The 60,648-nt window shown below is 38.0% G+C and overlaps 1 protein-coding gene and 1 pseudogene across 4 annotated transcripts; one reads left to right on the top strand and one right to left on the bottom strand.

Moving 5' to 3' along the window:
• Positions 1-93: 93 nt before the first annotated feature.
• On the bottom strand, positions 94-14,650 carry LOC126786203 (uncharacterized). Of its 4 annotated transcripts, XM_050511959.1 has the most exons (25): positions 14,239-14,647; positions 13,272-13,442; positions 12,359-12,433; positions 9,984-10,062; positions 9,514-9,578; positions 9,307-9,396; positions 9,052-9,141; positions 8,815-8,901; positions 8,620-8,703; positions 7,802-7,921; positions 7,532-7,560; positions 7,317-7,449; positions 6,588-7,151; positions 5,619-6,139; positions 5,458-5,521; positions 5,249-5,354; positions 4,847-5,019; positions 3,400-3,525; positions 2,703-2,773; positions 2,269-2,331; positions 1,719-1,791; positions 983-1,102; positions 803-880; positions 590-640; positions 94-498 (listed from the first exon to the last, which is right to left on the bottom strand). In XM_050511959.1, the coding sequence occupies exons 1-25, from the start codon at positions 14,473-14,475 to the stop codon at positions 397-399; spliced, it is 3,372 nt and encodes a 1,123-aa protein (XP_050367916.1). In that variant the 5' UTR covers positions 14,476-14,647; the 3' UTR covers positions 94-396. The 4 variants fall into 4 exon arrangements, 3 of the variants coding, with proteins under 3 accessions (XP_050367916.1, XP_050367917.1, XP_050367918.1); XM_050511960.1 differs by lacking the exon at positions 14,239-14,647 and having other exon boundaries at positions 13,205-13,332; XM_050511961.1 differs by lacking the exon at positions 14,239-14,647 and having other exon boundaries at positions 9,514-9,573; positions 13,205-13,332.
• Positions 14,651-26,620: 11,970 nt separating this feature from the next.
• On the top strand, positions 26,621-45,300 carry LOC126787305 (uncharacterized; annotated as a pseudogene).
• Positions 45,301-60,648: the final 15,348 nt, after the last annotated feature.

Here is a 60,648-nt window from a genome sequence, read left to right as displayed (position 1 = left end):
TCAGCAACGCAACTTGCAGGTGGGCAATTTGAGGAATCGAGTATTGGATGGAACCAAGGTGAACTGCGAGAACTAAATTTTAGGCTTCATTGGAAAGGCAACTTCATTGGAAATGAATAATGATAAACTTTTTGATATATCATCAGATGGAATAAGATAGTTTCTAGCATCTTTGCTAGCCTTATATGATCCAAACTTACATCGAGTTTTCCTACCAGAAATGAACATATATGACAAACTTAGGGATGACAAGAAATACAACCTGGATCAATTTTACAGCACAGTACAGAAATCAAAACAGGAACAGATATACATTTCATATAAAAAAATCAAAAGTGGAGCAACATGTGAGGTTTTATATGATTGAAGCCTACCCGAGTTGTTCATATTACATGTTCATTCAATCTTTTCTAGTACTTCCAACCTGGTTTTTCTCTTCCACCCTTTCATAGAGGCAACAAGATTGATCAACCCAACAATTTGATATTTTGTGTACTCCTGCATGGGAAAGTGTACATTGCATATTTAGTAATAAAGTAACTAGTGTCAAAGCTTGCTACAAGATGTCTGTAGCAATCAAAATTCTTACAGGGTGTGCTCGTGCCCAGTGCACATATTCAGTTTCAGGAAGATAGTATGCCTGATCAAGAGGAGAAGATAACAGTTAGTTTGTATTATATTGGAGTTCAAGATTTTTCTTCTCATGTATTTGAAACAATCAGATTCATTTTCTGTTACAAGACAGCAAATTTCCTACTGTGACCTATTAGCCTTGTTACTACACGATATATTTGAGCTTTACCTTAATGAAGCCCTCAACTATTTGCAACTGAGGCTTAACATTTATGGAGACAAAATGTTGTAGCCCATTGATCAAAACCTGAAACGAACACATGAGTCTCATGTTACACTAATTTGCAAATAGAGGTCTCTACTGAAGGAAAATTGAATTGTAATAGTCTTGTAAAATGTTAAAAGGAACCTGGAGATCCAATGACATGAGAGCCCGCCCTTCATCACTACACCTCTTGACACGCGATAGACCGTCTACAAGAGTATTGGCAACAATTTCCAGTCCATATTCTAAGAGGAGATCTTGGACCTAAAGTACAGAAATTATGATTGAGATAGTCCATAACATTTAACACACCTACATTACATTTCATTATTAAAGCCTCAACTGAAGCTAGTGATCGCATGAGATACAAGACATTAAATTTAGCAGCCGCCTCATGTCATAAACAAAAACCATCATACAGAACGCAAGACTCGCAATGTGAAACCAAACAACTAGTTCACCTGTCTACTTTCTGGGGAAAATGAAACTCTTGAAGGAGAAACAGAATAACAAAATCATAATTTACACTTCTACTTCTGGCAGCACAACGGTTATCGCAGCATAACAGAATGACTACAGAAATGAGTTCCACACTTCACACTTCTTACAGAACACCGGTATCCTATTTCCGCATCCCCCCCCCCCCCCCCCCCCCCCACAAATAAACTGCAGTTATCAAAGTAGAACCATCCATAAGACTCATCTTGACCACCAAAAACCCCATTTCCTCAACCCTCCCAACAAGACCATTTCCACCCTCCTTTCCACAACCATATAATACATTATAGACTGCATACATGACGGCTGATAAAAGTAGGCCAAGGAACAATTATAGCAAGAAGTGGCTGTGATAGTGCTTGGGATTTAACAGATTAATTACCTCCTTGCGGATTCCCCCATGAGCAAGCCTTGTTTTGTAGTGCTTAAATTCTCCCAATAACAAATCAACGTACCTAATTAAACAACAACTCATGTCAGAAGATTTGAAACCCGCCATATATACATGAGAATAAACATAGAGGGCATAGATAAGGCATAGCAGCAGAGTCTACCATACTTTTAAAATTTTGCACACGAAGAAGGACAAGGCATATATGCAAGGACCAATAAATAATGTAATCAACAGAAAACTATTCAGCAAGACAAATTACGCTTGGGGAAAAATTTTAAGGGACTTGGGTTATCTGTGGCAGCAGCCCTTCAGAAACATACAAGCTGATCCAGAAGAGTTGCATGCATAATTATTGCTTGTGCTCAATCAAATACTTACATCACACTGCTATTTCCAAACACACAATCTTAGTTTAAGATATAAATAAATCATCACTGATGCTCCCCTAAGAATGAAAATGATGCATAAATGAAAATTTCCAAGGCTACAAAAAAGAAAAGGGACGAGTTCACATAAATAAAGAATTTGAAGAACTTACCCGTTATGTTCAAGTCCAAGTTCTTTCACTTCCCATTTCGCATTGGCAATCCGATCAGCATACCTGTAAAGAGTGTTGGCACATAAGATTTGGTAAAAAATGACATAGACTATTCCACAAGATGTAAAACCAGATAAGTCTCATTTGCACACATTTAGGTTGGATTAAATATATAAGTTAGCCACATAATGTAATTTTACGCAAAAATATTTTGATCTGCTAACTGAACTTTTCTGCCCCGAAGTAGTTACAATTCAGTGACATACTCATATAGCTGAGGATATTTATAGACTACAGAGGAAAACAAGAAATTTATAAAACGAGAATATATTTCCAGTTATTTCCAAGAACTTCATTAAACGAGAATATATTTCCAGAAAGGATTGTCTATTGGTACAGACAACCCAACCCAGCAATGGATTCTCTGGTCTTACCCGTTAATATGGAGGAGCAGTCTTGCAGTTGTCCTATGAATATGCTCTATAAGATCTGGTACAGAATCCACCTAGACAAAAAGAAACATATTATATGCATCTGCATTACGGGAGTTTCTTTTAAGAATCTTTATATTTAATGGATTGTCAAACACTTCAGTCCTGTATAAGGAAACATGCATGGCTCAAACAGACGATCTGGTACAGAAAGTTCAGAAAGAAGAACAAAACAAAATATAAAAGAAAAAGAATGAGACAGAAGCAATATAGAAAGGGTATAAGAGTACAACATCACACTTTACGTCTCGTACCATAGAAAATTTCAATGTTTCAATCAGACGGTTCCACAGCATCGAACTGAACCACCATTCTTCCATAAAATTTATCCTATTTTAGGCGCTTCAAGTGTCCATATCATTACAACTGAAGATGAGTGCAATATGCTTCTGTGTGTGTGTATTTGGTCTTTTACATGGGTAAGTATCTATGAAGCATCACTTTTTTAATCATAAAACAGTTTTCATCAAAGATACTGAGTTATCAGATTCGGTATTTGATGTGCGTACTCAATTACATGACAAAAGTGTTCCTAGTCAGATCATTATTGAACCAACACCATATCATATCATCTCTATGCAATTACCTAGCCACTAACTGATTACAAGGAACTCCTACCGACAATAACAAATGAACCTACCAAATTCACATAGAAATCTTCCACTACAGCAGCATTTTTTTGAAAAAGCATTCTCTGGAGATGAGCCTTGGATCTATGCAAAATTCGAGCAACAAGCAAGAGAGTATCAGCAGCTGCACATCTTTCCTGCAACATAAAAACTGCTTAGCTTAAGGCAGACTTAGATTGAATATAGCAGTCCGAACTACAGACTTACAAAATTCAGAAAAAGGAAAATTTTGTTCTTTTCAAATAAGCAAAAATATAATATCCAATCCAAAGTGCACCTGATTTTCTTTCATTAAACTTAAAGTAGAGAAGGAATGAAAACGGAAGAAATAAAAGAAGCAGAGTCTGACTGTTTACCATACAGTAGTTCCAACGACCATGGTAAAGTAGCAATATGTGTTCTAGAAAAAGTGGAACAGATAATTTTTCTGAATTTATATACTATGCCCCAAATGCAGACAGGCAACTGTGATGAACAGCCCAATTCATGTTCTGTAGACCATGTCAAATTGGCAAACAAATTTTTAACAACAGCAAGGCTTTCTTTTGAGAGAGAGGGAGAGAGGAATTCTAAAATTTTATGTTTTATTAACAACGACAGGTCGACAGAAACAGAATTAATGAACAAGTCCTATTCTAAAGAACAAGAGAAAAGAAAGCTCTTCTAGGCACAGATAAGATGACCCTGAAGAAACGTGCAGCTTTGCAATCTAATAAGAATAAATATATAAAATCAGGGCGACCCAAATGAAGCTTAGGGTGGACTCAAGTCCACCCAGATTGTTGGGCAAAGAAAAAAAAACTACTACTAGTTGTAGTATAGTTTTTGCTATGCCTGCTTTTTTCCTTATCTGAGGACTTAGTTTAAGTGGTTTCTTATTTCACTAGTACCCACCCTACCCGTGTTAATTCCTATCAACCCTTTTTGGCTTCATTTTCTTGTTATATATGTGGGTTTTAAAATTTCTCCTAAAGTATACTACTCAATTTGGAAAATTTGCCTCCCTTGTGTTTAATTTTCAATCTATTTCGTCTTTAAGGCTGCCAATCTTAGGCTACCTTTATATTTGGTATAATATCAATTTAGATTTACATATGTTTTCTTAACTTTCGTTCTAGTAATTATTCAAATAGTAGTTTTTAATGAGTTCTAGTGTTTTACATCACAATAAATTGCATAAGTATTTTACGAGCTCTTTTTTTTTTGCATTATATCTTCTTATCATTCCAGTCGATATGAAAGAAAAAAATCGCAAGTCCACCCCCGTGAGTAATCCTAGGTCCGCCACTGAATAAAACAATAGTGACATGCAGCTGCAAGTATCTAATCTTAGGGATCATAACGAACAAAAAAGAGAGAGGCAGAGAGCACATGAATCCAAAGAAATGGATTTACTGATTAAAAGTTGTTTCCTACAACTGAAGACGACTGAAGGGATCTTCAGGAATAGATGAATACCTTGAGACCAAAAGATGTTCCAGGTGTGCCACCAAAATTTGTACTGGTAGGGCTCATATGTGTAATATCTGCATGTGTAAATGGTGAATTGAAAGCAATGGGGGAAGATGATGAGGGCTGCATCCACTGGTCACAATTTTGTTGTATTCTGGATAATGCTGTCTTCAGGCGATCTGTGAAAAATAGTATCATAATAATTTTAAGTGAGTTGGAGTTTCTGGAAATAGCTGACATCTAATGATTGAGTAGAAGAAATGCAATTAAATTTTGAAATCGAAAATACCAACAAAGAAATGACTAAGCAAACGGAAAACATTTGAATAAAGAACACATTTGTTGTCTGATATCAAATAAAAAGAATTTAAAAAAAACATAATAAGTAGAAAATGGGGAACTACTTACAATTTATTGGGGGGTCCAATGACCCTTTCCCTCCAGAGTTGCCGTTTTGCTGAGCAAATGTTTCAAAGGAAAAATGAAAGAATACCTCGAACAACTGGCATATCCCCTGCAAAAATAAACTGGATCAGGAAGAATAGATTCATCATAGGCTTTTCTAGACTTATACGTATAACACATTAGAGTAAAGGTAGATACATGGTAAAAGTTACCTTGAAGAACTCCACATTAACTATGTCTAATTTCTGCATTAGCCTGGCATATTTATCCATTGACCTGATGTGGAAAAGAGTTGTATATATTTTTATCTTAGCACTATCAAGAATATAATGTCTGTGAAAAAGGCTGCCATGGTAAATAAATAGCATTTCACCTTAGAAGGCAAATAGATGATCCCGTCTGGGCTATTAGCTCTCCAGCACTCCACGGTGAAGATCGGTTTCTCGGGTGTTTGGGTTTTGAAATTCGACTAGGGAGTTGACTATCCTCATCAATAAAGTCCGCAAGGAGGTCCTCATTTTCATCTTCCGAAACAGAATTAGCACCATTTGAATGATTTGCATCACTCCTCCGTGGAGATATCTTGTCACTTTCACTCAAATTTCCATCAAATTCACCAGAAGCGGAACCATTCCCTCTCAGACCTTCTTTGGAAGAGTGTGGAAGTTTTAACGCAAAAGGGTTTCCATTTTTGAGCCAAACAGAAAAGCCACTCTTCTTGACACCAATATCAACCAATCTTGCAGGCTTATCTGAAAGTACGGTGGATTTATTATTGTCAGAGGGAACAATTAAAGGTGCTCCATCACCAACAAGCCCAGGAAAGGTGATATCTTGTACTGTATCAGATGGCATGACTAACCAAAGTTCTTTTTCCAAGACCATTTTGAGTGCCTGCAATAAATACAAACAGTAATCATATAATTTTGCTTATTAGTTTAAAGTATATGTTTGAGTTTTGTATGACAATATATCAACATACATACGTGCCAAGTAAAGTGGGAAACTGCTCATAAAAAGTCTCAAAGAGATTGAAGCAGGGTAGGCATCTACAACTACTGTATGCCGGCTCAAAAATACTATAAGCTAAGTTATATGCTGATTCTTAACTCAACTTTGATGCCATAAGGTGCCACTGTACTGTAACATACCAACCAAACAAGTATTTGGAAGACAAGACAAGATTTACTTGACCATTGAGCATCCATTCTAGCAGTAACTAGATGGAACATACATCTTCTCAACAGTCAGATGGCATAACAATTTAGAAGACAAAACATGACAACCCATTTCCCTAGAGTAGCAATAAAACATTAAAAATGTGAAGTGTGAGCAATCTTACATGGATATTCTGCCGATGAAAAGCTAAAAAGTAACTTTCACAGACTGCCTTCAACTTCTGCCTAAACTCAACTGCTTCAATTCCGCAAAATGCTTCCCCAGCCAAGATGAAGATGCTCAGATCTTCATAATTTTTCAAGAATTGGTGAATGCTGGCAGAAGATACAGAAGCAGAAGAAAGCAAGACTGATACACGAGTAGTTGTGAGATGCCACAGATTTTTGCGTCCTCTTTGTAGGGTTTGTGAAACAAATGCAGTGGCATCTTTCCGTAGTTGATACCAAGGAGATCCACTTGTTGATGCTGCACTGCCATCCATCCTACCCTCATCTACTAAATCATGAGATGTTGTACAAACAGATGTCTTGTTTCCTGCAGGCTCAGTGAAAGAGCTGGTATGAGATTCATCTATAGTAGATGAACTTGCCATTTCATCTAAACATTCCGAAGGAGAGCCATTAACTTTTGCGGAAGAGAAAGATGTTGAATCGTTCTGGACCCCTCCTGGAATTTGAGATATGTCACTTTCCTTTAGATCAATATTTGAAATTCTTTCATCCAAATCCTACAAGAAGACACAACAGTTGTCGCGGTTCATATATGACCAGAGTACATTAGTAATGACAAATGTTATATACAGTAATAATGAAAGCATGATATTACATAAATAACAGTTTAATGAGTTCATATATGACAAGAGTACAGCGCAAAGGCGTGAATCAAAGTTTACCTTATCATCCAGCTGAAAGGCCATGATTTCATGATAAGAGCACATCAATTTGAATAGAATAGCCAGTGTATTTAACAAACACTGCCTAAATTTAGGCTCAGGTATCTGAAGGCATATATCACTGTAGGTAAGTCTGTAATCAAATTAGAATGCATTAGCAAGCATACAGGTAGAGCTGTTATAAATATAAGCACAAGTAGATATAGAAAGTATACCGACTATTTTGCATTTGTACATCCTGATCCTGCAGAGATGAAACAGTCATTAAGTAAAAAAAAAGGTTTTTATTAAACAGAAACAGAACTTCTGATAACAAAAATAGATCTCTCTTTAAGCCGAAGAAGCACTGTAAGCTAACGGCACAGCTAAACTAATACTACTCCTGAAAAGTTATAAGAAATTAAAGGAGAAACTTCTCAAATATTTTGAACAAAAAAAAAATTGCAATGTCAACAAGACACAGTTGCACTGCTAAATCACAATACCTCTAGCACAATGGTCTTCAATATAGAATGGGTTTCTGAGAGAACTTCCTGCATAAAGAAACTTTGTATCTTCTCAGCAAGACCAGAGATGTCCCCAATTAGAGCGTAAGCATCAACCACCTATTGGTCATATAGAAATCTCACTAAGTCAACATATCATCCGGATCCAAGAAGAATGATTCTTCCACAAACAGTTAGTTTTATTCTTTCTTGTTTTCAGATGGAAGCAATATAGTGACCACACTCACCACAGCATAGCAAGGTCTTAGTACAACAATCATAAAGCACCTAGACTGGCTTAGGGTTTTCACCCAACAAAGTTTGTTAAATACCATAAAAATTTCCAAACTTCCAATTTGTCAGGAGGCCAAAATATACATTTACCAAACTCACTGATTGTAAGGAGGTGTAAGCGAACAGCATATGCTCCATTTTGCTTGACATGAAATTAACCCTTACAATGAAATCCATCCCCCCTCCCCCCTCTCAAATCGCAGCTCAGATGGTGAACAAAGCAAATTTAAGCTAACATATGAAAGACAAGATCACTGGCACAGAATGGCACATATAACACCAGTAAAATAAAATTGAACCATATGAATGATTGACTAATTCCCTCCTCTATGACAATAATATCAGTATATATTACTGATATCCGTACGACAATATGAATAATTAAGGTATTGAATGCAAATTTGGGTTGATTATATGTTTCATAATATGCGTAATTGTGTATAATGTCAACCAACATTAAATCTTAAAATTCATGCATCATTTGTAAGAGCCAATGATTTGACTCTTAGAGAAAAACCACTAACAGTTATATAGTCCTCCTCTTTAAATTTCTGGCACACTGCTAGCAACAATGAATCCAGCTTCTGAAGAGTTTGTCCCAGCCAAACCTGCACTTCCACAATGAAAGATGAAATTCAAAGGGCAATAAAGCTTGTGAGTTTGCCACAAATCCCAAGAGTTTGCTGCAGATGTTCTATCAATAGTAGTTTAATACTTGCCTCAACTCCGCGGCTCATCTCTTGTACTGCAGATAGTTCTGAAAAACAATCTAATAGCTGCAGATACTCAGACAGTACTTGAAAGGCCTGTAAATATGATCAGAGTCTAAGAAATTACTTTAGGAAGTTGCATAACTAAGAAAATTATAGTGGTAGACGCTTAAATGTGAAAACAAGGCGGAGAGTTCTGGCTCATAACGCATTAGAAACTGACGCCAGAACAATATATACACCCACCCTACAGTAGTTTCCTTCTTCAACAAGAGACTCAAGTTCAGATTGCATTTCTAATGCATGACGAAGCTCAGTCAAAACAGGAATCATGTCCTGCATTAAGTTAAAATGTAACATTAAACTCATATCAGCAAGATTATGCCTATGGCTCGCTACCTATTTATTAGACCAAAGTGACTGCAAAATTGTGTGAAAATAAGTCTTATCACAGAAAGCTACATAAAAGGATTATGAATTTATGATTGAGTAAGGGAATACCAGAAGAGCCTGTTTTTTCTTGGAATTGGAATTTACTATCAGATCTCTAGAAACCTCATTTCTCGACAACGTAAGATGTCGTCTTCCATTCTGCACATACGAATTTGGACTATTAGAGCCAGATAAAGCATGTAATTCTTACTCCTTGAAAGATATTCAAAGATCAGATTCAGTACAGGCCAGATAATACATCCTCCAACTGCTTACCATGCAAATGACATTCGCAACTTTCAAGTCTTTCTCCAATTCTCTGACCAAATGCATCCCCTTCACTGGCCAAAAGTATCAAGATCTTATTCAAAATTGTATCTGTAACTAAAAGTTCGGCAATGAACTATTGAAGAGGCCACCCTTCTTCTGTCCAAGAGTACTGAACACACAATATCTCGTGCAGGATCTTGGACAGAACTGTTGTGACATTTCAATTAGAAGCACATCACTTATTAATGTTATGATACATCAATCGAATGTATAATTGTTTATATACAAGAAGATACGTTTTGCTAAGCAGTGGTAAGGAGTTCAAAACAAATTTAAGTCGACTAAATTGGTAGAAATGATACAAATTTACATTATTTACATTAGTATGATGTCCGGAATATCACATGGGATGGTACTTCCTTCAATGTACTTCAAGACCATTACAGTACATATCAGAAGATACTATTGACACTTACCCATTACTTCATGATGTTCCATAACATTTCGGGATAATTGTTCTGATACTCTGTCCAGTTGTGTTAATTTAAGAGCTGCCTGAAAAAAAAATTAGATCAAGGGTTGAGAGAAAGAGAAAGAGAGAACCACATAACAAGAAAATACAGATCATCAGGACAATCAAGAGCCGCGTTTAAATCTTAAATACAATAAAATTGTTTAATGAGTCAACTTAATCATGTAACAAGTATTTACACATAATCAATAATTTAAGGAGAGAACAACTATTAAGAAATAATATAATTTTTGCAGCCAATATATTTTTGTAGACAAGGAACTACGATTACTTTAGTCTTCCAGCTTCGCTCTTTCTTACACCACCACAGCAAATATAACACCCTCTTCATTGTGAATCTTTGCGGAAAAAAATCCCAGCTCACAGGAAAAATTTTATAGCTAAACTTTCTATTATTCTGTAACATAGAATTTGTGAAATTTCTAGGATGAGACTGGCTCGATTATTGGTTGCTGACCCAAAAGCCTTTCAAATATTTTATTCTTCCAATGACTACTACAACTTCCTTCACAAGCCTGCATACCCAGCCATCTTCATGGACCCCATAATTGCTTCTGATTGCAGCAATTCACTAAAGGTTCTCTATTAAATGGGAATTTCTAAGGCCATTCCGGAATAAAAGAACAACCTTCTTCTCCCTAATTTTCCCGCAGAACTAGATGATACTTCTTGCCCTCTCCAACTCCCTCTCAATTAAAAATCTTATCGAAATCTAACCTTTCAGCCAATGGAATTCAAAATAATAGGGATGACTACCAAGACCTGCTTGAGTTCTACTCCAAAACCCATGTCTGCTGCCAAATTCCCCTTCTTTACCGCTGCTCATTGATCCTCAGCCCTGACAGCAACAAAAGTTCACTATAGTTAAGTGAGCTGAGTTCTGACATAGACCGCCCTTCACTGAAAATACTGCCAACACCAAATAGCAGAGTAATTTTAACCTCCTCTTTCCAACAGACAAATCTTTGATCCATCCAGATCATGTTTCCCTCCATCACATGCTTCCTGAATAGACATTAATTATAACACCTGCCTTAGGACCCTAGTAGCACCAAACTCCCCTCTAGGTCTTCCAGCTATATTTATATAGAATTCTTGCCAAATATCATTCCAACTCTGTCTACCCTTAAGCACCCTAATCACAATAAATAGTATATCTAACCCATCTAAGAGCCACCAAGCCATGCAGCAGAAACTGATACAAACTAGTCACCGATTGAATGGCCCATAATACCTCCCTTTCCTGCCCTCCTTCAGTAGTAGAGAAAAGTTGAAAAGTAAAGTCACCCTTGCGATAAGCCTAGGGGTATAAATTTGGACCTACCAAAATAACAAGAGTAAGTTTGAAATATTGCTCATGAAAGTCAATCCGGGACATGGTTCACCAGAGAAGACCTGATGCTTGTCTTTCCTCATTATCTGTGTGAAAAAGGGGTCTTTAGGGGGTCTAAACCTAATTGTGAGTCCATGTTCCCTATCTGTGTATAACATACAACTCTTTAGGGAGAGGAAAACACACTGGAGCTATCATTCCAATGGAAAGATATAAAAGGGTCAAGGGGGAAGAACTGGAGCTTTTTTTGGAAAGGGTTCGACTTTGGGATCTTTATGGGAATTCCTCTTAATACAGAATTAGTTTATTTGATGCTGTCCTTTACCAATTCTAATGCCTTTTTCCTTTGTCTCTTCTAAATACTATATTGCAGTTTGATACTGTCTTTAAGACGACAAGAACCTAGTAACTTCAATAGGAATCTTGTACTCTGTTCTATCTTTAACAAGTGTTTCTTTTCAACGATTCAAAAAATAATAATAATAAGAGAGAGAGAGAGAGAGAGAGAGAGAGCTGAAGTTATACACTTGAGAATAAAAAAGAAGAAACTGAAGGAACTCATGACCGCAGATAAGCCCCTATAAATTAACTACAGTTGCTCCATAAGCCTACACCTTCAATAAATAGCATTAAGAAAATGCTTACAAATCACCAAAGAATTACTTTGATGGTGGCTGGTAACCTAGCAACCCTGATAGACCAAAGTCATCTCCCAGATTACTAGCATTGCATGTATACAATGTGGACATACACCAAAATGATTGAATCAAAAGATTCAAGGTAAATTTGAACATTCTCAAAAAGCCGCTAAACAAGACTTGGATAAACTACATGACCTTATACTAACAATACATCATGTTTGGCAAGGAAAGGTATCAAACAAATTTAATTTCCAGGAGAATGATCGTTTAAAGATGAAAAGAATAGCATGCTAGCGTATCTAAGAAAGAAATATATAACTAGAGAAACACAAAGATTAAATGTACCTGTCTCTCAAAATAAGCCAGCTCACTTTCTTCAGAAGGAATATGCTCCAAAATATGTCTAACTGGATCAAAATCCTGTGTACGGGGTAGATACCAGTCTTAGACAAATATTTCAGAATTTTGGTCAACATAATTTACTATGTTAACACTGCATACATAAAGCATAATAGTACGCTTAATTCTTTTTTTCATAGATAAAAATTACCCATATAACAAATAACAATCCCAGAGATAAGCATGAAGTCCCTAAAGATGCATCCTTCATGTGTAGCGTGAGAGATTTCTAAGGTGTGTTGAAAGGAGAATTTTTCATTTTTTTTATCCATGGATCAGAATGATGATACCGTAAGAAAATAAAAGGCCAAAGGGTGAAACAAAAGGAGAGGCAGAATAGTCATACAATTAATGTCTTTACCCTAAATTTTCAATGTACAGATTAGGAAAATTACAAGCCTAAAAATCTAAATTCTACTTGTGGAGAGTGCATTTGTAACTCTCTTTTTTCGAAAGTACATATGTAACTAATTAGAAGTGAACTATTTAATCAATAAGGTACACAAATTAAAGTTGCCAAAGCATAGACGTGATCTGCACCCTCTTGTCATCAACTGCCAAATATGAAAACATTGGTTGCTAGTTCACACCTAACAATATTAAAATTTCATAGGCAGCTTCATCATTTTATTTTATGGGGCCATGATTTAAAACAGCTTAGTGGGCTAATACAAAATTGATTATTGTCTTTTAATACACAAGAACTAAATGTCAATAACACAAATTCAACACCCCCACGTTTAAGGAACTAATGCCACTAAACCAATGGACTTAAAAAATGCCTAAAGTAACCTGCAATTAAAGGACCGTACAAGTCCCAAGCAGTCCCACATTGAAACCATAGTGATATAAGTAGCACCTCTTCATAGAATTCGTCCTCTATCTCCTCCACTTCTTCACCATGTTGTTGGCTGCTATCATAAATTGAACTCAATTCTTCAGAGCTTGACGAGAGACCATATCTTTGATGTGGAGGCAGTCCCGCAATTGCACGGGCAACAACTGCAGCAGCTGCAGCTCGCGCTGGAACCTGATCAAGCAGACAACCCCAACACATGAATCAACACCATATCTATTTTGCTCTCAACACATACAATAAATGATATGCCAGACCCAAGCGGCAGGATACATACAGCAATTAAAGGCATACATATGTCTCAAGAAGCTAGAAATGTACACTAAGAACCGTGCTTTTTTTCCAACAATAAGATTAATATAAATAGCAGAATAAGAAGCATTGGTCTTTCAAGCTTACTTACCTAACTAGAACTACAGCTTGTTTAACACGAAACTAAACATTTACAGAATTCAGGCACTTAAATATTATCTGTAGAAAGCAAGCCTCATTAAGCTAAAAAAACTTTTCACATAACTTCAACTAAATATTATCTGTAGATAATCAAAGTAACACAAAAAACTTTGATTTCGAGCACTAAATAGCCTGCATAACTACCAAAACCTCAGGCCAAATGAAGCACCTGACCCAAGCAGCGGGATACATACAGAAATCCACAACATATGTCTCAACCAGCATGAAATTTACACTAACAACAGCCCTATGCCCCTATCAATTCATTTCTCAACAATATGATCACTATAAAGGGCGGAATTACAAGCATTGGCCTTCCATGCTTACTTAGAACTACAGCTTGATTAACACGAAACCGAAACTAACCATTTCAACAGAACCTCATCAACCTAAACAATAGCTTCAACTAAATTTCACCTCCAAACAATCAAACTAGCCGAAAATCGACACGAAAAAAAACACCGAAATCAAGCACTAAAGAACCTTCATTACAAGCAAAACCTGAGGCCGAACTCACCTCGGGGCGATCAGAAGCGGGAGGAAGAAGACCAAGTGATCTAGCAGACCTAACGGAGCTAAGAATCTTCTCGCCGACCTTGGAGAAATCCATTCCACTTCCTCCTTGGAACAACAGAACCGGCGCCAGAAACAAAACGCTCGCCGGAGGAGACTGAAAGCCGTCGCCGCTCAAATCGCCGTTAAACAGAAACGGATTGCCCAAATTACTGCCGAAGGGTGACAGATTCGGCTGCATTTCAATCCGAACCTCCCATGCCGCGAAAGAGGAAGTTAGGGTTGAGTCTTGTGGATCTGAATGTTGAGTGCTCTCTGCGGCTTTTTGGTTTCCGGATCGGAGGAAGGACAGAGCGACTCTCTGCGAGACTTGGGAATGTGGAATGTGTTTCTAGTTAAAATCTGGTTTTTTGCGAAAGAAAGACTGCAGAGTCGTATTTACCTTTTATTTTGGCTTCTTATAAATACATTGTTCGAGAATAAACGAAACAAGAATAATGAAAACGTAAAAAAACATAACTGAATTTTTTATTAATTGATAATGAGACATATATATAAGTATTACATACGGAGTATTCGAACAATTATAGATTCATATATCTATTAGATTAAAGCATAATTTACTCAAATAAGGAAATCTAAATAGGTTAAGACATATATAAGAGTAGAATAATAATTCTCTCGGAACACTCTCTCTTGTGTCTCATACCTATGTTGCATAGTGCACATAACGTTGTCTCGGTAAAAACTTTGTCAAGTAAAGTAAAAACCTCTTGGATGAAAAGCAAAAGCTTGAACAAATAAGAAAAAGAGCACAACACACCATCTACATTTGATAACATGAAGTCTACGAAACAACTCCCTCTTATTAGTGTCATAATCATGGAGTCTAAAGAACAACGTTCATTACATGCTTCTCAAAAGTAGTTTTGAGCTAATGATTAATCATTAATTTAGTCATACATTCTTAGATCATACATGCTATATTTAGCCAAACTTAGATCTTAGGAAACAAGATTGCATAACAACTCAAAACAAGAGTTTACAATGAAAACAGATTTTCAGGTATAATGATCTTTGCTCACTTAAATGACCATAACTTCTTCGTCACAATAGGTATTAGTAAACTATAAAATGTTCTGGAAAGTAGACATCTATGGCTTTCCAGTGACATAAGGTTCACAACCTATTATACAAACGCAGTTCACAATGCTCTGTCGAAGTTGACTGACTTGCAAATTCCCGGACAAAATTGTCCTATTTTGCTAAAACGGTCATAACTCACTCAATACGATAGCTATGAACAAATAGTTTGTGTCTCTGTAAATTAGACACACATACCTTTCCAACGGTACCAATTTTACCATAATTCATTGAGTGAGCTATCATGTAGGTCTCGTTGAAGTTGACCTACAAAATTGGACATATTCTGATTTGTCACATTCAATGTGTCTTTCATAATGAAATGGGGGAATTGACAAATGAATGATTGATTTTCGTCCTATACATAATCATATGCATCTTTTATGCTACCAGTGTCAACAATAACACTAACGCGTACGCTAGTGTGTATGAGCTGCAGGTGGCGTTGGTGTGGGGAGGAATGTATTGATTCGCTAAATGTAGAATTAGACTCATGTCAATGGAACAATTCAAGTCCAATGACTATGCATAGGTGCATAGTTAATCACATCATAATGAAAGCAATAGTGTTCTAACAACACTTACATATATGAATCTATAACTCATTAAAACTCTTCATCATCTATATTTAGACGAAATCGAGAATCCAGAATTGGCTTTCATATGAACACGTATGGGTATATGTTCTTGCAACCAATTGTACTACGTTCTCTCGAACGTCGCAATCTAACTGCATTAGCTCTTCGTGGTCTGGATGCATTTGAGGTCTTTCGGAAACTTTCATATATGTGTCAAGATCCCTATACAGATATGTTATGACCACTATCATATGCTGCAAATCAGTTTTCATAGACACTACTGCTTATTAAGTAACGGAAAGCAATTATGTCCATAACAAGATAATATAACTCATCGTAGTCAATATAGAATAATGAGACAATTTTTGCGCCATAATTCCTCCAAATATTGCATGACTTTATCTTTCTCATGACATTTACGAACAATGACTAACATAACAAGTCTAGTTCAACATGTATTGATTCTTTCCATTTTTCGGTTAAGTTGCTCATCGTTGATACTTTATAACATAATAAGAGCATAAGCGAATACATCATCAATCATGGGAGATCAATCCATCAACACACACGCACACTTATACGATCAATTGAGAGATTTCATTTGTTCTCGAACATAAAAAAATGGAGTCTGTAGCGTCCGACATAAACTTAGTTGATAGACATGTTCAAAGAATATCTCTTGATGATGGGCGAAATATTTGTGCCTATGTACCTCACTTCTTTCTGGTTTTTTACGATCAATTGAGAGATTTCTTTTGTTCTCGAACATCAAAAAAAGAGTCTGTAGCGTCTGACATAAACTTAGTTGATAAACATGTTCAGAGAATATCTCTTGATGATGAGCGAAATATTTTGTGCCTATGCACCTCGCTTTTTTCTGGTTTTTTATTCCAGACAATAATGGTCTTCCCCTCATCTAGGTAGGAGCCAAGACCGAAGCTATGATCCTTACTAGTCCATCTTTGCCGCTCTTGTTTTGTGGTACAATACAATCGGCGCCGACAACACGATAGCATACAATGGTGTCATCGTCGCCTTCATTCCAACTGTCAAGGATGGTGCTAGCGGTGCTAGGACTAGGTCATATGAAATTCTCTCATATTCTAAAAGTTCCAACCTTCCCGGCACATTGCAACATATATATGCGATCTCGTCACTTTTGTAATATCGGTAAAGTCATTGAGCATCAAATCTTTGACTTTTTGGAGGAGGATAATGCGTTGCACTTCATACTAACTTAGAGTAGTGCGGGATCTTAATGAGACATAGTGTCACACCACGGTAATTCATGGCGTTAAAACCAGAATGTGAGCATTCCATATCTCCCACTAACGACGGGAAGTATCTCTCATCAAAGTGACCGTCTGCTGAAATCGCAGAATAGAGATCAACGGTTGTAGATTGGAAATAGCGGACAAGTGTTTGTGATTTAGAAGGTCTGCATTCTTGGTTGAATAAGTCCACAAATGTCATCTTGAATACGTTGTAAGAATGAACTATGCTTAATTGAAGTGTTCACATGAGAATGTTGACAATAATAGTAATCAATTAAGCACGTTTTGTCAGGAGGTCGTGCACAGGAGCATGCCGGGCAGCTGTAGGGCTGTAGTGTCTTGCAAGGCAGCTGCGAGGCAGGCAAGAGGGTTGCGTACAACTAATTTTTGAATTTCTGACAAAAATATTCCTATTCATTCTCAACATAAGTATGCAGAAGAAAAGTATTGGCATGTATAGCCTTTAAAACTTAGCAAGACACGAAGATATAAAACACAACCTCCGCACGCGATTTGATAGGCGTAAAAGCACCTACAAAAATACTCTATTATCGAATCAATTATATCAGTGTAGTAAATGGCAAATCTGGCAGACTCGACCTAGGTGCGGAAACCTAATTAATTAGCTATCTAGACTCAACTAAAAATTAAGAAATTAAATAAACACTAACTAGACACAGTGGCGGACTACCACACAAATTTTGAGGGTGTTTAGAATTGGTTTGATTGGTGAAAAAAAAAAGACTGAAGTATTGCTAAAAATAAAATATTAAAAAGTAAATATATATGTAAATATGAGAAAAACAATAGCTATGAACTTCTCTCCGCCACTAGATATGCTTCAATCACCCAAAAAAAATGTCAATAATTATAGATTAATGCACTCATAGTTAAGCCAATGTCGTTAGGTCATTAACCATATTACGTTCTCTTACTTGTCATGTTAAGCGAAATGTCGGTATCGACTTAACTATATTCTCAATTACTTGATCTATGAAATGTCGGTATCTAGACCAAAATAATTAAAATCATGAAGTTCTTAGAACGTTTGAGTAACAACAAAGAATCTAAGGTCAATGTCGGTAGCCTTAGATTACTAAGGAATCACTTTACACAAGTACTTGCAAAGAACTTGTTATCTCTTACATAATATGCAACGTTATGTCAGTCATATACATATTCAAGATAATAAAATCATAAAACATGCATCAAAGTATCGACCAAATGTGACATGCAATAAAATTATCAATGAACTATTAGTGAAGAAATTCTCATCTAAAATTATATAAATCAATTGCAGTTTGAAATTGAAGACATATATCTAGAGCTTTGATTAGCCCCTAACTATTAAGGACATAATCTTGAATAAAAACATCAAAAAATACATGAAAGATGAATTAAATGAGAAGAAACCGAACTTCTTTTTTCTTATGGAGGCTTGATGAAATTTTAGCACATTGCGGAGATGTGAGTTGTAACTTGAGGAGATTGAAGGTTTATGTAAGTTCTATTGTTCGCGACTTTGCGTTGGCCGGAGTTGAACACGTACGTGGACTGGTACGTGGACATGAGCTAGCGACTGCTGCGACTGCTGCGACTCCATGAAAGGAAACCCTAATACATAGACGTACGTCCACATGAGTACTTCTAGAGTGCACGATTTGTTCATCATGCATGCTAGTGATGCTGCCTATTCTAAGGTCCATATATGGAACATGATAAAAAGCTAGCTAGCTTTGAGTGTGATGGCCGGGGAGAATTGATGTTTCTCGTCGCTTAAGAAATACGTATGGATTTTTTTTTCTTTTGAGGGGCTTGGAAATTAATATAACAAGTTGGGAATGGAGTACGTTAATCTAAAAAGTCATTTTCAGGCCAAATTTGCTGCATAATTTCCAAGAAAAAAAATTCCGCATTTTTAATTTAGTGTTGCTTTCATCTTGCTTCAAAACTTTATATCAGTTTAAATTAGAACCCAAGTGTCTATTCAAATTTGTTTGAGATGATTAACCACGTTTAATTCTCTTTTTGTTTCTTGATTATTTAGGCATGCGGTGACATGGTTATTCCCATAAGCGTGGGCAATGACACCATGTTTCCACCTTACAAGTTTGATGTCGATGAATTTATCAATGACTGCAAAGCAGCCTATGGTGTCCCTCCCAGGCCTAATTGGGCGACTACCTACTTTCGAGGCCATGTAAGTAATGTTATTACTTTCTTAATTATCATCAGTACGTTGCTTCTTTCACTTCGATTATCCATATGCATGTGGATATGGTATTGTACGTTAATACAACTTGTGTCAAATATTTGCTGCAGGACATAAAACTGAGTCTCTCCAAGTTCGCTTACAGTATTGGCGGATACGTACGCATGCCTATGAAGATGGGGACTTCTAAACCAATATTTAATTATATATTAATCAATGGCAAATTATTATTTAGAATCAAATCTAATCTTAAATTATAAAAAGGTTGATGAAAAAAATCAAATTATAAGTTGGTTATCTCATTTAAATATAAATTAGAAAAATGTCAACAAATTTTAAATAAAATTAGAAAATAGTCACTTATTATATTTTTTCATGACTGTTTTTCCTGTATCACTTTTTCTCTTCCTTTTTTTCTTCTAATTATGGCTATAACTTTGCCGTCTAGTGATGCATTTGAGCATGGTTGGTACCGTTGAAAAGATCTCTCTTTCCTCTTTCATTTGATATCATACCCACTTCGAACCAACCAAGTATAAAGCGCAAAAACCCTCGCAAGGGGCTGCCGCTGTCCATAGTGGTGCTCCAAGCTTTTCTAGCAAAATTGGAGCCCAAGGCTCCATAAATCTATCTATTCTCTTCATTCTGAGCACAATCATAACGGTCTCCTTTGAATTTTTACATAATTTCAATCAATTAATAGGATCCAAATATTGACACTTGTGTTGTCGTACAAAACACCACACCACCAACCACACTCTCAGCGACAGTACTAGTCAAAATTTTATTAGTCACACCACCAGTCACACAAATATTGTTTTGTAACAGGTAGTGTGATAGGTTGTGTGACGGGTAGTGTGATAGGTAATCTGATAGTCACACGACCTGCCACACTACCAACCACACTAACTTTGTGTTGTGACGGGTAATGTGACAGATAATGTGATAGGTAATATGATAGTTACACTATCAGTCACACTACTAGTCACACCACCAATCACAAAAACATTGTTCTATGACATGTAATGTGATGGGTAGTGTGATAGGTAATCTGATAGTCACACGACCTGCCACACTACCAACCACACTAACTTTGTGTTGTGACGGGTAATGTGACAGATAATGTGACAGGTAATATGATAGTTACACTATCAGTCACACTACTAGTCACACCACCAATCACAAAAACATTGTTCTATGACATGTAATGTGATGGGTAATGTGATGGATAATGTGACAGGTAATATGATAGTTACAGCTGGTGTGATTCTTGAGATCAAAGAGGTAGGAGATTTGAGTTGTCTCGAAAAGCTTCAGCGGCGACTAAGGGTTTGAGTCCGGCGGCGAGGGGCGGTGGTGGTAGTGGATGCTGAGGTGGTGAAGGGTTAGAATTTGAATTTTGTATGGCATGGGCACCCAGAATCTACTATGGGCACCTATCATCACCATTTTCTCCGATTTAGGCATTTTCGGCGAGCCCTGTTTCAACAGAAGCCCTTGTCCCGCCGTCAACCTCCTCTATGCGTTGACGGCTTCTCTTTAATTCGTCATCGTCTACTATCACAAATTCAATGAGAGTCTCCAAAAACGCAAGCTTCACTCTACCCAGATCCAAGTCCTTGCCGATCTGTGACCTTCACACCCAGAATTAGGTCTTCCTTCTCAGAGATCGAGAACGCCCTTAGATCCTGCATCAGTAGCAATAGCAACAACATCGACGGCTTGCTCTCCTCAGCGCTGTCGTGGCTCTTCTCGATCTTCATTGGAATATCCAAGGAATAAGACAATCATGGCGACATGACAACGATGGCGACAAGATCGGTCTGATGCATATTGAGAGTTTGGGTCGGATCAGAGATCGAGGTTTCGAAGCTCCGGTAGGTAAGGTAGTTCGATCTCCTCCGTCTTCGCCCATCTGTTTCTTCACGCTCCACCTCCTTTTCGTCCCTCTCTGGCCTCAAATTCATCTCCTCCGCTTCCACGCTTTGCTCGGTGAGGTTGGATCGAGAAGGTCGAGAAGCTCTATATGGTTTTTCGCTTTTTTGTTTAGGGAGAGATAGTAATAGGCAGTGGCATTGTGTAATTTTGGTCAAATTTCTGGGCAACGGTTGAAAGGTTTTTCAAAATTGAATTTTGTGTAATTTCTACATCTTTGGTGTTTTTTTTCTAATTATCAATGTCCAAATAGACTTTTTTATAATCTCACCTAATTAATATTGTGTTATTCTTGTGATAGGGTTTTGGAAGACATATGAGACAGTGTGGTTGCCGTTTATACAAAGAATGGTATGTATCCCTCCATGTTCATATATTGGAGTACACCATGTTTCGTATTTAAGGGACATACGTGTATATATTTATATATTTAGTTAGTTATTTAATTACCTATACTTAAAGTAAAAAAATTACTTCTACAAGGTCTCACTGATTGGATTTATTAATCTCTGTCACAGCCTCAAAATTTTGAATGATAAAAATTCGAATTCTAAGCCATGAAAATTCTAAAACAATCTCAAATATATTGAAATCATCTTATAATAACAGTGTATCGAAACTGAGTCCACAACACGACTCAGTCGACTTGAATAATACATAACCAGTTTATACCTCAGTATTATAACAAATGGAAATGTAAAATTCACTCAATCCTCACTACAAACAGAAGAAAGAAATCTTCAGAGTAAGCCATCCGAATCTGCTAATCCCCACTTGCAGAACTATCCCCTACACCATCAAATTGGTGCACTGAGATTGTAAACATAAACCCGGTAAGCTTTTCAATCCGTATGAGTAAGCCAATAGTATAACATACATCGCATACAAAGCAAATATGACAAATAACATTTAAAAACAAACGTACTCATGTGACACTGGGCAACCCATATGTTACCCAATGTTATTTAAAAATATGTGTAATCATGAGACACTGGGCAACCCATCTGTTACCCAATATTATTTAAAATTATGTGTAACCATGAGACACTGGGCAACACATCTGTTATCCAAAATCATTTAAAATCATGGGTACTCATGAGAGCCAAACAACCCATATGTTACCCCTCACGCAGTACACCGACAGGCACTGGGCAACCCATTTGGTTACCCAAAATCATTTAAAATATGGGTACTCATGAGACCCAGGTACCCATATATTACCCCTCATGCAGTACACCGACACACTGGGCAGCCCATCTGTTACCCAATATCACCCAAAAACATGGGTACTTATGAGACCCAGGCAACCCATATGTTACCCCTCATGCAGTACACCGACAGACAGACTAGAGCTCTAACTGAATCGTAACCGACACCGGGCCAATGTTTGGTTCCGATTACTGTCAAAAACGTCTGAAGACCAGAAAACGTTTTAACAAGACTCAATGTTAAAACCACGTACCATAACAATCCACACATGTTATTGTACAACAATATGAATATAGTCACAACATGTTATTGTACTACAACCAAGCGGCTCTTGCACAACAATATGAATATAGTCACAACATTATAATCTCACATTTGAAATAAAACCGAAACATTAGATAATAAAATAACTCATATATATGTATCGTATTTTACCATTTTCGTACACATACATAACCCACTATATTATATAAATGTCACAGTTCACTCTTTTTAATAATTCAAACATATAAGTCACCACCAAGTATGAACTTTTCATAGTGAGATTTACTCACATTCACCATAGTACATAATCACTAAAACCTTTTTAAAATCATTTATTAAAATAGCGTTTCACTTACCCATGAACCGTAGACGATCAAGTTCACGTAATTTAAACCAAAACATATTTTTAGAATAATTCTTATAGGTTAGTGATGCAACGACTATGTTAACAACTGAAACTAAATTCAATAATTATAACATTACTTCGATCATGATGATCATTGTGAGGTTTACTCACCTTATTTCCTGCGTGCAACATCCACGACACCGAAAGTGATTCCCTCACTCATTTCGTCGGTCACCTAATAGCATGATAAAATGCTTAGATAACGATACATAAAATCTCAGGTGACGATTTCATTACAGCTGAACAATGTTCATAAACCATTGTTTGTGAAACACTGTTCACGCGCCGCCACTATTTTCCGACCACCTCCAATGACCACCAAATTTCACCACTAAAATCTAAATGACATTTATAACAGCTTTCTAGTTCACTACAAAGTCCAAATACGAGCCTAAACACTTCAATTCAACAAAAAACCGAAAAGCCCCAATTTAAATCTTAGGATTTCTTTTCTTCAATTCTCCTAGCACAAAACCATTTGGGTTGAATATTTTGGAGGGTTTGTAGTATGGACGGAGACCTTCAAAATGAGACAAGAATCTCACCGATTAGTGGCCAGAGGAGGGAGATCCAATGAGGTGAAGTTCGGCGAACTGTACACTTTTGGGGGAACTTTCGGGCTTAACCGCTCCTAAACGACAGCGAGATGGCAGGTGGCGCTACCACGATCGACAGGGGACGTAACAACCTCAAACGAGACCGGTGCGCCGCTCTATGGTGGCCGGATGGCGGAGATCCGGCGGACCAAAGTCGGCCGCTCGGGAGGAAAATTATGGGTTTTTTTTTTTCGGGATGAACAATGTCCATGAATAGTACATATCCGAATTTTTGATTTTTCTCCCCCTTTTTCTTTTAATTCCCCTATTTATACTATTTTCCAAAAATATCTAAGTACCTATTGATTCATAACGTTTTCATACAAACTCCGATTTAGGCGTGCCGCGTGTCCACAAATTCGTATTGACGAACTCTATGACTTTCATGAATGAAGTTTTCTGAGATTCCAAACGGTAAAAAGTCAACTCTTGACCCCTCACGGTAATGTTTGTCTATATAAATCGATCGAACAATTTCGTTTTCTCTCTCATACTATATAATCGAATCACCAACAATTTAAATATCTCCGAATAATAATTAGAAAATAATTATAAATTTTCGGGATATTACATCGCATACAAAGGAAATATGTCAAATAACATTAAAAGACGAGCGTACTCATGTGACACTGGGCAACCCATCTGTTACCCAAAATCATTTAAAAATATGGGTACTCATGAGACCCAGGCAACCCATCTGTTACCCCTCATGTAGTACACCGACAGACACTGGGTAACCCATATGGTTACCCAAAATAATTTAAAACATGGGTACTCATGAGACCCAGGCAATCCATATGTTACCTCTCATGCAGTACACCGGCAGACAGACTAGAGCTCTAATTAAATTATAACTGACACCCGACCAATGCTTGATTCCGATTACTACCAACAACGTCCGAAGACCAGAAAACATTTTAACAAGACTCAATATTAAAACCACGTACAATATTACAATCCACACATGTTATTGTACTACAACCAAGCAACTCTTGCACAACAATATTTATATAGTCACCCTAATAATCCATTATACCGAAAGGTATGTTATCTCCATTCCGGTCTCATCCGCCACAATTAATCAAGAACATTACCATCTCATAATTTAAATAGAAACCGTAACATTATATAATAGACACTGGGTAACACTACTTCGATCATGATGATCATTGTGAGATTTACTCACCTTTATTCCTGCGTGCAACTTCCACGGCACCAAGAGCGATTCCCTCACTCGTTTCGTTGGTCACCTAATAACATGATAAAGTTCGTAGAAAACGATATGTAAAATTTTAGGTGACGATTCATTACAGCATGAAACATTGTTAACAAACACTGTTCATGAAACACTGTGCATAGACTGCATACGCCGCCACCGTTCCGGTGACCACCGATGATCACCAAAATTTACGACTACAATCTGAACAATATTTCCAACAACTTTCTAGTTGACACCAAAGTCGAAATCGAAGCCTAAATAGTCCAATTGACGAAGAACATAAAATCAGCCTTATTCACAGACCCTAGAAAAAGAAATCGTCGATTCTCCTTGTGTGTTTTCAAATAGATAAAAATCACCTTAATTGGTTGCCGGAGGAGGGAGTTCTCCTCACTTCTTCAAACAGAACAGCCGTATTGTTTATTCGATTCTGGACTTCAAACAGCTCGAATCTCTCCCAAACACTAACCCAGATCGGTAGGGGATGAAGAGACAGTTCCAACGCCACCGGTCTCACTCAATTCCGTCGCCGGATGACGGAGATATGGCCGGAGAAAGATTCGGCAACAAAGAGGGAAAAATCGCTTGAACAGTACCCGAGGTCGGGTGAACAAATTTTCTGATTTTTAATCTCCTCTCTTTCCTTTTATACTCATCCCAAAATCGGAAACCAAACTTCCATTGCTAAAAACTTTCACATACGACATTCATTTAAAGCGTGCCGCGCGTTTACGATTTCGTATTGACGAATTCTACGACTTTCATAAATGAAATTTTCTGAGGTTTCTTACGGATAAAAAGTGAACTCTTGACCCCTTACGGTAACGTTTCTGAGTATAAATCGCTTGAACACTTTTGTTTTCTCCCTCGTACTATATAATCGGATCACCACCAATTTAAATATCTCCAAACAATAATTTAAAAATAATTATAAATTTTCAGGATATTACATGGTCATTCTTAAATAATGCATGCATTTGCTCATTGCTCAATATCTGAATCGCGTACTACAAACATTCACATTGATTTGGTATCATCAGAGATTTACTAAATTAAAGGAAATTAAACAAAAAGAAAAGCGAGAAGAGAAGAGATCGGGTACAATTTACGCGGCATGCCAAAAAAGTTAGGAGGGGAACGTCTTGCCGAGTAAATTCACCTTAAGAGGACAGAATCTATAAATTACTTATGTAATTTTGGTTGTTATTGGCAATAAGTAAAATAACCCTAGATTTAGAATCTTTTTTTTTTGTCAAGATCCTAGATTTAGAATCTAGTTAAATAAATTTCATCATCTTTATCAAATCTAGACAATATTTTTACAAGAAAAAAAATAATCGAATCTTGTCAACCATTCAACGAAATCAGAGATCTCTTGAAGTCGGAAATTGGTCTCTAAAAATGGTACATATACTCCCTTCATGAAATAAATAATCTCAATTATGCGGGCATAGAGTTTTCAATATTTTCAATCATATATATAGACATAGACGATCAAAAGCCAAAGCCGTCTAAAGCATTGTCAGGACTCCTTGCCGTGACTATAGATCATGAAGCTACTTCTCTCATTCTCCCTCCATTCGTCCCTTCTACTACTACTTCTATTATTTGTCCAATCCTCAGTTTCCCTGGTAATCCCAAAGCTGAGTCCCACAGGAAGAATATTTTTACGTCGAAATTCATGGACACAAAGTCGACATGGCAAACCCTCGTCTGTACCTGATGCTCAGGATTTTCAGACAATATACTACAACCAAACGCTGGACCATTTCAACTATAGGCTTGACAGCTTTTCTTTCTTTCAACAAAGATATATGATCAATTACAAGTATTGGGGTGGCTCCAATGTCAGTGCACCTATACTTGCTTACTTAGGAGCAGAAGCCTCTATTGATGGAGACCTAAATAATATTTGGTTTATCAATGAAAATGCCATGCACTTTCAAGCTCTCCTGGCTCCTGGTATACATAGAGGAAACAGCTTTACCAGGATCATGTCATACTGAGACAGTGAGACGATAGAAATATATATCAAACTGTTTTATAAAATCAAATAAGGCCGTAATACTTGGTCTCAGACTCTTTTTTCCTAATCTACAACAGTACAATGGAAATCAATCTCAGATTACATACTGTATATAAAATATAATAAGCTGTGTTATATATAGTTGATGTATTATCAATTTACTTTGTCTGAGAGTTTATTTTATTTTCAGCACCGGTACTATGGGAAGTCAATCCCATTTGGATCAAGGGAAGATGCATTTAAAAATACAAGCACTCTTGGGTACTTCAATTCAGCTCAAGCATTAGCTAGCAGACTATGCAGAAATCCTTATGCATGTAAAGAAGCAACTAGGTGCTGAACATTCTCCAGTCATTGTTATTGGCGCATCATATGGTGGAAGTGAGTAATTGTAGACCCTGCTTCTTGAATTTGGAACGTCCTGTTACATATATACATACATTGGGGGGACTCAAGCATCCCATTGGTCAAGACAAGAAAAAAAAAAGGTTTTAAATCTTTTAATTTTGGGATTCTCAGTGAAAGTATCCACAAATACTAACTCTACTCATTTGTTTCCCTTCTATACTTTACTCTTCTCTTCCCCAATAACGTGTCTTCAGCCAAGTATCTCTTCTTCTAAAATGCTAGCTAAGTTACTAGCTATTACGTCACTAATCTATTCAATTATGTATTAATTGTGTTAAATTATGACTATATATATAATTTTGTCTGATATGTATAAATATTCTTTTTTCAATAGTTATAAGTGTCAATTAGACTACATTGACAAATTTGAGTCCAAACCGAAGCATTTGAAAAAAATAATTCATGGTTTCAAAGAAATGTCCAATCTACATTTCTAAAAAAACAAAAGTCTAGTCTACAAGTCCAAATATGAATTATTTTCATTTTTTATCTTTCCAAAGCTTTATTGATCAATCACGATCTTTAATTCAGTTTTCATTAGTCAGTCATTAACTTTTCAAACTACTAATAGAATGCTCTTGTAAATGATTCTAGATTACGATGTGCTATATGAATATTTGATTGGTTAATTTATGTTATTTGTGTATATGCATTAGAAGAATACACCTCACTACTTTCACCGACTAGGTATATCGATTTTGATTTCAATTTTACTAATTATTTTGCACCGTCGAGAATCTTCACTATCTTTTTATAGTTAAGTTCAAGCATTCCCAATGATCCAATTTTGAATCCGCCACTGGATGAAGGGTTCGTGTGATAACAATTTTGTCTTTGGCAGTGCTTGACTTCATGGTTTCGGCTAAAGTATCCCCACGTCGCTTTAGGAGCTCTCGCCTCATCAGCTCCAATTCTATACTTTGATGACATTGTTCCACCTGATACAGGATATTACTCCATTGTCTCCAAGGATTTTCAAGTAACTGATTTAATTCTGATTCTTTAATAACTTCATCATAAATCATCTTATAAATAGACTACTGGCATGCACGACATATTAAATTGCCAGATAAATCCACAGTATCAATAATTTATATGATGGATTAACATATTGGGTTATAGTTTGAGATCATGTTTGTACTGTTGGCCAGTAAATGTACTATTCTTAATGATATGGGAAATCATGTGTAGGAAACCAGTGAGACTTGCGACCAAGTCATAAAGAAGTCGTGGTCTGAAATTGATAATATTGCGTCTACGCCGGAAGGCCTCTCAACTCTTAGCAATAAATTCCAAACTTGCAGGTTCAGCTTATAACATTCATGTCGCATTGTGATTTACATAATCATATGTTCAATTATTGTTTGTGACTGCTGTTTTGTTTCTTATGCGTAATACAATTAGGCCATTGACAAACTCAACTGAGCTTAAGGACTACTTGGACGATCTATATTTTGACGCAGGTCAATATGATATTCCACCAATTACAGTGATCTGTGCTGCCATTGATGGAGCTTCTGCTTCTACAGATGACATTGTGTCGATGGTATTTGCAGGTGTGGTTGCAGGTGTTGATGCATCTAATAAAAACAACTCCTGCTACGTCAACAACCAACCGACGATTGAAGAAACTGAAACAGATGAGGGGTGGACATGGCAGGTAATCAACCAAATTTGTTCAAATCTATTTATCATCTCGTTGTTTCTTAATTAATACATGTATTATGTTTAAGCTAAGTAGTAATCTAAAAATTAAAGATCGATGTTATATGATGTTTCATATCTGCATGTACCAAATTTATTTTATATATCGGCAATATATGTTGTATTATTAATTAGCTCGTAATCGGACACGTACACATACGCGAATATGCAAATTAATAGCACTGATGTACTGGTGTCTAAATGATTATTTAGGTATGTAATAACCCGATTTTTCATAAACTAATTATTGGATTGTTTTTAGAATTTATGAAGTTTGTGTTCCGAGAGAATTACTATTCTACCCTTGTGTGTGTCTAAGCCTAATAGGTTTTCCGTTAGGAGATAGATTAGCATCTCCGTAATAGATTAGGACTCCGAATCTTACGGGATTGTGGTTTTGTAAATGCCTATATATAGGTCACCATATTATTCAATAATACACAATTATTTCATCATGCATCACGTTATCAGCACGTTGTCCTAAAACCCTGAACTTTTAGAGCCCTAGATTTTTTTTCTCTTTCTTCATCTCCTTCGCCGGCCGCCGTTGTCTCCGGCCTCCGGCATCTCCTCGCCGGCGCACCTTTTGTTCGCCGCTGCCCCCCCCCCCCCCCCCCCCGCTGCTACCCCCGCAGCCCTGCAAGCCCTACACACGACCCCTGCATCCCCCGCATCGCAGCCCCTGCACGCACGCAGCCCTGCCCGCAGCCCCTGCAGCCAGCCCCGCAGGGTCTCCTCCGCATTCGCTCTGCAAAAACATCTTTTTGCCCCGCAAGTCCCCGCATCAAAGCATTCAAAATTGCTCCTCCTGCATATTCACGGAAGAAACGTGAAATTCACAAGCAATGACTTTGCTCAAGAGAAGCTACTCCTGTATACTACAAACCTTCAAAGGTAAATTTTTCATAAATGTTCCCGCTTTTGAACGTATAGATATATTATATCGGGCGCTATTAGCCTTCTTCTTGTCTTAATTCCGGTCTTTCTTATAACGCCGATGAGACTATAGAGGGATGAGTTTCCCCTCTTGGTCGATGTTTTTTGTGTGACGGTCCTGGGGGAGTCACGATTGTCTGAAAGGGAAGTTAATCGATTTTCGTGTGGTCGCCTGAGTGCACCGTTATTTAGGGTGCGATCATTAGTATCGCCGCTTGCATCGATTTTTCTTGTGACCAAATACGTCACCCCTTCTAATTCCTATTATACTTGAATCTAATCGATTCCGTATTCGTTTTGTAGATGTCATCGCCATCTCGACCTGAATTTGGCCTTCTTGATCTAGAAGGAAAGGAATACCACCGCTGGGTTTCCGACATGGAGCTCGCTTTCGAGAGCCGAGGGATCGAAGGCATGTTTGCCGACCCTCCTGCTGATTTCCCACCCATGGCTAAGACTCAGACTCTCATCTTCATGAGACGTCACATCCATGCAACTCTCAAGAGGCAATACTTGAATGTAAAAGATCCTAAAGAATTATGAGACAAACTATGCTTGCGGTACAACAACGTTCATGATAAGCTTCTTCCTGAATTGACCGTTAGATGGGATAACATATGTCTATTGGACTATAAGAGAGTGGATGATTTCAATCAGGATATGCTATGCTTGCAATCCGATCTTGGCACCATTGGTGTCATCAAGACCGACCTAGACATATGTTATCCCATCTAACGGTCAATTCAGGAAGAAGCTTATCATGAACGTTGTTGTACCGCAAGCATAGTTTGTCTAACTATGAGAAAGCTCCAAAGCAAAAGAATCACTTAAGGAACGCTCCATACCAGCACCAAAACAACAACTCTCGTGGTGAGAGGCAACAAGGCAGGTCTCGGCCTCGGTCCAATACTTGGACCCATGATGGTGGCGGCGCCGCACCCTCTGGGGGAGGCAGTCCCCGTCCCAAACTCCAAGGAGGCCGTGCGCCTCCTAATGCCTCCACTTCCGGTAATGGCAAGTCTCCATGCTTCAAATGTGGCTCTTTCAAGCACTTTAATTGCGATTGTCACGCTAGCAAAGAGATGATCAAGGCTTACTCCGCCTACAAGAAGTTTTTACAACCCGAATCGAATAATGTGGATGAGGACCATGAGATCGAGACTCACCATATCTCCATGAAGCCCGAGCCCCTTGCTTCTAAGGCTAGGCCTCCGGCCGCTACCACGGATACTCCCGACTTTGATTAGTCGTTTTAGCTTCTTTAGCTTTATGATTTCAAGTATTATTATGGCCGACCGCCATTGTTATTTTCATTGAGTTTGTAATAGTCTTTTGATTTTGGAATTAGAAGTTCATGTGTGATGTATTAAAGATTGGCATTCAATAAAATTTCTCATTTTCTTGCTTACAAGACGATCTCATTGAGAATTTTATTTACCTAACACTTAGCATGATGATCAACGTGTGCAACTCACGTGGTTTTTAAATTGGATGCTTTTGAGTTACATGGGACCCCAATAGCACTACATTGTAAATTTGGAACTTAAAATTCGGGAAACGAACCTCGGAATGTCAAAAAACGACGTCGTTTTGCCCTTGGCCGGACCAGATTACTGTTCGGCGTTTCCGGCACGTTTTGCCTGCGTATTTGCCGCTCTCTGGCCAAATCCCGGCATTTTTTCTGGCACCGCCACCCAGTTCCTGCTGGCGTTCCCTGTCGGACCTGAAGTCCCGGCTCCCATACCGGGCAGTTCCTGCCGCCGCCGGCCGGTTTTCCGGCAATTGGTGCCGCCAGTTTTCGGCGAGTTTTTTCGACGATTTTTTCGTCGTTTCTCGTCATTTTTCCGGCATATTTCAGCAGTCCATGCTGCCACGTTTTCCTTGTCCAAAATTCACCCAGTTTTGAGTTCTTTTGACATGGTTTTCCGGTTCGTTTTTCCTGTTTTCTCTAAGTCCGTTATATGCACTCACCGGCACTCTTTGCGTGTGTTTCCACACCATTTTTGGATGGTCTCGACCACCCTAGGTTACTGTTTGGTATTTCACTGCTTCAATACCATGATTTCCAACTCTTTAGTTGAAGAATGTAGTACTATTTCCATGTGATACATTCGATGGGATCGCACTTTGTTCCGATTCCCTACGGCGTATTGTATAGAATTGTTCCCGTGTTGCTGACTCTCTTAATTGTCATTTTGTAGATGTCCAGCGGCAAAATCGAATGTCTAGCTGATTGCGGAACCACCCACACTGTCCTACGGCATAAGCAGTTATTCACGGATCTAGTATTTTCGACTTCTTCGATGACTACAATGATTGGCTCGAAATCCATCATTCAAGGAAGAGGCACTCCTTCTTTCATGTTGCCTAATGGTACGACTCTTAACGTCGTAGACGCTCTTTATGCATCGACGTCTCCCCGCACCTTGCTAAGTTTTAAGGACATACGTGCCAATGGTTTTCACCTCGATACTTATGTTGAAAATGGAGAGGAATATCTTTGTGTTACCTCTGAGAAAGCAGGCTTGCGCCGCATCTTAGAGAAGATGAAGAGTCTTGGGAATGGTTTGTATCTTACTTCCATTCGGATCTTTGAATAATATGTGGTTGAACGCAACTTTTGTGATTCGGACTCTTATATGCTTTGGCATGCCCGTCTCGGGCACCCTGGACGTGATATGATGATTAGAATTCTTAATAATTCACATGGTCATCCATTTTTCAAGTCCCGGAAGCGATTGGAGGATCACATCACCCGTGCTCCGCACGGTGAGGCCGTGCCTACCCATGCACCGCATGGTGTGGCCGAGCATGCCTCACTCGGCAGCTCCACGGCTTTCATGCCATCGGTGGCGGCATCCCCTCCTTCACAGGAGCTTGTGATGCCTCCCGTGCTTTCAAATGCCTCCATGGCAATTTCTGATGCCCATCACTCTTGCTAAATTTCAAGGAAGTCCTTCTTTTGCTAAGGCTTCGACCGAGAACATTCCATTCTTACAACGTATCCAAGGTGACATTTGTGGACCTATTCAACCAGAATGCGGACCTTTTCGATATTTTATGGTATTGGTTAATGCATCGACGCGTTGGTCACACGTCTTTGCTATCCACAAAGAATGCTGCATTTGCTAAGTTATTAGCTGAGATCATCAAACTTTGGGCTCACCACCCCGATTATCCTATCAAATCCATTCGTTTGGATAATGCTGGAGAATTCACCTCCAAAACGTTTGATGATTACTGCATGTCTATTGGGATCGAAGTTGAACATCCCGTTCCTCATGTTCATTCACAGAACGGTCTAGCAGAGGCTACCATCAAGCGTATTCAGCTTGTTGCTCGGGCAATGGTTATGGGTACTAACCTACCGGTCTCTGCGTGGGGATATGTAGTGTTGCATGCAGCGACACTTATTCGTTTCCGACCCGCGGCAAACCAAGCGTTTAGTGCGTACCAGATGGTAACTGGTTACGAACCCAATATTTCACACTTACGCTTATTTGGTTACGCCGTTTATGTGCCTATTACGCCTCCGATGCGTACTAAGATGGGTCCTGAGAGACGATTAGGTATCTATGTTGGCTATAATTCCCCAACGATTGTCTGCTACTTAGAACCAACCACCGGAGATCTCTTTACTGCAAGATTTGCAGATTGTTACTTTGATGAGACATGCTTCCCGTCGTTAGGGGGAGATGGGAATGTTATCATTCCAAATGAACGTCAGGAATTGACGTGGTGTGTCCCCACTATGTCTCATTATGATCCCCGCACTGCTCAAAGCGAGTTAGAAGTGCAACGCATTATCGACCTCCCGAAAGTCGCGGATTCGATGCCCGACGGATTTGTAGATATTGCTAAAGTGACGAGATCGAACATACCCGCTGCGAACGTACCGGCACGGTTGGATGTCCCAAAATACGGGCGTGGAAGACAAGCTCCTGTACCTAGCAACGTTGGCACCGCCCCTGACAGTGGGACGGAGGCCGGCGGCGGCACCACCGTACGCCGTGGTGTTGTCGGCGCCCCTTGTGGCGACGATGCCGAGATGGCCCGGCATGGAGCAGCTTCGGCCTCGGCTTCTCAAAGGAAAAGGGGGAGACTGATAAACTCTAGGGATTCAAAACCTAGAAAGAAGCGAACGACTAAGGCACAGCGCGTCATCAACGATGAATCACCATCGTATGAAGTTGTCTCTGATTACAGCTATGTCCATGAATCAACTAAAGTGTTACCGTGGGACGCTATGGAACCTTGTTTGATGCCAGAGAACAACAAAATCTCAGTGAACTACACAAGTGAGCAGTCGGTCCGAAACCGAGCCACTACATGCATTGATGACGTTTTCGCTTATTCCGTCGCACATGAGATCATATCTGAAGACGACGTTGAACCTCGCTCTGTAGCTGAATGCGAACGTAGAGCAGATTGACCGAAGTGGAAGGAAGCAATCTAGGTAGAACTTGACTCATTAGCGAAGAGAGAAGTCTTCGGAAAGGTTGAATTGACTCCAAGAGATGTCAAACCAGTTGGACATAAATGGGTCTTCATTCGTAAGCGTAATGAGATGAACGAGATCGTTCACTATAAGGCAAGACTCGTGGCGCAAGGATTCTCACAATGACCTGGTATTGACTATGAAGAGACTTATTCTCCTGTTATGGACATCATTACCTTCCGCAACTTTATTAGTCTGCTAGTGTCTGAAAGACTAAACATGCAGCTTATGGATGTGGTCACAGCTTATCTCTATGGGGATTTTGACGCAAAGATATACATGAAAGCTCCAGAGGGACTACCTTTACCTCCATCAAGTGCCTCTAGACCACGGAGTGCTCATGCAGTCAGATTACGTCGTTCATTGTACGGGTTAAAGCAATCCGGAAGAATGTGATACAATCGGTTGCATCAATACTTGGTGAGAAGGTGTTACAAGAATGATGAACTATGCCCATGCGTGTTCATACGAAAGACAAATTCCGGATTCGTCATCGTTGCGTTCTACGTTGATGACATGAACATAATCGGTACTCTTGATGAGATTGAAGAGACCGTGTCTTATTTGAAGTCGGAATTTGACATGAAAGACCTAGGGAGGACGAAATTCTGTCTCGGCCTTGAGCTTATGCATAGGGCCGACGACATCTTAGTGCATCAGTCAAATTTCACACAGAAGATGCTTTGACGTTTCAATATGGATCTATGCAGTCCATTGTCTACTCCCATGGTCGTCCGAAGTCTAGATATCAAGAATGATCCCTTCCGTCCTAAAGAGGATGATGAAGAAGTTCTTGGTCCTGAAGTTCCATACCTTAGTGCAATTGGTGCACTATTGTATCTTGCTCAATGCACTAGACCAGACATATCTTTCGCAGTGAACTTATTAGCTAGATTTAGCTCCGCGCCTACGCTACGTCATTGGAATGGAATCAAGCATTTGTTTCGGTACTTGAAAGGTTCCCTTGACATGGGATTGTTCTACCCCTATTGCAGAGAGAACACCGCCACGGTATCTCCCCGCACCACCGCCGTCGCCGACCCCGGCCTTGCCGCCGTACGCCGCAGCGACGCCACCGGCCGCCATGGCGTGGAGACCGTGCACGGTGCCGAGAGCAGCAACCGGTCCCGTGCAGCTCTTTCCCCCGATGCAAAGACTCCAAACAACTTGTTAGTTGGTTATGCCGACGTAGGGTACCTCTCTGACCCTCACAAGGCTCGTTCTCAAACCGGTTATGTGTTTACCATTGAAAATACGGCGATATCTTGGAGATCCACTAAGCAAACTCTTGTTGCTACTTCTTCGAATCACGCGGAGATCATCGCTCTCCATGAAGCAGTTAAAGAATGTGTTTGGCTACGATCACTAGGGCTGGGATCGGTACGGGACGGGTCAGGATTCGACCTAATACCGAATCATCCCGATCCCGATAGGTTCGGGACGGGTTCGGGACCAATCGGGACCATTCTGCATATTACTTTTTTTTTTTGAAAACCTGCACATTACTGCTTGCAATCAAGAACATAGCACAATAACAAGTTCATACTGATATAGCAAACTAATACAAAACCAGTAGCCAAACTTAATACAAACCAGTAGCAAAAGGCCAAACTTAATACAAAACCAGTAGCAAAAGGCCAAACTTAATACAAAACCAGTAGCCGAAAACAACAGTAAACAGTTCATACTTCATAGCAAACTTAATAAATAATAACATATCAAGAACATAGCAACAACAATAGCTTCAGATAAAACACCATTAACTTGTCTCTGAATCATATTCAGATCCCAGCTCAGTGTCATCATCACTAACTTCAACAAGTTCATCATCTGATTCATCATCAACTTCAACAACTTGTTTCTTTCCCTTGAATGTTGGAGGAGGACAATTACTTGAAGAGGCTGTGCTTACATGCTCTGAAAGACAAACAATTTCATTTAGACATTTAGTACCCAGTCTTAAGTGTCTAACAATCAATGCTTCAACAAATTTGTAATCAATGCTTCAAAATAAATTAATAAGATAGCATTAAAGTGACTAAACCACAAACAATCAAGTAATCAACAATTCAAAATGAATTACCTCTCTCACACTGCTCATAAAACTCATTGTCTGTAATGGATGGTTCCTCTTGTATGCAGCTAATTTCATTACCCCTCAACCAGCTTTGTAAACATATCAATGCTTCAACAGATTTAGGAGTCAAGGAACTCCTAAAGCTGTCAATGACTCTGCCTCCGGTGCTAAAAGCAGACTCGGATGCAACAATTGAAACTTGAATAGCCATTACATCTTTGGCTATTGCTGCAAGAATAGGGTACTTGGGTCCATTCATCCTCCACCATAGCAAAATAGGAAATTCAAATGCTTCCTTCGCATTAGGGTTAGTGACCTCAAGAGGATCCAGCAAGTATTTGTCAACTTCATGCACAACCACAGCCTCATCAAGCTCAGAAACAACCTTGCTCCAGTCAGCCATGTAACCTCTGCTGCCACTACTTGATCCTGAGCTTTGTGATGTGCTACTAACGTTTCTTTCAGCTGTCTTCTTTACAGTAGCATACGTTGGTGCATATTCTTCATACAAGGACATCAACACATCCTTCAACTTCTTCGTTTTAGTCTCCACCTCTTGCTTGGTAAAGCCTTCTATTGTGAAGAGATGACTTATGTGTCTGAGCTTACACCTAGGATCAAGAATCAGCCCCACAAATACCAATGGATTTAAATCAGAATAAGTCCCGTAGTACTTGAGGAACTTGGCCTTCATCTGTTGGGCCATCTCATACAAAGTCTTCTCAGTTTCTGTTTGTGTTGCTATTTCAGGCTGCACAAGGAGCTTTCCAATCTCAGTTTCCATTGCTAAAACATCATGAAATGTGGTGTGGATAGTGGGACGATTACTTGCACTAGCTCTTAGAGTAGCTTCGAAAAACGTCAAAAGAAAATGCACAAACACTTTTGCCTTATACCATTCTTCCTCCTCGGGTGGTCCTACTTTAGGCCTCCTACCTTTGGTTGGAAGCAAGTTTCCCTCCTCATCGAACTCTTCGTCAGGCTCATTGAAATATGCTGCAAAACCAGTGTCTGCTTCAACTGCCATTCTTGCAAAGACTGCTTTGAACTTCAAGGCAGCTTGCAACATTAAAAATGTTGAATTCCACCTTGTAGGAACATCCATAACAACCAGACTTTGACAAGAGATCTCTTCCTTTGCTGCACATGATTAAAGCTTTCCAACCTTGATGGTGAAGATCTCACAAACTTCACTGCGTTTCTTATCGCTAACACTGCTTTATTCAACCTTTTTAACCCACTTCCAACTATCAAATTACAAATATGGGCTGTACACCTAACATGCATGTGCTGACCCCCTAATATGGATTCCGGTTTTTCTCTTTTGTTCAGTTTGGACCTAACATAATCAATGGCACACTTATTTGCTGCAGCATTATCGACTGTGATGGTAAGAACCTTGCTAATTCCCCACTGAAGCAAACACGCCTCGATAAGAAGACCTATAGAATTCCCGCTGTGAGAAGATATAATGCAGAAGTTGATTATCCTCTTATGCATTTCCCACTTATCATCGATAAAGTGTGCCGTTAGCACCATGTAGTTCATGTTTTGAACACTTGTCCAAGTATCGGTAGTGAGGCACACCCGATGACATTTAATATCAGAAATCAACTTCTTCTTCGTCTTATCATACAAACTCAGAAAGTTCTTCACCAAAGTTTTCCTACAAGGGACTTTAAACAAAGGCACTGCAACATGACAAAAGTGCCTAAATCCTTACTTTTCAACAAACCTAAAAGGAAGTTCATCAACTACAACCATTTCAACACAAGCTTGCATCACTGCATCAGGATTATATGCTATCATCTTCATCGTATTGCCCTTACTTTTATCACTAGAAAATACTGGCTGATTTTTCTCTACTACTTTCACTTTCCTACCCGGATAAAACTTGCAGTTAAACTTTAAGTGCCTAAGCATCCCTGAATTTCCATTGCTACGAGAATCACAAGCATAGTCTCCTAAAGGACCCTTAGGACAGTATCTACACTTGGCCCTCTGAGATTCATGTACAATATCTTTCTTACCCTTCACCTTAGTGACTTTCCTGTCTGTATATTCATCAAAATTCTTCCATACCCAACTGCGTTTCCTACTATTCCGAGTATCTTGACTAACATCAGAAGCTTCTTCACTAATTTGGGGCAATGAATTAGAGAGAGAAGGAGTTGTACCAGAAGAAGAATTGACCGGAGTCGTCTGAGCAGAGAGAGACAGAGTTGTACCAGGTCCAGATGTAATGATTGTTTCGGCTGCTTCCTCCGGCCTAAGTCTCTTCTTACTCTTTCTAATCTGTAAGAGAATGAAACTTGCAGTAAGAATTAAGATATTCCCAACCCAGAAAAATGAAATCTAAATGTAATCCTTAACAATGAAAACCATAAACTTACTCCCAGTTTTCCCATTGAAGATTGGCGATAGCAGAGAGGCGTCTGAGAGCAGAGACGCGACTGAGAGAGAGTAGAGAGTCGGGAGAAGAGAGTCGCGAGAGCAGACTAGCTAGCAGAGAGTCGACTGAGAGCAGAGAGTCGACTGAGAGCAGAGAGTCGACTGAGAGCAGACTAGCTAGTAGAGACGCGATTGAGAGAGAGCAGAGAGGCGAGATCTGAGAGTCGCGAGAGCTGAGAGTGAGAGAGAGGCGTTGAGAGAGAGCATCAGAGAAGAGAGGCGACTGAAGAAGTGTGTTAGAAATCTAGGTTTTTCTGCTTTAGTCTCTCTCTCTCTCTTAAGTTTTGGACTGGGCTTCGAGAATTTGGACTGGGCTTAGATATTCGGGACGGGTCGGGATTTTCGGTATCTATTCGGCCCATCCCGATCCGACCCGTTTACTTTAATTCGGGGTCGGGACGGGTCGGGACGACATAATTTTAGAGGTGTATCCCGACCCGATCGGGACGGGACGGGACGGGTCGGGTTCGGTATCGGGATTTCGGTATTGGATTCTCAGCCCTAACGATCACGGCGCGTGAGAGAGCGTAGAATGGGCAGGAGGTGGCCTTGGGCCGTGGAGGGGAAGAGGAGAGAAAATGGAAGGGTTTGGGGGCGGCGGTGGCGAGCTACGCGCTGATTTTAGGAGGGGCGCGTGGGCCCCACGCATTGCCGTTGTGGGCGGCGCGTTAACCCAACGCGCCGCCGCACGTGGTGGCGCGTGAGCAGTAATTTCAAACAGTAATTTTTGTAAAAATTATTTTTACGTACGGTGAATGTAAAAAGTAATTTACGTACAATAAATGTGAATTTATTTTACGTACGGTAAATGTAAATGTAAATTACGTATAGTAATTGTAAAAGTAATTTCTGAAGGGTAAATCAGTAATTATTATTTACTGAGATAATATTTACGATTGAATAGTACATGCATGTACAAGAATACGTAAATAGTATGTACTCGTACAGAAATACATAAATAGTATGTACACGTACAAGAATACGTAATTAATATGTATTTGTACAGTAATACGTGAATAGTAATTACGTGAATAGTAATTTCGTAAAAACCTGAAATTACCGAACAGTAAAACATTATTACGGTTTTAGCATTTAAGGTTTTACGTAACGCTTTTAAATTCACTTCTTATCTATTCTAGGTGATCGACACAACAAGTAAAGGATTCGAGTTTGGAATCGTGGAAATTACGCTCAGGAGTATAAGGTGAGTAAAATCTCACAGTGAAGAATCTATCCTTGCGGAGATTCATGATTACTCTAAATTTAAAAGAATGAACTAGGATATGTATAAGATATAGTGGATTGTGTATGTGTAAAAATGGTAAATAGGTGCATATATATGGTTTGCTATATTATATACTGTCGTAATTTCCGTTTGCGGATGAGGTCATTTTAGTGTTGTTATCTATTTGTTCTGAGCATATCGATTGATTTGTACAAAATTCATGTGATGATTGTTTGTACGTGGTTTTAACTTGAGTTATGTTAAAACTTTTTTGTGGTCTGTGGACATGTCTTCAGACGTGTTGGCATGTCAGAACTTAGCCTTGGCCGGGTGACAGTTACGATTCAGTTAGAGCTCTAGACTGTCTGCCGATGTATTGCATGAGAGGTAACAAATGGGTTATCGGCTTATGAGTACTCATATTTTAGATATTGGGTAGCAAGTGGTTGCCCAATGTCGGCGGTGTACTAACATGAGGGATAACAGAGGTGTATCAGCGCTCATGAGTACCCGTATTATAAATGTATTTGGGGTAAACATAGGGGTTGCCCGATTTCTCATGAGCATATATATTTTTTGTCGATATTGGACAACCAGATGGGTCGTCCAATGACTCATGATTGATGTTTTGTGCATTTCGTATATAATTTTATGCGAGTTATATTGTTATTTTACTCATACGAGCTGCAAAGCTTACCGGGTTTGTGTTTACAATCCCCGTGCACCTATTCGATGGTGTAGGGGATAATTCCGCAGGTGTGGATTAGCGGAAAAATCGACGGACAACTCTGAAGACTTGAAGTTGTTTTATTCTATCTTGTGGTGAGGATTTGAGAGGATTTTTACATTTCCATTTGATATAATGTTGAATTATAAATTTGGTTTGTAATAATCAATTTGACTGAGTTGTACTATGAACTCAGTAATGATCCGCTGTGACATTAAAATGATTTCGATTTATTAAGATTGTTTTAGAGTTTTCACGACTTCGAAATTTGAGTTTCATACTTGAAATTTTGGGGTCGTGACAAGGTATGTAGTGAGATAATGATTCCCAAGGGCATGAGCAACGACACCATGTTTCAACCTGATGCATTTGATCTCAACGAATTCATCAATTACTGTAAGGAAAAGTATGGCGTTCCTCCTCGGCCTCATTGGATCACTACGTACTATGTAGGTCATGTATGTATATTTAGTCCCTTTTTATTGTCAATATTTGTGCATATATACTCCTAGAATTATTACTTATTTGTAGTCACTAGTGTAATAACCCGATTTTTCGGAACGAGTATTGGATAGTATTTAAGATTATAAATTTGTGAAATTTATTTAAATGAATTTTTTTTGCTTGCGAAGCGGTAAATCGAAAACGGAAACATTATCGAAACGTTTAATTAGAAGAACGTTACGTTTACGTGACGTAAAAATTGACTTTTATTTCGTCATTCGTTTGAGAAAACTTTTTTCATAGAAGTTGTAGAGCTTGTCGATACGAGTTCGTAGACACGTCATGTGTTCGAATCGGACGTCGAACGCGAAAGTTATTAACGACGGAAATTAGTTTCCGATTTGGAAAAAGGGTATAAAAGGAAAAATTGTGGGATTAGGGTTTCCATTTTCGGAAACCCTTCACCCTGCCTCCCTTTCCCACTTTCTCTCTCTTCTCTCTCGTTCTCTCCCCCGATCGCCCTCCCTCTCTCCAAAAGATCCACACCGGCGATCTGCACCTCCGACCGGACGTGTCACACACCGCCAGGCTCAAGACCACCGCACGGCCCACCTCAGCTACCCTGGAATTCGCCGCGCCGCCATGAAGACACCCGAGGCTCGCGTGATCGCCTCCGCCGTTCGAACAGCCCCACCGCCGACGCAAGGACTCGACTCTCACCCCTCTCCACCCTCCGACACCGCAGGTGAGCGATTGCGACGCTACGTGAGCGATTGCGACGCTACTCGAGCCATGACAAGCCCTCCTCGAAGGATCGAGCACCGCTGACGATCCGTCCTGCTCTGACGAGGTTCCAACGGTTCCACCATATGATCTAGGTAAGATTTGAGGTGATTGTTGTTGTGTGTGATTGTGTGATTGAAGATTGTTGAATTTGGGTTGATTTTTGGTGGAGATCGGAGGAAGAGGAGGAGGAGGAGGGTGGATCACCGCCCCCTTAGGCGGCGCGTGTGAGTGTGTGAGGCGGTGTGGAGGCGGCCTTGGCCGTGTAGGAGTGGAGGGGGAAGAAAGGAAGAGGAATGGGGCGGCGTTGGCGTGCTACGCGCCGGCATTAGACTCGGCGCGTGGGCCCCACGCGCGGTCTCCGGTGAGTGGCGCGTGTACCCCACGCGCCGCCACGTACGGCGGCGCGTGAACAGTGGTTCGACACAGTAAATTATAAATTTTATTTTACGATTATGAAGGTAAAAATGTGATTTACGTACGGTAAATGTAAATTTATTTTACGTACAGTCAATGTAAATGTAAATTACATTCAGTAAATGTAAAAAGTAATTTCGGAAGTGTAAATCAGTAATTATTATTTACTGAGACAGTATCTACATTTGAATAGTATTCGTACGTACAGAAATACGTAAATAATATGTACATGTACATGGATACGTAGTTGATGTGTATTTGTATAGAAATACGTGAATAGTAAATACATGAACAGTACTTTCATAAAACCAAAAATTGCTGAACAATAACTTATTTTTACTGTTTCGGCATTTAAGGTTTACGAAACAATTCTAAATCATTTTCTTATCTTTTCAAGGTGATCGATAAATCAAGGAAATGAATTACCTTCGGAAATTGTGGAATTACGCTCGAGTTGATAAGGTGAGTAAAATCTCACATATTTACGATTCTACCCTTGCGGAGATTCAAGATTTTTACAAGAGTTTTAAAATATCGAAATATGACATGTATATGAGACAGTGGAATATATATATTTGTATAAATGGTAAATAAGTACACATATATATAATTTGCTATATTATATACTGTTATGAATTCATTGTGAATATGTCATTTTGATGACGAGATTTATATGATGAGCATGTGATTTAATTTGTACAATATGAGGTGTGATTATTGTACTTGGTTTTAACATGGTGTTTGTTAAACGTTTTGTATTCGGACGTGTTTATGAAATATGACATGTATATAATATAGCAGATTATATATATATATATATATTGTATAAATGGTAAATAGGTACATATATATATATAGTTTGCTATATAATATACTGTTATGATTTTATCGTGATGATGTCATTTTGATGACGTGATTTATATATCGAGTATGTGATTTTGATTTGTACAATATGAGGTGTGATTATTGTACGTGATTTTAACATGGAGATTGTTAAAATGTTGACTTGTCTTCGGACTTGATTTTTGGTACAATATGAGGTGTGATTATTGTACGTGATTGGCATGTCGGGACCTAGCCTTTGGTCGGGCGAAAGTTACAATACAGTTAGAGCTCTAGTCTGTTTGCCGGAGTACTACATGTGAGGTAACAGGTGGTTATCAGCTCATGAGTACTCATATTTTTGGATGTTGGGTAGCAGGTGGTTGCCCAATATCGGCGGTGTACTACGTGAGGGGTAACAAATGTGTACCAGCGTTCATTAGTACCCGTATTATAAATGTATTTGGGTAACTAGATGGGTTGCCCGATTTCTCATGAGCACTTCATTTCATATATTTTTGGGACAACCAGATGGGCCGTCCATTGACTCATGAGTGCATTTATATTTGTTGATTTGTGGGTTTTCGTATATATTGATATGCGAGTTATATTTTTATTTTACTCATACGAGCTATAAGCTTACCGGATTTGTGTTTACAATCCCGGTGCACCAATTCGATGGTGTAGGGGATAATTCCGCAGGTGTTGATAAGTGGAAATTGAGAGACGACTCCGAAGACTCGAAGTCGTTCATTATCCGCTTGTGGTGAGGTTTCTATTGTGGATTTGTGTGTGAGAACTTGTGAGGATTTATTTGTGGGTTTGTGAGAGACTGTGAGGATTATTACATTTTCATTTTATGTAATGTTAAATTATAAATTTGTTATGTAATAATTGGTTGTCTGAGTTGTATTGTGAACTCAGTGATGATCCGCTGTGCATTTAAAATGATTTCGATTCATTGAGATTGTTTTGGTGTTTCACGACTTTGGAATTTTGAGTTTTTATGCTCGAAATTTCGGGGTCGTTATAACTAGTGTCGATCAAAACCCTAATCTATTAATTTTACTTCCATTGCTATTAATGCACGTTGCTTATCTATACTACGAAATTCAATAACCCCGAAAAATGCAGGATATAAGATTGATTGTCCGTAATTTTGGTAGCAACATCATTTTCTGGAATGGACTAAGAGATCCGTTTAGTATTGGAGGGTAAGGAAATATATAGCTTTAAACAGCAATCAATTCAAAAGTACGTGTTTTATTATCATGCTTATTTGGTGTAATTTATATTATCTTGATGAAATTTAAAAAAAAACATGTTCAAAGTTGAACGTCCAATATGGCAATATCTACTAGATAATAACTAATCATAATTTTTACATCTCATGACAGTGTGTTAGAGAGCATATCAGACAGTGTACTTGCCGTAAATACGAAGAATGATACGTGTATCCCGCCACAAATTCATTTGTTTTCAGAATTATCGAAACCTAAATAAGCAGAATGAGAATATATATTCATGTGATCAACAATGTCCGATCGACTTCATAATTTTCTTGCGCACACGGTTTACAATATATACTTTTGCAGGTTCTCATTGTCTGGATAGGCGAAGCTACCCCTGAAGATCAAGAATGGCTGGTCAATCAACGCAGAATTGAAGTTGAAGCTATCACACGATGGATTGCTAAATACTATACTGAATGATATGAGCATTTTGTGCGACGTTCTTAACATGTTTTTATCTCTATTTGTACTTTACTTAGCCTTTATTGTTATATTATTGAGTCATTGAGTCGTAGTAAGAGTTTTGGGCGGTATTAGATGTATTTTTGTGCTTACATGAGTTAAAAACACAGAATTAGTTTAGAGTCTTAATTTGAGTAGGAATCCTTGTAGGAGTATGAAACCTAGTTGGATTAGGAGTCTTCATCTTTTTACGTTTTTGTCGCATTAGCGATATTTTGAGAGTCATTCTTGCACTAGGAATCCTTGTTAGGTTTCAAAACTAATTATCTCTTACTTATGATTTTATTTTCTTATTTTCAGATTGGATTTAAGAGATAATACTAGAGGAAAACAAGGAGAAGTCATGCACATAGAGTCCTATCATCAACAATTAAATAGATGTGATAAAAAAGTGGAGAGAATTAAGAGAGAAGTCATTGCCGTGGGAAGAAGAAAAGAAGAAGGAAGAAATAAATGTGAAGATTAATTAAGTGAAAAGAAGAGAGATGGAGCCATGCATATTCAATCTAAAAGCTAGAAGATGATCATTAAATGAATAAAGCAAGACATGATTTAGGAAATAAAACATGACATGATTTAGAGAATAAAACATGACATGATAAGGTATTAAAACATGGCATTATAATAGGAAGAAAGAGGCAAGTTCAAACCAAGTCTACCCTCCTCTTTCCTCTATATATACATGGCATCACCTCTCAAATAATATCACTTCTCCTTTGCATTAAAGAGCCAAAACTCTACCAAAATACTACCTCAAACATACTTCACCAAAACAGCAAGTTGTTATCCCCCATATACCAATTTCATCTCCACCGAAATCACCATTGAAGACACACTTCCAAGGTTCCTACAACGTGTGATTCTCGCAACTCTTCTTCATGAGTTTGTTCGTTTTTAATTTTTTACAATACTTTTTCTATGAAGATTGTAGTATGATGTTTGTATGAGATTATTGTTTTATATTAAGAATTGAAATTTTTAGATTGTTTTATTGTATTTTTGGATCTTTGCCGAATTGGTTTCCTATAATTTTTGAGTTTGTATTTCTATTGTTGTGTTCTAATAATCTTTCTCATACTTTTAGATAATTTTCAGATATGTGCATATGAATTTAGTGCTTGGATGTAGTCCCTAAGATTGTGTTTGAGTGCTAGATTTATCAACCATATTAACACAAATCGAATCATGCCCTAAGTAGGTTCAGTTTGTGTTGATTAAAAGTGGTAAAAATTCTGGAAATTTGCATGTGAAACCATCGTGGGTGACGTCATACATGAAACATGTCTCAAACAAAGATTTGGTGCTTAAATGTAATCTTGTTTGATTTATACTCTAAGTATTATTGAATTCGATTGCATGCAAATTTAGATTAGGCCCTAAGTCAATCTAAATGTTAATTTAAATCTTGCATGATTAGATGATCCCCTAAGGCTCTAATTGTATTGATGTCTAAAAAGTATGTAATTGGTCGAATTAGAATGCATGATAGGTTCGAACTTGTAATCATGTGGTGTAATGGTAAATTTGGTTTAAGTTTGTTAAAGAGAAGTCGATCATGTAAATAGTAATTTAGGTTTTATTTTAGTAGTTAATAATCAATCTCAAACCCCCATTATTTGTTAACACTAAAATTTTAGAGTTTCCTTCAATTTCCCGGACTGAACGATCTCTGCTTATTCTATACTAACGATGACATTTTACAGGGTTAATTATAGACGTTTTAAATAACGCACTATCACTGAACTCAGAGCTTTGGAGGAAAAGATCTAGTATAAGGTACGTAAGTCGTACCTACATGCACCAATACTCAATTAAATCTGCGTGAGTTGCCTATTTTGCTTGTAGTGTCGAATGGACTCGCTGCCTCGCTGGAGATAATTTTCGTGTTCTGGACTTCTAGTTGAAGGCTTAATTATAATTATTTTTGTTATCTATTTAAGTGTAACAACCCTAAAATTTCGAGCTTAAAAACTCAAAATTCTAAAGTCGTTAAACATAAAATAATCTCAATGAAATCGAAATCATTTAAATGTCACAGCGGATCAATTCTGAGTTCTCAATACAACTCAGACAAACCAATTATTACAACCCAAATTTATAATCCATACATAAAATGAAAATGTAATAATCCTCACATCACTCACAAATCTCACAAATAAAACCACACCAATTCTCGCACACAAATCCACGCTAAAAACCTCACCACAAGTAAGATACGAACGACTTCGAGCCTCCGGAGTTGTCGCTCAATCTCCACTAATCAACACCTGCAGAGTTATCTCCTACACCATCGAATTGGTGCACCGGGATTGTAAACACAAACCCGGTAAGCTTTACAGCTCGTATGAGTAAAATGAAAATATAACTCGCATATTAATATATACGAAAATCACAAATCATCAAATATAAATGCACTCATGAGTCAATGGACGGCCCATCTGGTCGTCCCAAAGAAATGAGAAATAAAACGCTCATGAGAAATTAAGTAACCCTTCTGGTTACCCAAATGCATTTATATTACGGGTACCAAGAACGCTGGTACACATCTGTTACCCCTCTCGTAATACACCGTCGATATTGGATAGCCACCCGCTACCCAACATCCAAAACAATCTGAGTACCCATGAGCAGACAACCACCCGTTGCCTCACATGCAGTACTAAGGCAGACAGACTAGAGCTCTAACTGTATCGTAACTTTCGCCCGGCCAAAGGCTAGGTTCCGACTTGCCAAACACGTACAATAATCTCACATCATATTGTACCAAATCACGTCCGAAGACAAATCAACATTTTAACAATCTCAATGTTAAAATCACGTATAATAATCTCACATCATATTGTACGAATCAAAATCACATGCTTGATATATCTTGTCATCAAAATGACATCATCACAATACAATCATAACAGTATATTATATAGCAAACTATATATATATATGTATTTATTTACCATTTATACGATATATATATATAATCCATTATATCTTATACATGTCATAATTTATAAACATGTCCGAAGACAAAACGTTAAACAAACTCCATGTTAAGCTCACATGCTTGTCATCGAATTAACCAAATCCAGATGAATTCATAACAGTATATAATATAGCAAATTATATATATATATATGTACTTATTACCATTTATACAATATATATAGAATCCACTATATTGTATACATGTCGTATTTCAATATTAAAAACTCTTGCAAATATCTTAGAATCACCGCAAGGGTAGATTCGTAATTATGTGAGATTTTACTCACCTTATCGAGTCGAGCGTAATCCCACAATTTCCGAAGATAATTCATTTCCTCGCTTTATAGATCACCTTGAAAAGATAAGAAAAGGATTTAGAAACGTTTCGTAAACCTTTAAATGTCGAAACAGTAATAATCGGTTACTGTTCAACAATTTTCGGTTTTACAAATTTACTGTTTAACAGTTACTATTCAATGTTACTATTCACAGTACTGTTCATGTATTACTGTACAAATACACAAAATAATACGTATTTCTGTACGTATACATACTATTTACGTATTTCTGTATGTATACATATTGTTTATGTACGTATACATAATGTTTACATATTTCTGTACGTATACATACTATTTAAATGTAAATACAATCTCAGTAGATAAAATTTACTAAATTACCTTTTACAAATTACTTTTTACAATTACTGAAAGTAATTTATATTTACATTTACCGTACGTAAAATTTAATTACATTTACCGTACGTAAAATTTAATTACATTTACCGTACGTAAATAAAATTTACATTTACATTTACCGTACGTAAGTAAATTACCAAAATACCCTTCTCGGAATCACTGTTCACACGCCGCCGCACGTGGCGGCGCGTGGGGTGCACGCGCCACCTCCGGCAGGCCGCGCGTGGGGCACACGCGCCACTTACTGTGGCGGCGCATGGGGCACACGCGCCGACACCAACCACGGCGAGCATCACGCCACCGCCGGGTCCAATCTCTTCTCCTCCTCCTCCTCTTTCTTCCCACACCCTCAGACACTTCCTAAACTAACCCACACCCTCCCACGCGCCGCCTCTAGGCGGCGGTAACCTCTCCAAAACCCTCCTCTTCCAATCTCTTCCAAATCGCAACCAAACAATCACAAATCAACAAACAAACATCACAACAACCTATTCATGCTAACCCTCACCTCAATCAAGCTTGGAGGCCACCGGAGTTGGCTTTGACACGGCGGAGGAAACGCAGCAACTTGGAGATGATAGTGGAGCTCTGGCGCGGCACGAGAGGGTGCGTCCTCCTTGGGGTTGGCTGCGGGAGGTGGTGCGGTGCCTCCTAGGCCGACGGTGAGGGCCACGTCTCCTTGAGATGGAAGTTCGGTGGTGAGACCGAGAGAGGTGAGGGAGAATCGGGTGAGAGGGAGAGAGTGAGGAGCCGTCGTGCGACGATCGGGGTCGCTTGCAGATGACCTTGTGAGGCTGCAGGGAGTGGCGGTGAGGGACACGGCCGACTGACGGAGGAGATCGTCGATGCAAGGTTTTTCGGAGGGGGAGAGGTCGAGCTCGGGGAGAGAGAAGGAGAAGGGAGGCGGGGAGAAAGAGAGAGAAGAGGGTTTCTGAAAATGGAAATCCTACTTCACAAAATTTCATTTTATACCCCCCTTAAAATCGGAAACTATCTTCCGTGATTAATAACTTTTACGTACAACGTCCGATTCGAACGCGTCACATATCCACGAACTCGTATTGACGAGTTCTACAACTTTCGAGAATGAAGTTTTCGCAACCGAGCGACGGAATAAAAGTCGATAATTTCGTTCGGAAACGTAACGTTTTTCTTATTAAACGTTCCGAAAACATTTCCGTTTTTCGTTTCATAACCTCGCAAACAATCACATTCGTTTTAAATCGAACTTCACAACTTAATAGAATTTAAATTAAACCAAATATTGTTTTGAAATTTAGAGTTATTACATTAAGGATCAGCCTCTTTTAGCTTTGACAAACTCTATTCGTACGTTCTTCCTTTGCCTCAATACGTACCTTCTACCATGTTCTCCTCACATTTCTCCCAACATCCCAGTTTTTGGCATATTATTTGTTTGTGTACGGTTTTCTAGCTACCTATCTCCTGATATTGTTATCTATCAATTTGAAGTGCTTCGCTTATGGCGACGACTAACGATCAAGTCTCTGGCCTGTCGCAGCTGCATTATATTCCCATAGATTTCGAGACCGGATTTGGTACCGGGGTCGATAGCTGCTGGAGTTTGATTCAGAATTCTAGGCTTGTAATAATGGATCGGAAATTACGTTACTATTACAGTATTACCTACACGCCCAGCTTCACGTACAACTCACTAGCCAGAGAGAAAAACCTAAAAAAGAGGGATGAATCCCCGATGCATCTGCCATATAGCCACGACTGAGTGAGGCTCCTTCATGTTAGCCACCTCATGGATCTTTCACCACCGTCTTCTATTCTAGAAACAAGTTGTCGCGTAGGCCTAGCCATCAGTTCACAACGAAGCTGTCGTATATATGCAGCAGACTTCAAAACAGAAAAGCTTACAAATTAAACCTAGGTACGTACGTAGTGTAGCTACAATAGTTTTCAATCTTTTTCATCAACCATTAGGTACTCGATCGATCGATCGATATAGATTTCCAAGCTAAATAGTAAGGCATTACAATATTTGAAAACAACTGACCTGTTTATTTAGAAAAACTGAAAGTATCTGAGTTTTCCGGTTCAACTAGGAAAAACAAATTAAATAAGTTAAGTTTTTGATTCTTCGTTTTGTTTTAGTCATTTTTATTAAAAAGGGTTATTTCAAGATGAAAATGTTAATTAAATATCCTAGTTTGACAGTTGATAAAAGATGTCATAATTAAAGGGTATGAGTGATAAAAATGTATATCTTCATTTATAAAATAATAAAAGGAGACTGTTATCTTTTTTCACTTTGACTGTTATACTCTTCCTTATATTTTTATCTAATTTCACCCTTACCTAATCTAATTTTCTCCTAATTTCTCTCTTCCTCTCTCCCCTTCTCGATCGAATTTTTTTTTCTCTCTCTCTCTCTCTCTCTCTCTCTCTCTCTCTCTCTCTCTCAGTTGAAGATGATGAAGAAGACGAACCACATCTCGCATTGAATCCGAAGAAACAACCTCGTCACTTCTTCTTCTCGATTTGCAATTCCGCCATTGAAGCTCCTCTTTTGATTTCTCAAGTAATCACCTCACATCAATCAATTTCCCCTCACCTTGTTCCTAATTTTCTTGTATGATTTCATAATTTGGTTGTTTGATTTCAAATTATCATAGTTTATTGGGCTTTGGTCGTTGTTTGATGTTTAGATATGAATATGGTGTTGTTTGATTACAATTTACCCTATGATTTAATACATTACTTGAAATCCTATAGCATTTTGATCTTTGATTCGTAATACATTGATTTACAGCTCGTATAATTACTTGTATAGTTATTGATGTTGTGACAGTTACTTGTATAGTTACTGATGTTGTACAAATGATAACTTCTTTCTTGGACATTGATTTCTATTTCTCTTTATTGATGCTACCTTCTTCTCATTATCCAGTGCGAAAAACAGCTGAAAATAGCATATTCCAATGGTGCATCAATATTGATTCCATTTGATTGGGTTGGATGGAGCACCGATGTGGTTGATGAAGTAAATCCCTTTATGGAGGCCAAGTTGATGAAGTTGCACATAAGGTGTTCGACGAAATGCCCTAGAAGGAGGTGAGAGGAGGTGTTGAAGGCTCTTGTGAGAATGGGAGGGGGGAGTGTTACTGGATTGGTTTTTGTTCCCAAATGTGTTGTCGAAGTGTGAAAAATGAGGTCATTGGGGCTGAAAGGTTGTGCTAGTTCATCTTGATATTTTGTGCATTATAAGTCTTACATCGACATTTTAGTTACTCACATAGTTACTTAATACAAATATGAACGCCAGATAGTTACCAACATAGTTAACGGGACAGTTACTCAATATCGATACAATTACAGACACTATCATTATAACTATCGGGTTGTGTAACTATCAGATTTGACTTTTCTCTTGCTTGGTTAGCTTTTGGTTTTATGTTTCATCTTATCAGTTCACTCATTTGATAGTGTATATTTAGTTGCAATAAAAAAGCCAGCTTTTAGTTACCTGATAAGTTATTTGAGTAGTTACATGTTACATCAGTAGCTACATTGACAGCTACTTGAATAGTTTTCAGCTTTATGATCAGTTACTTTAGTAGTTACGTCATGAGTTACTTTATTAGTCACATTGCGAGTTACTTAATTAGTTACCATACTTGAAATAGTAACATGGCCGATTATATGATTGTTTACTTATATAGTTACATGGATAGTTTGAGTAGTCGTGTGACCATTACTTTAGTAGTTATATGATAGTCACTCTGGTAACTGTTCCAGTCTTCTAGACATTGTGAGTTGAGAGTTATTTGAGTAGTTACATGATCGATTACATAATTATTTACTTATGTAGTTACATGACTAGTTACTTGAATAGTAACATAGTTGCGAGTTACTTGGCTAGTTACACAATTTAGTAACTGTTCTTGTAACTATATTGACTGTAAGTAACTATCTTGGTAACTATATTTGACATTAAGTAACTATCTTGATAACTATATTTGACATTAAGTAATTGTTCTGATAACTATATGGGGATTAAGAAACTATCTCAAACTAGTTATGATCAGTTATTTGAGTAGTTACGTGATTATTACTCTGGTAACTATATTGGCATTAAGTAACGGTCTCGGTACCTGTATTGACATGCAGTAATTGTCTTGGAAACTTTCTATGTGACTATATAGATAATTGTTTGGTAACTGTGTTAATAACTTTGCTGGTATTAAGTAACTGACATGGTCCATTTACTGCCTATGTAAATAGTTCACACTATTGTTACGATGCTTAATTATATGACTCATTATACCTTGCAAATAATCAATTACATGACCAATAATTTCAACAGTTACAAGACCATTACATAAGTATCGCCCAATTACCTAAGTAATTGCATGAGAAGTTACTTGAGTCATATAGTTACATTAATAGTTACTTGAACATTTGGCTAGTTCTATCATCAATTACATGATAAATATCCCTGGAAACACTAAATCCATGAACCTGAGTAGTACAAGTGACAAAATCAATCTCACACTTCCTCTTCTTCATTTCAAAAAGAAAAAAATCTCATGCCTCATTCAGCTGCCTAGCTCTAAGATACCCTTTAAGAATCTTGATTCCTCCACCATCTGCCGTCATAACTAACACCTTGAGAGTCATTTTAACTGAACACTACCTATCATATTTTCTAGTATGTTGAATGAAATGTAATAAATTGTTAGTTCTTAAATTATACATAAAGTGCAGCATAATGAAGCGGTGCAGAACCTATCAAAATATACATGTAAATGTTGGTTAATTGTAAAAATCTAAGTTTTTCAAGTACAGTCTGCTCCATGAAAATCACTGCAAAATGGTTGCCTTGAAAATGATGTCAATGTTTCCGCTACTATGTTGTATCTCCCAACATCGCACCTACAAAAAACTAATATCCTCACAGTCACAAAACAGTTACTTAATGGAAACACTGTTGTCTATGTAATTGGATATGTAACCACTCACATAAATGTAACTACTCAAATTGGTCATGTCAATACTCAAAATAACTAATCATGTAACTACTTCAGTAACTACCATGTAACTACTCAAGTAACTAAACTGGCCAGTCAATACTCAAATAACTAATTATGTAACTATTTGAGTAACTACCATGTAACTACTTAAGTAACTATCATGTAACTACTTAAGTAACTACCATGTAACTATCTACAACATCTCGTTGCACTCAAACAATAGCATACTCCGACCATGTAACTGGCCATCTAGCTGGTTAAATAAATATCAATGCAGTTACCAATATAGTTACTGAAATAGTTATTGAGACAGTTACTCAATATCAATACAGTTACCAAGGCAGTTATCAATGTAACTACCACGTAACTACTCAGGTAATGTTACGTAACTACTAAGATCTGCATGAGTACAACAACATAGAACCATAAATTAGTAACACATAAGGTGATAAAGTATCATTGCGAAAATGGAAGATTCTTATGTCAACCATGATCTTCAACCCCGCCTACATTCCTATGTCAACTTCATCTCACTAGTCATGTAATTGATCATAGAATTGGGGTCATGTAACTACTTATCAAGTAATTGGTTATGTAACCACTCAATTAATATATCATGTCACTGCTGCCTATGTAACTTGCTATATAAGTAATGTAAGCAGTCACGTAACTACTATGCAACTACTCAAACTGGCAATGTTAGTACTTAAATAACTAATCATGTGGCTACTTTAATAACTACCATGTAACTACTTAAGTAAATGTCTACAACATGTCGCTGCATCGCAAGTCCATAACAGTAGCGCATTCTGACTATATAACTGGTCATCTAATTGGTCAAGTCACTGTCAACCTCACCTCACTAGTCACATAACTTGTGATATAGCTGATTGCCTGACCGTGTAACTACACAAGTAACTGGTAGCCACAACCTCATTGAGGAATTTTATCAAACACCTTATATGCATGACTTTTGTGCTTAATTTTCCAATCTTGTTCATGAATTAAGGTCACCATTCCAACAAAAACAAGCTTAATTTTCCAATCTCGTCCAACAAAATATACATCAACATAATCTTTAGAAATATCAAAATCGGGCGAAATAACAAGTGGTGAAATCAAAGCATACCACAATCAAAGAAAGAATAGAACATAGAATTTGATAAACCAACTAATTTAAACAATCATGATCGTCATGATTCTCTTACCAGTGGTTGGAGGTTTTGCTCGACTTTAGGAGAGAGTGACGTGAGTCGTTCTTTCATTTTTTTCAATCAAACTTCGGATTCGAGGACGGTGCTCGCTCTTATTAGGCGTCTGAGGTTTTGCTCGGGTTTAGGAGAGAGAAAGGGGTTTGTAGCAGCTAGAGAGAGATATATATATTTTTCTTTGTTCAACAGAAAATGAGAGTTTGAGAGAGAGAGAGGAGAGAGAGAGAGAGACGAATGTGGTTGGTTTAGGGGAGAGAAAGAGATATCATGGGGGGTGAGTTTCAGTCAGTTAGGGTTAATTAATATATAAATGGTAAATGTAACAACCCTTGAGCTTGTTACTATGATAATGAGTAACACGCTTGTAATAACTCAATCTTTAAAGAGTACAGGTTTTACAATGACCCTTATTTATCAGAAGTCCAAACTAAAGACCCTTATTATCATTTTAGGTATTTGAATGCTCCTTTTTATCAAAAGCCATTTTAAGAGTAATGCCAAATGGACCACTTTTTAGTGAACCACCCAAATATCATCTTATATGGCAACTGATGTGGCATACCCACATCATCATATTAGAATTTTATGTTTTTTTTTTTGCTTTTTTATTACGAAATTTTGTTGTCTACCTATTTTAAATGTGATTATATTTTGTTTCTTTTTCCTAACATGTTTGAAATTTAGATTTTTGGGGGACCTGGAATTGAATTACGATTTCCATGTTTCCTCTGTTTGGAATGTAAACATATTTTTAATCACTATACTCATAGTTGCGTTCTTTTACTCAAAGAATTTGGTTATGAGAGTCATACTATTACATTTTCTTTCATCCATCATCTCATTCTCTATCTAATTAGTTTCTTCACATACACTGTTAGAAGATCTCTGCCATCCTAAACGTGGTTAGGCATGATTCATATCTTCTGTGGAACCTTAGTAATCAGCCAATTAACAAGCACTTTGGTGTTATCTAGCACTTGACTTCAGAACTTTTATCTTCTGGGTAAAAGTCGATGTAATAGAACAAAGCATTGACATGAAGGGTGAGATTAAAACGCAGTTGTCTTACATGTAAATAAGAAACATGGAAACCTTATTAATTCAGCTATGAAAAACAATGCAACTATGAGTATGAGAACAATTGAAGATGTTTACATGTATATTGAGAAACATTGCAAGAAATAAGAAGATTAATGGAAACCCTAATTCAATTGTTGTTTCCCCAAAAATAGGCAATTCTTTTACAAGAAAGCCGAAATCGAATTGAGAATTCTAGTACTCAATCAATGATGAGGTGGGAGGACGTGTTGAAGAAGTAGAATAGGGGTTTTCAACTACATTTGTTGAAGACGCAGATTTGAAAGAATTATGAAAAAATCTAGTTAGGGTTTAGAGATTGAAAGCAAGAATGTAAAAAAGAAAACAAAATTTTGTGATAAAAAAGCAAAAAAGAAAACATAAATTTCTAATATGATAATGTGGGTATGCCACATTAGCTGCCACATAAGGTAGTATTTGGGTGATTCACTAAAAAGTGGTTCATTTAACATTACTCTTTGTTTTAAATTCGTAGGTTCTCGTTTTCTTATCAATCAAACCGCTAAATGTATGAATCTGGTTTAAACCAAAAGATAAGGCAAGATTGATTTGTTTCATCAAATCAAATCTGCCTTCATCAGTGGCACATTTTATCTCAATTAAAATGTTTGTTTCATTTGTCAAACTTTCCTAAGTTATCTTGATCTGATATGGCTTGATTTGTGTAGCAACTATGGGAGAGAGTTTTCTATATAAACGATGCAAATTTTACAGAAGAAATGTGTCTTTTGTGCCTTGGTGCTTATTGAGAGTCTATTGTTGTTATAAGCTTATGTTGAGCTTTTTGTTGCAGGTCTAATTGAGATCACTCAGTGTGAAGAAGAGGGAGCTTAGTCTAGTTAATTGATACACATTGTGTTGCTAGGTCTAGTTTAATCCTTTGTGATTGTAAAACATCAAACATATTGAATAAGTAGACTTTATTGTCTATAAAGTGTTTAGTTTAGAACTACACTACTTGAACAAGTTTGCGTTTGATTTGATCTAATAGTGGATTGATTGACATGTAAACTACGTTACTAATCTCGCAATGTGTTTACCTTGAGGAAGGTTTTACTGTAGTAAACAAATTATGTGTTATATCTTCTTTGTGTTTTTTATTCAAAAACAATTAAAGAACTGCATGGGAGTTAAAAGAGTGATTGATCGACTACAAGAAAAACTCGACAGATTTGCTTTCTAAATTGTCATGTATATGACAGATTCTAGGTATTAGCTGTTAACTAATGGCAGGCACCGTTGTCCTTTGCATCATAATTATAAACTTGTTCCACAAGTGTAGTAGTAAACAAATTAATATGTCAATTCAATAATTAAACAACGACATGCATGGAGAGTAAAACTGTAAACGAAAAATGCCATGTCCATTCACATGGTCTAAAAAAATTAGACCAACTCGTTTTAGTCATGATCAAAATTTCTTGTTATCACCTTCACCACAATGCGCCGGCCACAAAAAGCCAACCAATTTGCCATGGTCTATATAAATATTTGATTGCTCATTTGAAAACACACAACTCAGGCCGTCAAGCTTTCTACTAAGTACAAATCCTTGCCATGAAACGACTTGTATGCTGTAACGACCCCAAAATTTCGAGCCTAAAAACTCAAAATTCTAAAGTCGTTAAACACAAAATAATCTCAATAACTCGAAATCAATAAAGTGTAACAGCGGATCAATTCTGAGTTCTCAATACAACTCAGACAACCAATTATTACAATCCAAATTTATAATTCATACATAAAATGGAAATGTAATAATCCTTACAAATCACTCACAAATCTCACAAATAAAATTCACTCAAATTCTCACACAAATCCACGCCAGAAATCTCACCACAACAGGATAAGAACGACTTCAAGCCTCTGTAGTCGTCACTCAACCCCCACTAATCAGTACCTGCAGAATTATCCCCTACACCATCGAATTGGTGCACCGGGATTGTAAACACAAACCCGGTAAGCTTATAGCTCGTATGAGTAAAATCAAAATATAATTCGCATATCAAAATATACGAAAGATCACAACAACACAAATATAAATGCCCCCATGAGCCAATGGTCAGCCCATCTGGTTGACCCAAAGAAATATGAAATATAAGCTCATGAGGAAATTAAGTAACCCTTCTGGTTACCCAATGCATTTATAATACGGGTACCAAGAACGCTGGTACACATCTGTTACCCCTCTCTTAATACACCGTTGATATTGGATAGCCACCCGCTACCCAACATCCAAAATACACCGAGTACCCATGAGCAGATAACCACCCGTTACCTCGAATGCAGTACTAAGGCAGACAGACTAGAGCTCTAACTGTATTGTAACTTTCGCCCGGCCAAAGGCTAGGTTTCGACTTGCCAAACACGTACAATAATCTCACATCATATTGTACCAAAAATCAGGTCCGAAGACAATTCACATTTTAACAATCTCAATGTTAAAAATCACGTACAATAATCCCACATCATATTGTACAATTCAAATCACATGCTCAATATAATCACAATAAAATCATAACAGTATATTATATAGCAAACTATATATATTCGTACTTATTTACCATTTATAAAATATATATATAATCCACTATATCTTATACATGTCATATTTCACTACACATGCTCATTCTCACTTCCGTCATCGAAATGACTATTTTTAATGAATTAATAACAGTACGTAATTTAATGAACTAAATATATAATATGTACTTATTACCATTATACTGTATATATGTAGTCCACTAAATTATATACATGTTGTAATTCATTTGATAAACACACTTGCAAAAATGTTGAATCACCACGAGGGTAGATTCGTAATTCAGTGAGATTTTACTCACCTTATTGACTTGAGCGTAATTCCACAATTCCCGATGCTAATTCCTTTCCTCGATTTAACGATCACCTTAAAAGAATAAGAAAAGAATTTAGAATCGTTTCGTAAACCTTTAAATGCCAAAACAGTAATAAACGGTTACTGTTCAGCAATTTTGGTTTATACGAAGTTACTGTTCACTGTTCACTATTCACGGTTACTGTACAAATATACGATTTTTACGTATTTCTGTACATATAAATATTATATACGTATTTCTGTACGTATAAATATTAATACGTATTTCTGTACGTATAAATATTAATACGTATTTCTGTACGTATAAATATTAATACGTATTTCTGTACGTATAAATATTAATACGTATTTCTGTACGTATAAATATTAATACATATTTCTGTACGTATACGTACGATTTAAATGTAAATACAAACTCAGTAAATAAAATTTACTAAATTACCCTTTTACAAATTACTTTTTACATTTACTGAAAGTAATTTATAATTACATTTACCGAAGGTAAAAATTAATTACATTTACCGTAGTAAATAAAATTTACATTTACATTTACCGTTACACAGTAAATTACCAAAATACCCTTTCAGTCAAAACTAATTACACCGCCTCACACGGCGGCGCGTGTGGCATACGCGCCACCTCCGGCCGGCCGCGCGTGGGGCCCACGCGCCGAGGCTAACCACGGCGCGTAGCACGCCACCGCTACCTCAAATCCCTCCTACTTTCTCCCCTCTCCTTCCCTCCGGCCTTAGGCCGCCCCTGCACCACCCCACACTTCCACACGCTCCTTCACGCGCCGCTTTAAGCGGCGGTGTTCAACACCTCCACCACTCCTCCGATCGCCACAAAACAACCAAAAACAACAACAAATCAATCACATAACCCATCTATACCAATCCTCACCTCGATCAGACATCTGGATCGTCAAAAACGAAGTTGGAGAGCTCGAGATGCCGGCGGCCTTGCAGTTGAGCAGCGGCGGTACCTATCGCGGTTTTTGATCGCCGATCTTGTCACCGGTGGCACTAGGGGTGAGGAGAGATGATGGTGATGCAGTCCCAAGCCTTGGTCTCACCGGTGGAGCGTTTGGGCGACGGAGAATCGCGAGGTTTCGGGTGAGAGGGAGAGGAAGAAAGTGACAGTGAGAGGGAGAGGGAAGAGTGATCAGTGAGAGGGAGAGGGAGAGAGCGATCGGTGAGAGGGAGAGGGATTCGGGGAGGGCACGATCGGTGAGGGCGAGAGAGAACCGAGTGAGGGAGAGGAATCGAGGAGAAGGAGAGAGGAAGAGAGAGAGAGAGAGAGAGAGAGAGAGAGAGAGAGAGAGGATGCGGCGGAAAAGAAAGGGTTTCCTGTTATGGAAACCCTAGTTACAAAAATTTCCTTTTTATACTAGTTTCCAAATCGGAAACTAACTTCCGACGTGAATAAATTTCACGTACGATGTCCGTTTCGAACGC

The sequence above is a fragment of the Argentina anserina genome, chromosome 3 (genome assembly GCF_933775445.1).
Source record: "Argentina anserina chromosome 3, drPotAnse1.1, whole genome shotgun sequence".
Lineage (NCBI taxonomy): Eukaryota > Viridiplantae > Streptophyta > Magnoliopsida > Rosales > Rosaceae > Argentina > Argentina anserina.
This window is presented reverse-complemented; position numbering and strand designations above follow the sequence as displayed.

Coding starts and splice junctions, on each gene's coding strand:
- LOC126786203 (XM_050511959.1), bottom strand. CDS start 14,475: ATGCAGCCGAATCTGTCACCCTTCGGCAGTAATTTGGGCAATCCGTTT. Junction 5,522..5,618: donor TCATCTATTTGCCTTCTAAG/GTGAAATGCTAT, acceptor TTTCCACATCAG/GTCAATGGATAAATATGCCA. Junction 5,355..5,457: donor TTAATGTGGAGTTCTTCAAG/GTAACTTTTACC, acceptor TTATTTTTGCAG/GGGATATGCCAGTTGTTCGA.